This window comes from Aptenodytes forsteri, unplaced genomic scaffold (assembly GCF_000699145.1).
Source record: "Aptenodytes forsteri isolate BGI_AS27 unplaced genomic scaffold, ASM69914v1 Scaffold80, whole genome shotgun sequence".
Classification (NCBI taxonomy): domain Eukaryota; kingdom Metazoa; phylum Chordata; class Aves; order Sphenisciformes; family Spheniscidae; genus Aptenodytes; species Aptenodytes forsteri.
Window position 1 is genome coordinate 415914 of NW_008795026.1, and position 69558 is coordinate 485471.

Consider the following 69558-nt stretch of genomic DNA (forward strand, 5'->3'; position numbering starts at 1 on the left):
AACTCCACCAGTGCATGATCACTGCAGCCCAGGCTGCCTCCAATCTTGATGTCACTGATTAGCTCACTTGTGTTGGCGACCAACAGGTCCAGTATCGCATCCCCTCTAGTAGGGCTGTCTGTTACCTGGCCTAAGAAGTTATCCTCAATGCATTCCAGGAGTCTCCTGGACTGCCTATAGCTCTTTCCAGCAGATGTCTGGGTGGTTGAAGTCCCCCAGCAGGATGAGAGCCTGCGAGCATGATGCCTCCTGTAGCTGGAGTAAGAAGGCTTCGTCAATAGGCTCCCTATTGGGAGGCCTGTAGTAGACACCAACCACAAGGTTCCCTTTGTTGCCTTGGTCTCTGATTCTTACCCGTAAGCTTTCAACCTGTTCACGGCTATTCTTCAGAGACAGCTCTTCACGCTCTATCCTTTTCTTGATGTAGAGGGCAATGCCTCCACCCCTCCTTCCTCGCCTGTCCCTTCTGAACAGACCCAACACAGAATTGTCTCATACACTGGGGAGGAAGATTCCTGAAAGGTAAGTGAGTTCCATTTTTCAGCTCAAGACTTTAGTGCTTAGCAGATGCATTTGATGAAAGATGGGAATTTATACAAAAACACAGTTGCTTCTCACTAAAAAAAGTATATTTAAATCTCATTTCTGCTTGGAAAAGGCTTAGTGTCATTTTGTGACTGGCTGTGGATGATGTATAACTCAAGCATGCTGGAAAACCAGTCTGGTCTGCACCAAGGGTGAAAAATGTACATTACAATTGAGGGTTTTCCGCCCATATCTCCCTTTCTGCAAGACCCAGCTACAGAGCGCTGTGTTATACAATACAGCCATGCAGCACTCAGAGTTTACATGCTATGGTGATACTGTAGAGACACCCTGCACATAGCAAAAAGCTATAATAAACACTACTGCAAGACAATCCCATTCATTTTAGTGAGACTCTTCTCACAGAAAGTTAAAAAAATTCAGAGATGAAGGAAGAAATACCCAGACTAAGACAACATTTGGATCAGGTCCTATTTTAGGTTCTGCTTGAAGGAGCTCTTGAGTACATTTAGCTTCACCTGTAGATGCACGAGCCAACGTGGCACGTGTCTTTCTGAACGTGCAGCCACCTGGGCGGGGATGTATTGAAGAAAGTCTCAGCTGCCCACATAGAGGGTTTCATTGTCAGAGCAACCAAAGCACACAGCAATGAAGGGAACAGTGTGTGCATTTGCTGCACAGGCTGTCTGTGTCCCTGCAAGTGACCTGGCCGATTCACCCCAAGAGATTCCCTTTGATGACATTTGGATGAGGTCTTATTTTACATTCTGTTTGCTGGAGCAGAGATCTTGGCTGCATTGTGTGATGCCCAGATGCCCAGATGAGGGACTTTTTGAAGAGCATGGTAGTCACTATCTGAGTGCCATGAGCTGCTAAGCAGTATCTAGGAGCTACAATAAGTTACCAAGCCTCCTCAGCTCTGTTCTTTCCTTCCTTTCCCAGATCAGGACAAACTTTGTGGAGGACTGAACTGACCTTGTACTTCCATCCCTTATTCTTCCACTCTCACTGTGCCCTTCCCTGCTTAAGGTACCAATCAACAGTGACAGCACATAATTTAAGCTAGGAGAAGGGTAACATTTCCTAAGCATTCGGACTTTCTGAGATTTGATACAGATGACAAATCTCATCAGGATGAAGATCTGGGCTTTCTTGTGCATGACCCTAAAACAGTGCAGGTGGTTTTGAGAGCTACCCCAGAAATGCTCCTTATTTTCTAAGCTCGTCTGAGGGCTGCCACTTTTACACATGCCTCAGCAGATGGACTAACACCCTCTGGAGCCAAAAATAGTTCCTGCTGCAGCCACAGTAAGAGCTATACAACTGGGAGCATAATAAGCTCGCATCCTTGGTAGAGGGGCACAGAGGTGAAATTGTTAGCAAGCACCAAGCAGGAGTTACAGCACCTCGAGTCCTCAAATAGTCTTGATTGGTGTGACAGCCACTGCCTTGGTCAACACCAGGGTCTGCCCAGGGAGCGAGACGCATGAACATCTAAAACAGGGATCAGCTCAGGCACTCAGCAGGATCTCAGCTGTTCTTCGTAGCAGGCGATACTGGAGAATTACATCCTTTTGACAGACATTGAGTTGGACCTGTAATCCAAAAGCTGTCACTGCTACAGAAACTGCTACACAGGAGAAAAGTCACACGGCTGTTACCCTTTAGCACTTCGGCTTTATCTTCACAGTAACTTGCCTTCCTGCTAATATAGATTAGATCAACACTGACAAGGAGCATGATGGAATCTAACAATGTCAGACAGTTGGAGAGCTGCTCTGATGATGTTTAAACCACCCAGTCCAATTTTTTGGGGTTTTGTTTTTGGTTTAATGCAGAGGACAGGGCCAACCCAAAGCAAATGGGAATAAGGAAGACCTGGCAATTTCCAAACATCTTCACCTATATCTGTATCTTTTCCCATGCATTTGTATGCATTTAAAGTCTGCAGCCAAAGTGGGAAATTCCTAGGAATACCTTTTACCATTTAACACCTTGCAAATGCAATCTTTATCTCCATGGTATTTTTGCCTGCCCAAGGTCACATCAGCAACTGGAGTACGTTTAGATATCCCACTGCAGATGCAGCCCTGAGCCCTTGCAATGGCAGAGAGATCGGCCTGTCACAGTAAAGTTACGCAGAGTGGATACCAAAGAGGGAGGGTGGTCTTTCCTTTGGGGCATTAAAAGTGTCCTGGGCTTTTTGATGGGATCTGTCTATCCTGCATTAGGTCAAACCCTTTAATGAAGTCAAGTGGTTGCTGTCTTGAGAAGGGGTGACTGCAGTAACCAGCCTTGAAGACACAGCTGCCCCTTCCCAGCTGGTGGAAGAGGTTATCAGAAATGGTCATCCCTAAAGTGTCCATTCAGCGGGGTTTGTCTGAGCTGGGCTTCTGAAAATGCCTCAGTGTTTTCCTTGGACTTTAGCCACTAAAGAGAAGATCCAGGTTGGCACTGGTGTACTGCATTTAGTATTATTTTGATGTCTGGCTACAGTCTGTTTCTAATAACTGTCCATGAAAGATGTGGCCCTGATCATATGTTGGAGTTATTTTGGTGTTGGCCAGTGGAAGGAGGATTAGGACTGGCCTTGGAAGCGTTGCTTTTTTACCTCTCTTTGCTGTTACTGTGCCAGGTGGCCTTCGCAAACTCACCCAACACTTCTTCTGCCCCATCTCATTCACAAGATGAAGACTGCACTACTCCGTCTTTCCAAGACATGTCCTCTTTCAGTGCTAGGCTTTATTATTGTTGATTTTTTTTTTCCTGAGTTGTCAGGTAAAACCCTAAAAGGCTACGTCTTGGGGAAAGAAGAGACAAAGTGTGAGGACCCTGTTCTGCGTAGGTTTATAACCTCTTGCATACTCAACAATTGATGTAATTTAAATAAAAGAGGGGGTTGGAGGAGAATTCCAGCCTAATTACACATTACAATGGTGCTGTGCTTCTTCTGGGAGACCAGCCAGGCATCTGGAAAGAGGTTCTACTCCCAGCAGGGGGGAGCTGACAGGACAAAGAAGAGGAGGCTGGGGAGTAAGCAGGACAGAAAATACAACCAGAGGAGGGTGGCCCAGCTTCAACCAGGAAATTACAATATTACCAACACCAGACAGCATGGACATGGCAGCCACATGGCCAATCTCAGAGGTAAATCTGGGTCATAGCAGTTTGAATTCAGGTGCCTCGGGCTGCCCCTTAACCTTGCTGAAAGCCTTGCACCAGGAGCACACACAATTCATAGCTGAGCTTCTCACTTGTCATGGGCCACCTTGGAGGCCTTTTCAGAGTCATCACAACACGCTGCCTAAGAGCTCTGCTCCCCACCTTGGAGGCCATCTCAAAGAGTCATCCCAACACACTGCCTAAGAGCTCTGCTTCCTCCCCCATCAATGCAACAGTTCAGTGGGAACAGGCCTTGTCTGCACCTCACTCACTTCCAAGACGCTGTTAAAATTATCTCCCAGCTTCTCCCCGTTGGACAGATCACCACTCCTTCTTGCACAAATTCCCAGGGCAGAGGTGGGACTATAGGACCACCTTCTCCACATTTCCCCTATATCCATGAGGCTTCCCTGGCCAAGAGCAGCAGCTGGGAATGGTTAGTAGACACTGAACTCATATCCCTTGCAGACAAGGGGTGGTCTTCTCTTTCCTGGCATACAAAGCAGCAGAAGAGGGTGCCCTGGCAGCTGCTGTTTGAAAACGCTGCTTAAGTGACTGTGAAGAGAGCCAGATAGACTTCAGCCCTGAAGACTCGAGTGCCCTATTTAGCCACAGAGTGGGGACGCAAGGAGTGACTGCAGATTTTGCATGCAGGCTGTCTCAGTATTCTCCAGCACTGGTTTGGAGGACTCCATCCAGGCTGGATCCCCAGACCCATTCAGACCTGCCAACAAACTGCCGGAACAAACTTGGGGAGCTGAACAGTGAGGAGCCAATCCATTTCACCAGCCTTCAGACGGTAACAATCCTTCCCAGCCCACGAGCCTGAGAGCAGGAGAGGGGAAAGGCTCCAGATTTCATTCTTAATCCTCCAAGTTATTCATACTAGCCCCATTCCCCAGCATTAGGAAGGGCAACCTTCCCTTATATGGTCAAGAAAAAGTGGAGAATATCTGCAATACATTCTCACATCTGTGCTCAGCCGAGCCTGGCCAGCATGTCCCTGTGAATGCAGAAGTCATAACTGCCAAAAGCTGTGGAGCAACTGCCTCCACCCTGCTGTGAAAAGGCAGGCAAGGGGGATAAACAGATACGGGTGGAAACATTGCAAAATGGATCGCATTAAGCAATGCTGCTCACGGGTTTATGGTATCTGATCTGGTTTGTTTTCCCGTGCAAGCCTGGAACCCAGTGGGAAAAGGCAACTTGCAAATGTGAAAAGAACAGTAAGAAAATGCTGCAAGGCCAAGTCCTGGAGAAGTAGCTAAAATGGTGCATATAGACCCCCAAAAGACCCAGAAAAAAACTGGTCCTGCTTACTAAGACAAATAGGTGCAGATTACCCTAATGAAGTTCTCCGACATCTTCTTGCCTGATATGAAGGTCAAGGTTTTAAACTGTGGAGGCTTAGAAGAAAGAAGGAGGGTTCAGACAGGCTCTTCAGGGAAAAAGGGACAAGACCATTGGGAAGATCCTTCCAACAGATAGCATTAGGGCTATAAAGAGGGAGACGTTGCCACATTTCTCTGCTGATGGAGAAATAAATGCCATTTTGGGGTTTTAAATACCAATACCTGTGCCATCTTAGGCACAAGAGCATGACCCATCTGAAAGGTTGCCCGGGCAGTGTTTGTCTAATGATAAAGTTCTTAACCACATTGGTTTCTTCCACCTAGATGTCCTACTTTCTTTCAGAAAGGATCAGATGTTCAAGGGATGGGTTTGGTTTTTACAGGACCCTTGTATGCACATTAAGGAGAACTAAGCATGTTTTTAAGTGTAACCCCCAAGTCTGAGAGGCATCTGGGTTAATAAAAAGTCAGTCTGTAGTCCTGAAGACATGGCATGTATTGCATCCATATAATGAAACCCAGAGCAGTGTGGCTACATCCAAACCAGATTCAAGCATTGCCTGGGGTCAAGCTACCCCAGGCCAAAACTGTGCCAGGGTGCATGCTGACGATGAAAATGTGCTTGGTTGTGACCTGCTGGTCTCGAAAAAGGGTCTTACCAGGACACAAGATGTCCTGCTCTGCCCTCCTACTACTTTGGCCTTGGCTCTGCGGCCAAAATCCCCCAAAGGCGATGGTGCAGAGAGGAGGCCATTAGGCACCAGGGTGGCAAACTGGTCTCAAAGACACCTTGGGTTTCCTTCCTGCCTCCCACTTCCAGCCCTATCAGAGGATGCTCCAGGCCCAAGGACCAGGCTTCGGATCAGAGATTGCCAAGGTTGGGCTGGGGCTGAGGAAGGGGGCTGAGGCATGGAGAGGAGGAGACAGATACAACCTCATCCTGATTGCCCCAAATTTCTTTCTTCTGATGAATATTTGGGTTCGACCTGGGATGCAACCGTGGAGAAGAATGATCTCTTTAAGTCGCTTCTAGCTGGCTGAAAAGGAAGCACACAGTTTCAGAGCCTGGCAGTGCTGCTCACAAGCCCCCTCAGCAACTCCAGCCCCAAGAAGCTATGGATGCTCTGGAAATCAGAGCCTTTCTGTGTCAAGCTCCATATTTGAGGACCTAAACAGAGGCACTCTGATTTTCAAAGGTGCCAAACACCTTTAGTTTCCTTTTCCCCTAATGGCTTTTGTTGCTCCTTTAAAACTAGAACACTTTAAAAAATCCTTTAACACGTAACTAGTGTTTGGGGAGCATCCTGTTCCAGAACACAGCTTTACACACCAGAAAATGGTCTGATTTTCACGAAAGACCTTTCCTCCCATATAGCAGTTTCTGCAAGACAGGCATCTTAAAAGCATCTTGATTCAATTGTCTTTATTTTTAAATAATACCAGGCAGTAACCCATCCAATGTCACCCAGCACTCACTAAAAAACCCACTGTCTCTACATCCTGGAAGCCCTAGGAAAACCTAAAACCCTCGTGTCATGATGAAAAATACCCCAGTGCTTTGATTTTCTCCTGAAGGTTGTATGAAGGGACGTTGCTGGCAGCATGCTCTGTGCCCTTCTCCAGGTCAGCACTGCTCTTGCTATAAACATTTTGCCCCTTTCTGCCAGCTCTGTAGAAAAAGCATCCCTGTCCAAACACATGGAGGAAAAACCACTTTCCCGATGTTGAAACAGAGGTGATGGGACAAAGATACACAGGAAAAGCTGGGCACTGGTTAATTGGGCTCTATTTATGAGTAGGTAATTAGGTGCAGCTGCAGTACTCCCTGCCCTCATAGCTGCAATGAGAGACAAAACATGTTCCCATTGCATGGATGTCCCTTAACTCTGTGCTCCTCTAGGGACAGCCTGTCTGGAAACAGCCTTACAGCATCCCTTGGAGGGGGATGGAGGAAGGAAAGCAGACTCCAACATGGGAGGCTGAGTCCAGGTCCCAAGAGTGAGCCGACCCGGGAAGGGAATATCAAGGCTGCCTGTATACCATCACTGCTGTGCAGCTTGGACATCCAGGACATTGTTCAGACACCAGGTACGGAGCATTTGGATATAGCAGTGAATAAAAAGTACCTTTAACTGCCAGTGTCATGATGTTTCTGTGCACTGCAGGTCAGCCTGGAGGTCAGAGGTCCTGTGGTCTCCATCTCCAGAGCATGGCTAGGATACAGTCAACAGCAGGTAACAACCTTCTCATGAAAAGAACATGAGGGAGGAAATTACCTTTATTAAACAGACATGGACAGGGTAGTTTCCCAACCTCTGGCAGCTTTCTTACCTGTTCTGCCTCCTCCTTGTTGGTGGGGAGACCAGATTTTTGATGTGCTCACTGCACCCCCTCTGCCACTGCACCCACTGTGGCAGTGAGTACAAAATCTGTCCCCTCTCCCTTCACAGGCTCCCACCTCCTGTTTTTAAATGAAATTTCCCCTGGATCCACCATTTCTGCTAATATTCAGAGAGGATCCCAGCAATGCCATTTTGACATGTCTGTGCTTCTGCCAAGCTCCTCTGAGATATCCTCTGAAAATCTATCAGATCCTGAAGTGGAGACACTCCCTATTTTGTATAAATAAATATGATTTAATTACTCCGTGGGAGGCTCTGGAAATCCTGCAAGGATGAAACTCCCTTCAGCTGAGTGCCTTGCAAACACATATGGAGACAAGTCCCCTGCTTTAAAGACCTTCACCCAACCTTCTCCAGCTGACAGGGTGCAGAGGAGAGAAATGCCTGCAAATGAGGAAATGCTCCCCAAAAGTAAGGTGGAAGCGCCCTCTTGTGTCCTCGGAGGAGGCCAAGTGGGTTTTTATCGAAAACAGGTGGGTACACGCTCCTCTTCAGACCTTTTTGCACAAGTCGGGCACATCAACGCTACCTAAAGGGCAGAAGATGGGGGAACGGGGAGTTGTCCCAGTTTGACACCGTGGTCCTGGAAGAAGCTCCCTCTCTTGCTGTAAACGCAGCGGGAAAGACTGTGCAGAGGCAGCATGGAAACTGGTGCTATCACACCACCGGGAAACCCAGCACAGAGCCCACCACGCTTCACCGATGTGTCCTCAGGCAGAGAGTTGTGGGGAGGGAAGCGCCAGATGGAGGACAGCAGTGAGGGGGATTTGGGAAAATAAACTGCACAGAAAGTTAAAATTAACTGGAATTTTTTTTTTTTTAAATTCATATTTTTGCCTTCTAGATCCTTTCCAGAATGGGATGCGGTTGAGAGACTGGCTTAGGGCATCTTCCAAGAGAGCTTTTACTCCCTGAACAAGCCAAGGTGCTTTGGTGCTTCCCAATCCCCAGACATTTTCCCTCTGCTTGGCATGATGCTCCTCCAAGGACGATGACAGCAGGGAAGTATATGGCACCGACGGCATCCATCCATAGAAGAGGGCTCCGACCAAGGTGCCTTGTCCCTGGACACACACAGCTTTGCAAGCAGGACCCTTGAGCCTCAACAGCAGAAATATCTCTCAGTCTCTGTCCCCTGTGCTCACCCAGCTGTGGGTGAGATGCACCAGGGAGAGCAGGTAGTGGATGCAGGTCTCCATGCATGGGCAGTGGGCAGCTCTGGACAGGTGATTCAGGGCAACCCCCACAGAAAAAAGATCTACTTGGAATACAACTATTTGGAAACAATAATTCAATAGCCACCCAAACCTGTCACCCTTGATGGACTGCCTTCTTTGGGTGGACAAAATCCCCCAATGCACTTTGGGAGTACCCTTGGCCATTTCGCAACAGACCTTCTGAAGTCAGGGGAGCAGTGAACCTCAGTCCTTCAGGGTAAAGGGATTACAACAACCCATACGGAGGAAAAATACTGATTATGGAAAACACAGGCAAACTGCTTGACAAACACCGTATCTAGAGTATTTACCTTAGAAGACTTGGAGACAAGACAGAGAACAGGGTTGTAAACAAAGAAATGAAGCTCAGAAATGCAAAGAGGTCACAAGCAAGGAGAGGGGAGAACACAGCAGGGGTTTGAGCCTCTGCAGCTGAGGGTTTATTCACACAGCATCTGTCCACAGGTAATCCTGAGTTTGCCGTACAGACAGCAAAAGTATCTAGCTGAGCAGACAGCAGCACCGCCAAACCTACCTCCCCCACCACCACCACGTGTGATCTGTGCTCGCTGACTCCTCTCCAGCGCAAGCCTGCAGTTCCCACGGGGTTTTGCCTTGTCAGAGACACGTTAAGCTCCTGAGGGCACATGCTGCAGCACGCCTGCCGACACGCTCTTCTATATGTCCCCACATTGCTGTAGACAGACGACCTCTCTCCTGGTGGGGACATCCCTGGGGCTCTGCGGATTTGACAGCTGCTTGGGAGCATATTCAGAGCCACGGACACCCGATGCTGCGGGATGCACACAAGGAGCTTCTGAATCCTTTGGATGGCCGGAGATCACTTTCTGTATTTTGAGTAAGTGGTGGCACCACGGGCTAGAAGCTTTCAGGCTTCACAAATCTTTCTTTACAGGAAAAGAAGGGCTGGAAGAGATCTCTTGTTTTCCAGGGACTACCTTTCCTGCCTTTCAAAGACTAGCAGAAGCACACCACTGTTGATAATAACAATAATAATAATAATAATAAGAATAATACTGGATGCACACAAGGAGCTTCTGAATCCTTTGGATGGCCGGAGATCACTTTCTGTATTTTGAGTAAGTGGTGGCACCACGGGCTAGAAGCTTTCAGGCTTCACAAATCTTTCTTTACAGGAAAAGAAGGGCTGGAAGAGATCTCTTGTTTTCCAGGGACTACCTTTCCTGCCTTTCAAAGACTAGCAGAAGCACACCACTGTTGATAATAACAATAATAATAATAATAATAATAATAATACTGAATAAATCTCACTCGGATGCCACTTTGGTATGCAAATGTTTCCTCCTTATTTGCATCTTTCCAAAGGATCATGCAGATACGAAGCTAAATCTATTTCTTAGCAGTCGCATCAAGTTGGCAATGTGGAGATCTTTAAGATACATAGGGCTCAGGAATACAGCTCCTCAGTGAGGATTTGCAGGCACTAAAATGTAATAAAACCAATACCCAGCCAGTTCGCCTGTAGCCTGCAAGGCCGTGCAGCCCACTGAAGAAACGGTACATATTTGCACTTTTCAACCTACAGTTCATTCTGGTGTCTGATCTTGAAGGTCAAACCAGACCTGGTGGGAAAAAAGCTGATTTTAGGACTAGCAAGAGCAGTTTTGAGTCCTGACACATGCAAGACTGATGCAATTGTGCCCAATTCACGATCCCCTGGCCCAAAACCCTTTCCCTGCTCCTAACCGCACACCAGGAGGGAACTCAGCCCGGGGACTGCGAGGAGGCGATGACAGCTGCCAAGCGCCCCAGCCAGCTGGAAAGAGGCTGAAGATGGAGCAGGGCTGTCTGGGCTGGGCCCTGGGGAGATGCCCCAACACCCCCCGGCACCACTGGGTCCTTATGCAGCCATTACGCTCCAGATACGCTCAGGGCCAGACCCCCAGCTGAAAGCGACGGAGCGACACACATTTTCCTCCACCGAGAATCGGAGACGAGCGGAGCCGGGCTTGCTGCTTGCATACAGCATGGTTTTCAGCAGCGGTGCATTGATGCAGGACTTGCGCTGCTTCTTGGCCCCTCGCCCACTCTGCTGAGCCCGAAGCAGGGAGCATCTCCCTCTCACCTAGATTTGCGCTTGCTCACGTTCCTAAGACAGATCTTAACAGATTTCCCGCACATCTGCTGCAAGGCTCATGGTCGGGGCTGGCAGGCAGCAGCGCCGTTCAGCCAGCTCCCTCTGGGCTGCTCTGCAGTGGTCTCTTTCTTCCGAGTCAACACTTTCAGGTACAAGAGTTTGCAGTGCCAAGAGCCTCTAGTGCAGGCATGGAGAAAAAAGACACCCTAATGGTCACCAAACCTTTGCACATCTTCCAAACAACCTAAAAACACACTGCAAAATGTGCACAAGGGTGCATTTGCCAGGGAGGAGAGGGCAGAGTTGCTGTAGGGCTGCTGTTGCCTGTCCCCTTCCTTTAGCATCAATCATGGCAGTGTGTATTCTCCAGCTCATAAAAAAAAAGGGGGGGAAAGCAGAAGCTTTTGCCCCGTATTATGGCTGCACCCAGCTCTGATGTATGCCCACAGAGTACAAAAGCACAGAATATGCACACTGTGTAGTTTGCAGACACACATACACACTGAGCCCCACAGTGTCTTAGAGGCAGCCAGGAAATATTTCCTTCTCACAAGAAATGTATTTTTGCTGGTTTTAATTTTCAGAGCTTCCCAGGGGGAAAAAAAGATACTTTTCAATGAGAAACTGAAGCCTGAACAATCTGCGGTTTCGCATTTTACTGGGGAGGGTGGAAGAAACATCCACCTCCAAACACTTACATAAAACCATCTCAGGCAATCACCCCCTTTCACAGGGAAAAGCCTGTGAATGAAAAACATCATCAGCCCAAAGGGACACTGCAGTCCCGTACGGTCAGAATAAGATGCTCTATACACTAAGGATTGAAAAGACAAAGTCTTTCCTTGAGAAAAAGCAGTGCATGAGACAAGCAGAGCGCTCAGGGTGGGGAGAGTCACACAACTTCTAGTTGCATGGGCTTATTCATATTCAAAAATTAAAGGTAGCTCTAGTTCTCCCCTCCCTCCCTTCCTTCCTTCCTTCCTTTCTTTTTTCTTTCTTTCTCTTTCTTTCTTTCTTTCTTTCTTTTCTTTCTTTCTTTCTTTTCTTTCTTTCTTTCTTTCTTTCTTTCTTTCTTTCTTTCTTTTCTTTCTTTCTTTCTTTTCTTTCTTTCTTTCTTTTTCTTTCTTTCTTTTTCTTTCTTCCTTTTTCTTTTTCTTCCTTTTTCTTTCTTTCCTTCTTTTTCTTTCTTTCCTTCTTTCCTTCTTTCCTTCTTTCCTTCCTTCCTTCCTCTCTTCCTTTCTTCCTTTCTTTCTCTCTTCCTTTTTTCCTGTCTGCCTTTCTGTCTTTCTGTCTTTCTTTCCAGCTTTCATCCCACTCCAGCATTCATTTTTCACTCCACATAAATGGGCAGTTTCTCTTCTGCGATACATAAGTGAAATGAAGAGTTAGGGGATGTGGCTTGTACCCATAGAAAGGCATGGGAGAAATCAGGGGGATTTTGGGGATGGTCATTTGCCTTCGAGAGCAGCTTGGGAAAGCCTGGGGCATTGCTCCACAGGCATGGCTGCAGCAGTGTATCCTGCTCTGGGGGGGGAAACACATGTCCCCATCCTCAGCGTCAGCATGGGGGCCTCATGGTGCGGCCGGTCACATCACTGGGCCCAGGAGGGGCAAATTCAGCTCATGATTCCCCCAAATGGAGACAGCCATGGGGACAGGCACAGAATCCACCGGGGAACAGAGCACAGCAGGTTTTAAGAAGCAGCATTTTAGAGAGATGAGTCATGTCCTAAAGGGGGGAGCTCACACCCCTGTGGTTAAGATGCACCACAAAAGGCTGTGAGCATTGAGAGGAGCCCATTGAGGTGCAGCATCTGGCCATGGTGGAGATTACTTCAGGATGTTTCATGCAGAGGGGGATGCTGTGGTGTGTCATGGGGAGGCCGTCACCAGGTGTTGCTCGAGGACCACTCTGCTCCTTGGGGAGATGGTGGGTTGTGTCTGAGTGCAACCCCAAACCAGGAAACACAACCCTGCTGCTGTCCCTCAGCTTGGTCCCCTGCGTGTCACAAGACAGTCAACTCTGGGCAGCAGTTCAGGGTGTTTTCTACTCACAAACCCCATCAGGTCCTACAGGCTATGCCAGTGCTATTCTCAAAATCAGACCCTAAAACTCTAAACGAAGGCCATCAGAAGCCTTCTCTCCTTTTGAGTATGTTGGGCACAGTGTTTCATTTTCTTACAGTCCAGGGTGAACTTCACCTTCACACACCCTGCGGTGGTGGGTGAGCTTAGCTATGGCAACACTGATGTCCTGAGGGCCTCATCTTAACTCCACTGAAGTCCAAGATTTGCTGCATTTCATGCCAAGGCCTATGAGAAAACTGAGGCCAAGCAGGAGCTGGAGTTGACCTCTGATGTCCCCGCACCCTGAACCCTACAATCTTGGCCATCTCTGCAGCTCAACCTCCACCTGAACTTGCGACTGTGGAGTCTGAAAAACTTTAATATTTGGATCTTTTTCTTCCCTTAAGGAAGTCAAAGGTCATCCTACTTCTTGAAATCAAAATTGTCAAATATCCTGCCAGGGTATTTCCAGCTGTCACAAAACCCAGCCACTACAGAGGTCTCCCAATAAAAGCCAGTCTCCCAAGCTTTCAACCCCAAATGAAAAAATCAGAAAAAAGACTTGGCAATCTGCAGCAGGGAGAATTCAAAGGGAGTGTGCATCCATGGAGGCTCTTGCAGCAGTTTTCCCACACTTGCCCCCACAGACCACGCGTTTGTGTTTCAGCACGCTGGGGTGAAACCGGAGCCCCACGGTCCTGGGGGGCACAGGCAGCCCAGGGCGAGCGCACACGTGAGCTCCCTCCCCAGCACGTGTCGATGCCGTGGAAGCTCATTAAAATGGACTGAGCGATGCGCCAGCTGTAAATGCAAAGACAGGTCTTTTCAAATAAGTCCCATTAGTTCCACATGTGCGTTTCACAGATAATTTTTTGGTTACTTAATGTGAAACCAATAATTATGGAAATGACTGCGAGGATCCAGATACTCTCCACAAGAAAAAGAGGGAGAGGGGACAGAAAGCAATACCAGAGACTTTGCAGGGATTTTTCCTCCCCTAATGCACCCATCCTTAGCGAACTGCTAGTGCAGAGCACTACCCAGCAGACCAAAGGAAAGAAATCGGCTCTGCCAGTATCAGCTCCCTGGAGCTGCACGGTGCCTTCAGCTACAGGATCAAACACTCGGTATGCAGCCACGTACACAACAAGCCACATGGGCAAACAGCTCCCCTTACCCCCCAAAAATGGGGAGAACATGATGGGGAGAGCGCAAAATCTGGCTCTTCTCCACTGCTTGTAGCCAGTTTGCTGTAAATTCCCTGACAGGAGATCAAATCTGGAGGTGACACACATCACAACCAGCATTTTTCAGAAAATCTTTTATGCATCAATCTGTTTATAACAAATAGCAGATCTCTATTCACACCCAAATTGATTTGTTCCCTCTCGCGCTCGCTCGCACCCTGCACCATCCCACCATCCCCGCACACAGCCATCTGACAAGCAGGACACAAATGCGCATGCAGCAAAGCAACACAGGCTGGGCACATGGGGGGGAAAGAAAGAGGAACACGCACACTTTTAGTGGGAATACAGCTATCAAAACAACATTATACAACTGCAAAAAAAAGAAGAAAAAAATAATAGAGGTGGTTATGTAAACCGCTGTCCCTGTCTGGTCAGCACAAATCTCGTGTGGGCTTAGGTCAGTCCATTTGACACAGCTAGAAATAATTGTCTATGTTAACCATTAGTAGCTCCCAGTTCAAAGTTCCCCGCTAGCTGCCTCTGTGCCCTGCCTGTACTCCCTCTGCCTGTTTCACGTGGCTGCCTGCCTGCTGCCTACTACCCCAGCAAGGTGCAGGCAGCGTTGCCCACCCCTGCCCATGTCTGTGCTGGAGAGCTCAGCGCCTCAGGAGGGGATGAGGCACCAAACCACAGCTTCCAGCCTGGATGCCCTGCTCTGCCCCGGCCGGCCAAACCAAGTGCCCTCAGTGTCCCCATGGGGTGTCTGACCATAGCAAACGAAAACAAAAAGCAGACCTTATTGTTCCTAGTGTGGTGGTCAGGAGGTGTCCTGGGCAGGCAATAAAGCCTCGTAGTGCCTGAAATAAAATTCCAGCCCCTACCCTGGAGAAGGCCTGTGTTGCAATCACAGGACAAGGAAGGGTGGATGGTTATAACAGGTAGAGTTGTGACCCTACAGAGGAACATGACAGTGGCATCACTTTGCTGCCCAGTATCATTGAAGCATCTGGAGGACTTTCTAGCTCCCTTCTCATTTTCTGCAGGCAAATTCCCGTTGCTTGAGGGAAAAGGGTGTGACTTGGCCGTTTATTACAATGAGGAAAGAAAGTGCAGCCTGGCTTCTTAAAACCTCTCGGCTATCTTCTCTCCCAGGGTGAGACCCTATAGATGGTCCTTGGGATGGAGGCACACATAAGTAACATGGTTGTTTCCACCTTTCTGCAGGAAACAGAGGAGGTATTTGTGGCTGACTGCTCTTTCTAGCTTGGGGTACTAGGCCACCACATTTTATTTAGAGTTAAGGATATCTGGAAAGGCCCTTCCAGGAGCACAGTCAGTGCTGAGCTGTTTGCTCCTCTTGGAGAACAGAGCAGAGCAGCCAAAAGAAACTCTGTGTCCCAAACAGGGCAAGGGTTGCTTGGGCTGGTGACTGGAAAGAGCATTTGGGGTCCACAGAGGAACATGAACAGAAGGGTCCTCACAGCACCTCTTTACCCCATCTCCTCCACTTGGGGAAACTGCTGAAGCTCAGAAATCATGTCGCATCAAAGCTCCCAGTTTCTACAAGAGACCTCTTCCAACTTCTCACAATGCAAGAGGCAAACCCCAAGAGTCTTCAAGAGTAATGATTTCCCTTCCTTGGTTGTGGGAGGAAAAGGTGTTTTGGGGACTGGTACATTCAGTCCCTCCATCCTCTAACTAGTCCCCCACTGCCATGATTTGGTACCTGGAGGCAAGTCAACCTGATTCAGGCACTTTTCTGTGCAAACAAGTGGAGCTACTTACAGCAGCATGAAAATAATGCAACGAGAGGAGAAGCAGGGAATAGGACTTGGGGGATTTTGTCCTGGAAAGCAGGGACTAAGGGAGGGAAAAAGGGGCAGCTCAGCAGTGTGCAGGTGTGCATAGCTCTAACTCAGCAGACATTGCTCCCTCTCCGGACTGGGACCCACCTCTTCTTCTCAGCTCACAGAAACTTCTCGGCATGAACAATTCATTCCCATCTTGCCACAGGCGCTTGCCAACAGAGCAAACCCAGTGCACTGCTAATAGCGAAGGCTAAAATCACTGTGACCTGAGCAAGGCCCCCAGCAGAGACTGTAGCTGAAGAATCAGCCTAAGGCACTGTAATCCTGGCAAGAACAGTTTCAAAACACACTTTATCTAGTAAGTGTGCCTTGGAGCTATGCGGAGAATTGTGTCCGTGCAGCCTTTTTATGGAGAGAGGAACAGGATAGCAGTAGTCCCCGAAATAATTCCCAGGTCTTTTAGCAGCCTCTATTACTCACTATTGGATGGATTGCAATGTTCATTGTTTCATTCTGTCAGCCATATCCTTCTCCTCTAAATTAAATAACTAACAAGGAAACATCCCAGCTTCAGAACCTTGTTCTGCCCATGCAACCAAAATCCTTCTAGCTTCCATCAGACTTGTCTTTTGATATCCCAGCAGCTACTAAAGTCACTGGTATTTTCCCATTATGGTGCAGGGCATCCTACAAAATCCTCCAAGAACTGAATCTTGTTCAGTGAGAAACATCCAGCAGGTCAGAGAGACCCTGGGAGCACAGAAGAAGGGTGAAGGGTTCAAGTCTGGCACAAATCTGAGTATGTACAAAGCCAGGGCTATGCTCTAGGCTGGTCCTTAGGCACTGCTGCAATGAGCATGAGAAGAGTCTACCGTATGAAATCAGACTCACTGTACCCAATCCTTAGGCACTGCTGCAATGAGCATGACTGATAGCGTGAGAAGAGTGTACCGTATGAAATCAGACTCACTGTACCCACAGGACAGGGAATTAAAATCATTAATGTTTCTCAGTTGTTTTTAGGTGCTGGAATAAAAGCTTGATAAAGAGTTTTTGTTTCAGTAAGAGTTGAATCAGAACATATGGAGTAGTGCAAGTTATTATTTTATAAAGTAATGACAGGGACAGCCAGTTTGTTTATCCGGATCTCTGCTTTGCCCTAACTCACTCGCTCCTCGTGTCAAAGGTTTCTTGCTTGGCTTAGGCATTTCTAGGTAAATGATTTTCCAGCTTTTGATGTCAAATGCAGCCCTTCTTGTTCATTATAAACCAACACGCTGTTATCTGCTCTTATTCGTGCACTGGCTTTGTTGCTTGGTCAACTTTCCAGCATGCGCAGAATAAATCCCCAAAAAGAACTTCATAGAAACCCAGTTATTGTTAGGTGCAAAAGCAGCTGTTTGTGGCCGTGATGCTTTTTGAGAGGGCTAAGAGATTACCTTTGCCAAACTCTGACTTTAATCAGACTTAGACGTTGCCTAAACTGGATCCCCACCGACAGTCCTGCCCTTTCTCGCCCTTAATAGTGAAGTATTTCAATTTATTTCATCTGCACCCTGCCTCCTTTAAGGCCTGGCCCACCTTTCATTTTTGCCAGGAGGAGCAGTGTATTCCCTAGAGCTGTTAGCACCCCGCGGAGACGCTGTCTCCTGCAGCTCATGCAAAACCTCCCCGGCGAAGCCACAGCCACAGGGGACCACAAGCTGAGCTGAAAAAGCTCGCTGATTTGGAAGATGAATATATGACCTGTGCCAGAAGCACCCATTTAAAAATCCCCATGCAGAGAAGCTCATTTCTGCTCCACTTGGGACAAGGTGGGGAGATGGATTCCAGCAGATTTCCACCTAAATCAGAATCTAGCTTTGGGTCTGGATGGCTATTGGTGCCCCAGCTGGGATCTGAATTTACCCAGTGTTCATATGGGGAAGAATGAGACCTCAATAATTGGCGACAGGCTGAGAGGAGCAGGGAGGAGGCTTCATCTCCTCTGCTCTTCAGTGCCAGCTCTCCAATTCACGCCATCCCCATTCCCACATCAGCTTTTAATATTTAATCGCAGCTTTGCCAGGGGACTTTGCCTCCTGTCTGGTAAAGAAGGGGGAGAGGAAGGAGTCAGAAGCGTGGTACTGAAGAGCCCCGAGGAGACTATCAAATGGCAGATCTTGGGTGGAGGAAAGCGCTCTAGCATGTAAGTGATTTTACACAAAAACCCTCCCAGATCACAGAAGATGGAATGAATTAATATCAGAAAAATCTTGTAAACCCTTAGCAACTGGGGGATTCTGTGCTGATTGTGGGAACTGTTCAGGGTGGGCTGAGAAGAGTATTTCCATCAACTGCCTGTACTGTATTTAAGGAAAAGGGGGGATATAAATGGAAAATCAGGGAACACTTCCCTCCTAACAGGCTCATTCTGCCACAGAGTAAATCCCTCGAGGGCTCTTCACCTGGAATTGCTTAATGTTAGACACCACCGCAAAAATGGGAAACAATCCCTGGACTGTGGGAGGTGGAAGCCTGTAATCTAAAAAATCTGTCTCTTCTCTAACATCATGGGAAATGACCTGGAAAACAAAAAAAAGGACATTTCTAAAGCAACTGGTGAGAAATATATCTCCGTCCCTTTGGTCTTGATTTCAGATGTCTTAGGCATGAAAGGGGAGGCAGAGATTCATAAACTGCTGACTGACAACCCTATCTCCCAGAAAATCTGCCCCCCTTGAGTGCATCTGGAGGCAGACACCCAAACATGGGTGGACAATGGCTCTGGGCACAGCCCAACACTCAGGCCAGTGCAACAGAAATCGCTTATGAAACGTATTTTGCAAGCAGCATGGCTTTTAAAACAAGTACTTTCAAAATCTAAATACAAGCATCTAATAATCCCATAGTTCAAATGTCTGCATCAGTAATTAAAAAGCAATTACATATAACTTGTAGGTCCCTAGAGCTCTGTCTAAATTCAGCAAATGAACCCCAGATGACCTAATGTACTTCCAAGTGTCAGATCAGTCACTGCAAATCCAATGCCTAAGACTTCTGCTGTGCATTTCTGAAGCCTGGAAAACAAAAACATTTTTGGCAGAAGAGGCCAAGAGGTGCTTAGTTCTCCAGTTACTGCCTGAATTCAGAGCTGGTTCAGGTCTATGCAACATTGGAAACATAAAAAAATTTTGACCAATGACGCATATGCAAAATTTCCATCAAATAATTTTTAAATTATTTAAAGCTAATTCTTCTTCAGATTCTTTCCCTCTCCCTGTCACAGAGATGAACTGGGTGATCTAAGAGAATGAGAAAAGTGGTAGGCAGAGGTGGAAAAGACCCATTCCCTGCATTAGGAGTAATTTAATTTAAATTGTGTCTTCTTTAACCCTATTTTATTTTTTCAAAAGTGAATTTACGTGATGAGGTTTGCAGATGTATCAGTGAAGGCAGCACTTGTTCCACAGCCCTTTACTGATGCACCAGTCCCCTGAGTGGAGATGGATGCACTAATTGTTGGCGTCTTTTCCCTGGATCTTCACATCCAGCACCGTAACCTTTGCTCTCTTGCTCCAGTGCCAGCAGACGGAGAACATGGAAAAAGCTGAGAAGCTGGGGCCAGCTCAGCCCTTTCCTTTTCTGTGCCATTCTCCAAGGAGCAGTCCAGAGCGCAGAGCAGTTCCTCTGAGAAAATCTGTGTCCGTCTCTGAACTGGTTGCCTGGTGGGTGGTTAATCTACATTTCACCTTAGATCTGGGGGGGTTCCAGGGTGGACTCTCCCTCTCCCACCTCCATAATAAACAAATCTCACTCAGATAAGGTCTTTCCCAAACACAGCATCCCAGTGTGTCAGGTCTCAAGCTAGAGGCAAGTACTTTTCTGCCATAAGTGCGCTTAGCCATTATATATTACTAATGCATTATTTAGTCTTGGAAGAGAAGTCCTGATTTAAAAGCCAAATCCGCTCAACAAACTTCCCCAAATACAATGACACAGAGGAATCTGCCCTTGACCCCAATGACTGGAGCGTTCCCAGATGGAAAATTAAAGCTTTTAATCTTGATAGTCTCTAAGGTGCCACGAGGGAAACCAGCAAATGCAGGAGAGATGAGCTGCTGGGGATAGAAGAAGGGTATGGGCATCTCATCCCCTCCTGGTTTCTCTCAACTGTTTCTAGCCAAAATGCTCCAGGGAGAGTCACATTTCAACCCAAGCCCTTTAAGGCCTAATTTCTTTTCTGGTTGCAACCCATAACTGAGATCAGACCACAACGCTGCCAACAGTGAGACAAATAAGATTAGCAACAGAACCCAAAGTACATCTCCCTCAACATAAGAGTGACAGAGCAGCTGCCAAGACTGCCTCTTGAACTTCCCCTTGGGACAGTTTAGTTCCGAATATCCCAAACTTGGTCAGTTTTCATTGTAAATAGTCATCTATCTGACAGGGTCTTTGGAGAAAGCTGAAAGTGCACTCCCCACAGCAAGGAAGAGAAGGAAGGTGGTTTCTTCTGCAAAGGTCTCACTCATCACTGGTGTTACATTAGGTCAGGTAGTGACTTGATAAATCCCTTTACATTAGGTTAAAGCTGAATAAATAAACAATATGTTGACCTTCTGGAAAGCCTGACTTCAGCTGCAAGCCACGTATCAGCAAAGCGCAATAATACACCGCTTTCAGCCAATATAACCCCCAGCACATCCTCCACCAGTGGGGAGACGGGGTCCTCCAGGGACATGTCTGCACGGAGCTTGGGAGGAGAGGGCTCACGCTGGATCTAGTTGCACTGCACTGAACTAATCCATTAGACCTAAAAGCAGTCCTCTTTGGGGGATTTTTCATGTCTCTCACTCTTCAAGATTGCTTTTGAAGTCTGTTGGGTTTGATATTTTCCAGCGGGTAGGGGAAGGCAGAAAGAGCCTGTCTACTACATGGAAAAATACATTCAGTCTAAAAAGGGATTGAGGTGCCATCTCCTGTCTTCTCTGCAGGTACCAAAGCATCCTGGACTGTGAAAGCAGCATGTCAAAGCAAGAACATCCCAAGGTGAGAGCCAAAGGCTCAGACTAGGTGGGACAGAGCACATCCTAACAACATAATGCTCCAGTTCTTGGCAATGAAAGGCAAACAAAAACCTAGCATTTTTTGCAATATCTGGTGCTGTTCTGAGGACATCTCAGGGCAGGTCAGATCCAATTCCCTTTTAGTATGTACAGATGGACTGACACATATAAGATGCTCCAGGATGGGACGAAAGCTTCATATATAACATTCAGATTGCTCTGGAGTGACTAGATTGTAGGGGGTAGAGCCTAATGGAAGACCATCAAGAGATGTAGGACCTGGCAGAGGATTTAGCACTGGTTAGGAAGTGAGGGAAGGATCTAGCCTGAGGCAAAGACTCAGGAAGTCATTAAGGCACCCAGACAGCCACACTGGTCTGACAGATATGACACTGAGGCATCTCTGCCCTTCTGCACCAGTAGCTGGAGGCTTTGGGGGTTACCCCATGTATCTCAAATTTCTGTCATTCTACCCTAGGGTGCAGATATCACTTTCTTGGCACTTTTGACTGTAATGGGACTTAGACATCAAGTTCACGAGTAGATTTTGCTCACAGCTACATTTAGATGTCTACATTTCAGCATCTTAAACTGAATTCCACCCTAACTAGAAGCTGTGACTACTATTCTCACATCATGGCAAAGGTGCACCTCCCACCTACCAGTGTCCCTTATATCATATTTTGATTGCAAACTCATTGGCATAAGGTGCAGTTCTCGGCTCTGTATTTGCCTGTTGGGTCCTGCTTAGTGATAAGGGCCTCTTACAACCTGGAATAACAATGATAAAATCACACACTGGAAGCCAGATACTCTGGACTTTATCCAATTTCCCTGCTGAGGACAGGGTTGATTCCCACTGACCAGAGAAAGCTGAATTGCACCTCATTAAAAAAAGGCAGAATCTGAAAATTTTTATTTCCAGTCAAGGTTTTTAACATGAAACTGGAGGTTTCCTATGAAATGATAGAGAGGGGGATTTCCTGACTGTTTGGAAACACAATGTCCTAGAGGAAGAGGATGGAGATGGGGATAAGACAACGATCCAAAAGTGAAGACAACCAGTGGTCATATTTTTTCTACTCCAAGGCTTCCTTGCATGACCAGGTACAAATCAGGAAGTTTCACTGGAAACAAGCAAGACAGAAACTTCTCCCACACTTCAAAAAGGGCTAGAATGTGTTTAGATCGTGTCCCTGACATTTACTCCAGAGACCACAGAGCAGACAGTGATGGGACACTCTTTCATCCCAAAAAGTTAGAAGGTCAACAGATGTGATGCTTGGAGTAAAAGAGTGGGAAATAAAAATTTCAGAAGATTTATTATTGAAGTTATATATGAGTCTATTTTTATGCTTGTTTGGGTTTTTTTAGCTCATGGAGAGAAGATATCTATCACAAACTAATGTCAGTCCAATGGGGAAAAAACATGCCTTATCTCAAAGCCATCCCAGTGACATGTGCTTGAGCAAGTCCATGGAGAATCTTCCCATCCCTAACATCAGTGCCCCAGCAAGGAATCTCAGAGGACTCCTGGCCAGCTTTGACACTCCTAAAACCACTCCACGGTGTAAGAGTTTACATTTTGCTCCACTCAGGACACCGTCTCCCAATGGCATTTTGAGGAAGAGGGAGACTGATGCCAGAATCATGACAACAATCCAACCCCTGAGCATGGAGGCCAAACCCCATAAAGACCCATCCTTCCCTTCCTCTCTTCAGAGCATCCAGAGGAAGGCACAATGGAGTCCTGCCACCATCAAATGGAAGGAGTCTCCTGCAAAGGTCAGTAGGTGCTCTTCTTCAAAAGCTCCTGGAAATTTATTTTCTTTGGGTGTCCAGAATCATCCTTATAAGTGGTTGGGCTTCATGGTGGTGCTTCGTCATCCACTGATGCCAGTCCCTGGGCATGGGGCTTCCCTGTGGAAGCCTAACCTTCCATGGTTAGCGAAGGAGGAGCAGGTTTACAGGGGAGCCATGTTGTGACATCAGAGCTACCATCAGGATAAAGCTTGCTCCGAGATGTGGGGAGGGTGAGCAACAGAGCCTACCACAGAAAACCCCTTGGCACATCACCTCCCTGCGGCATGGAGACCACCTCTCTTTCTGTATTATTAAACGCTGGCAGACACACCACCAGACCCTCAAACACATGCTGTGTCTCCCTCGGGCCAGGTTCTGCAATGCCACAGCGTCCAATGGAAAAGGGGTACCATGTGCTGTGACAAGCAAAAGAAAGACCTCAGTCTGCTATTAAATACTAAAGCACCAAAGGAGCTGGAAATGGAAGTTAGTGCCAGTTCATGCAAGCAGCTAACGATGCCTGGAGCCAGGCAACGTCGACAAGCAAGGACAAATTCATAATATCACCTATGGCTTAAACTTGCTTCCAGCCCTGTTACTCTCTTCTCAATCCAGACACCCATCTTTCTCTCTGTGGTCCCACATAGTTTATCTCTAATCCTATCCAGCTCTGGGCGATTTAATGTTATCAGGGCCACAGGTCATATGTTCAACAAACTATTCCTTGCTATCATCCTTTTCCTGGAGAGAAAGGAGTTGGTAGGAATGGACAGCCTAGGTTGGAGAGAGAGCTACATCAAGGAAACAAGAGAGTCCCATGAAGTCATTATGACCTGGAATATTAATTATGGATGAGATTCTGTCTGAAATGGTCATGTACATCTCACCACTGTACAATATAACCCCATTGATTACTGTTCCACAAGAGGGACTGGTCCCTTCACTGGGTAACGCAAAGGGCAACACCAATCATTACTGGCTTTGAGACATGAAAATCATTGTCGAAGCAGGTAAAGGAAATGGATGGATAAACCCGACCCAGAAATGGTTGCCTCAAAAATGAGGATAGGTAGAGAAAAGACCATTTAGCTCTGGAAATAGATGGGGGCCCAAAAAGCTGTGAAGTACTGTCCATGGAGAGAATAGAGCAAAGCCAAGCCTGGGTCAGGTCTACAGGAGAAAAGTCCAAACCACACACAATACATGGAGGCAATGTCAGGGCCACATTTGCCTCTGGAAAGCCTCTGGTGCAGTCGCCTTCCTCACACTGGGGCTTTGTGCAGTTCCTCTCCTCTATTTATTGGAATTTACCTGTTTCCCTGCTGTCTTTCCCACATAGGAAGGGAAGCTGTCCCGCAACAAGCAGGCGATCATCTCCTCGGTGCCGGATACAGCTGATGACTCAGCCACCAGCAGAAGCTGTGAGTTGGATTTATTTTGTTTACCAGTCATCATTGCTACTCTACTGCCAGGTCTATAGCTGCAACTGGGAAGGGTCTACTTGATCCTTGTGCAAAGTTGTATTTCCCGTGTAATCCCATAGCAGAGACTGACCGGGCGATTCCGGCTGGGGACCGTGTGGGTACTGCCAGGACTGGCCATGCAGGAGTGTGGCCAAGGATAGGGAGTGCAGAGAGCAGATGACCCCACGACTGCAGCCGTACCCCTTCCAGCCTTGATAGGTCCCATTGCATGGAGCTGGCAAATCCCAACACAGCTGGGATCTGGGCCAGTGGTGAGTCTACAGAACCACACTGACTCTCCCTGTGCTGTTATCCCAGCATTTAAAAATAGCTGGTACTAAATACCAAGCCAGAACTACGTCCGTGTTTAGTTTGGGATGAGTAATATCTCCCCGCACCTCAGTCTTGAGGATAGGAAAAGGGAGAGGTTCCTTTGTACCTAACTAAGGAGTCTTGGCTGGGCTCCTTTTTGGATTTGGCAGCAGTGGTGTATCAGACACAGTCATCCTTGGCTTAAGATAGGACATGTAAGTGATCCCTAACGCTATGATATCATCGGGACTGAAGCAGGTCAGGGATATTTCAAGGCAAGAGGCATCTGTGAACAGTAAGAGATACAAGCTGAAGCTTTGCGTGGGAAAGGGTTCAATTTTACCAAAACTCACTGTCAGGAAGGTTCTGTAGATTTGGGGCAGAAAGAAACAACTCTCCAGCAATCCCATCATGAGCGGATTTGAGACCAGGGGGACCATCTACCTGCTTTGGGCCTGGATCAGAAATCTAGGCACCCCATATCCCATCTATCCAGGATTTGTTCTCTTTACTTTCTATTTCTTCCTTTTCTTTTACACAAGAGGAAAAAAATCACATGCTGCCTGGATTTGAGACACTGTATTTAATTAGCCAGCTGCATGGGAAAAGAAGTCTGTTACATGAGCACACAGACAAATGAAGGAGCTGAAGTTTCCACAGCATTGCTGGGATTTTTTTTTAATATCAAAGCACGTGAAGTCACCATACTATCTTGCTAAACATGATCACAGTGTTAGCTGCAGTGTGCCTTTTACAGCACGAGGAACATCTTTTCCTCTGGCTGGTGTTTGATGAATCATGGTCTATCTTAGAGCCTTACAATGCTCTCCAGCCCCTGACTCAAAGGCCTTGCAATAGCAAAGACTTCATGTCGTCTCCAGCACAGCTTCTTTGGTAGAACTAGGGTTCATATGGTGTGGGGTCCTTCTAGGGAGGCAATTGCAGCCAGGGAGCTGGGAATATGAGAGCTACCTCTGATGTAGGTGCTGGATTTGCTCAGAGACAGGAGTTGTAATGCTTCCTAAAAAAGCCCATGAACCAGCTGTCCCATATCTCTTCCGGGACAAGACACATCCGGGACTATATCTGTGCTGTGCTTCGTCATTCCCATGAAGCGAGAGAGGCATCAGTGCTCCATGTACCCCAGCAGTGACCAGGGCAGGTCTTCTACAGGACCCTCCTCACCATCACCCAGGGACTGCCCCATAGACCTTCCCCAGGACTGAGGAGGGGACACCCAGCCAATGCAGTGGCCTGGGATGAGGAAGGCAGAGTGTTGCATGGTTTGAAGCCACACAATGTTGTAAGGTTAAGCACAGAGCACGGTTCTCAGGTCTGGGACACTGTCATATGGAAGACAACAGCTTGGCAGTGTTCAAGATAGCCCTGCTGACTGGCATTTGGCTTATCAGCAAACACATGTCCATGCAACAGTTCAGAGGTGAATAACTACACATGAAGTCAAAGCACCGGTTGCTGTACCTCCTTCCAGACACGGCATAGTCACCTCTGAGACACTGCTGGAGTCCTGAGCATTGCTCGAAGGGGAAGGTTGCTACACCCCTTAGAAAAGCCCATTCCCAGGCAGCTAAACCAGCCGGGCTACATCCCCAGCCACACTGACAATATCAGATGATCCGCAGGAAGCTGCCACCAAAGACGTCACCAAGTAACTAATTAAAGAGGTCCAAGCAGCTACAGTTAGCAGTAATGAGATTAAACTGAGCAGTGGAAGACTTACACAATAGAACAAAATACTTCCTAGGAAGGAAAATGGTAAATCAAGAAACCATTTTCCCCAAAGGGAAATAGTTGAAAGCTTGAGTCCTTTAATATTAAAAAGGAGAAGGCATTAGCTAATTTGCTGCAGGTAGAGTCTCCTAAGTACTCTGGGTTTAAAAATTAACAACTTCTAGATGAATTTTGGCAATGAGAGAGGAAAATCATGGCCAAGAAAGAGAAAAGAGGGGCAGGCATGCCGTTCCCCCAGCTCGCACACTTACATATGCTTGTGCATGTATGTATTAATATAGCTCCATTATTCAGTGCTTTCAGCTGAAGGGCACACGAGGATGTTACCTCAGTGCAGAGCAAAGACGAAATGGGAGCCTGACGTGACTGCAAATTACAGAGCATCCAGACAGCCTCCAAAATGCATTTAAGTCCCTCCTCCCCCTTCCCCTTTCTATTCTGTATTCATTTCAACCTCTATCCATGGGGAATTTTCAAAGCAAGGAGAGGAGGTGAAGGAGAGGGCAGAAAACAGTGGGCTCCCCCATCCTGCGTGCAGGGAGACCGAGGTTTGGTTGCAATGCTTGCTTGGCAGAGGATGTTTTTTCCCCTCCTCACTGTAGCACCCGCACTTTCTCCTGCAAGGGGGTGCGGTGCCATCTAGCGACAATGAAACTGTCCCACTTCGGTCCCAAAATTTGTCTCCGCAAGGATGCTGCTGCACAGCAGCCGCCGGACACCGTGTCCCAGCCCCAGCGGTGGAAGGAGGCTGTCGCGCTCCATCTCTCCATGACCTGGGGATTTGCAGCCAGCATCTCCCCTTCTGCAGCACACCGTTCAGCAGACGGGTTTGGGAGAACATCACTAGTGAACTGGAAAGATCTGAAAGGCCGGGGAAAAATGCTGATTTAAGATAAAAGGCTGTGCTTGTGCTACAGACCACTCTGAGTTCAAGGAAGCGCTGGCACTTGCAATGATAGAGGCTCCTGCAGTCAAAATAACCCTTAAAAGCTCATTTCCCTTTCAGCAGTTGCTTTTCATGAGCATGACAAGTGGGAGTTGAATGTCAGGACTCCTGTAAGTGGCCAATCTGTCCAGCTCTAAGCTCTTTGTGCCTCTGCGACTCAGCCAGGAGGGAAACTTGGAGTGTTTAAGTATGAGATCCATCTGCTCCCCTGACTAGAGCACCCCACATCACAGAATAAGGGGGCAGAAGCAGCTGCCATCCATCCCCTTTCACCTCTCCCAACCCCTGTGACAGCTGGTCGGGGATGCTGGGATCCCAGGCACCTTTTTTGGGGGGTGCCATGGGAGCATGCAGCAGTTCCCAGGTGGTCACAGGGGACAGGGGAGCAGTCAGCCTCCACTTACGCCTGGCTGAGCTCTGCCAGCAGCTGGGCTGGCAGCAGCAATCAAAACAGACAGGGTAGTCCCGTCTAGTTGGCTTTTCCCGCGAGCCCTAGTCTGTGCTCTCACCTGATCTAACCTAAAGAGCTTTTCCCCTGCTGAACCCCTGCTGCCCTCTTCTCTCGCCTCCCAGCAGGAGCCACCCCATCTCAGTCGAGGGCTCAGGGCTGCTCCAGACCCCTGTGACCCCGGGCTGCTGATCTCCCTCTATCACACTCTCAGTGCCTCTCAGAAAGACCCAGTGCCACACTGATCATTTTTCTTTCATTTCCTGCTTTCTAATTAGTTGTTATCTTCCAGACAGGAGGAGAAAACCCTTCCCCAGGAGCTGTGCAGAGAGCTGTCAGGTAGCTCAGATCTTGCAGGCTTGCAGGAGAGTGCTTGCAGGGGCAGTTGGCAGGGGCACTGATGGGGCGACATGCGTGGAAGTTACAATCCATAGCAGACCAGGTTCTCCACCTAGGGATGGACAGAGAGACAGCAGGAGAATGAACAGACAGCCATGCGTGCACACAGACCACCACCCCTGTATACGTATGTTGTATATTGCAGCTAGACAGACAGACGGGCAAATATATGTTGCAGATGAAGAGAGAGCTCCACGTAAACATATGCAGGCACCCTGTGTGTTCCTGCTGGGCACATGCACACCACAAGGACACACACACACACCCGTTGTGAGCTGCTGACTGAGCCGATATGCTCTGCCCTTCACCTCCTGCCTTTATGTCCCTCCACTCATATGGAATAAATAAGACACCTCTGTCCCCAGCCTACCGCTGTGTTTGCTGACACCCCTGCCACCCACTTCATGCTACCTGAGCGGGTGCGTGTTTGCTGACAGCCCCTGCCATCCCCAGCCCTCTGACTCCCAGCCTGGCTGGTGATCAAAGACCTGCCTACCACCCTCCTAACGACATCCCTCTCTTTCCTGCTCCACATCATGGGGTACACTCAGCAGGGGCCACTTGGCTGCTTAGTGCTGCCTCGCTCACAGCAGTCACTCACGATGTACGGTCTCCTCCTCAGCACGCAGCAGTAAAAAGGGTGGCTGTATTTCCCCCCATCCCCAAGATGGCTAAATTTCAGCCTATCCTAATTTAGCTCTTTTCTCTGATCCTCATTTATTGAAGGAAGCAACAAAGAAAGCAGACACCACTTCAGAGGGAGGGGTAATGTTCTTCCTAGGCACCAGGCTTAACACAGACAGCAGGGGACTGGTAATCCGTAGCCTTGCAGGATGTTTAAAGAAACTGGGCTATGGTAGGGAGGAGCCAGGCCCTTCCAGAAGCCTCAGTGAAAACAGATGGTCGTCTGGAGCTGGATGTGATGTGATTGATGTGATGTGATGTAATGTGATGTGATGTGATGTGATGTGATGTGATGTGATGTGATGTGATGTGATGTGATGTGATGTGATGTGATGTGATGTGATGTGATGTGATGTGATGTGATGTGATGTGATGTGATGTGATGTGATGTGATGTGATGTGATGTGATGTGATGTGATGTGATGTGATGTGATGTGATGTGATGTGATGTGATGTGATGTGATGTGATGTGATGTGATGTGATGTGATGTGATGTGATGTGATGTGATGTGATGCGATGTGATGTTGGTGAGGAAACCTCATTGCACGCTGAACTGCAGCCTGGTTGATATGCAGCATCCTCTGCAGAGACTGATACCTGCGGACCTATAGGGGAAAAAGAGGGGCAGTAGCCACTCCAAATACCCCTGTAAAACTCCAGCAAAGGTATTGAGGAGGAGGGAACCAAAAAACTTAAACAACTCAAACCAGAAAATCATCAGTGGTGAGTTGCTTGGCCCTTTGGAGCAAAGAGCACAGAGTCCCTTTAGGGACCAGGGTCACACTTCAACTACGCAGCACAACTCTGTTGAGATCTTTATGTGACCAATGAGCCCGGCAGAAATGGAGATGTCCCTGTGCTACATGCTGTACAAACACACCACAGAGAAAGGCTAAGACAGCTCTGTGCTGGCAGATAAAACAGATATGATTGTTGCCCCAAGACCATCTGGTCCAGCACAGCTCACCTCCATGCATCTCTCTCCCCCATTGCTGCAGTCCCATGTTGTCTGGCATTGGGTGCTGTGGGCCCTGGGCATGGCCTGGGAGGGTACAAGCAGGGTGGGACTGAGCATGGGTCTCTTGTGGCTCTCGCCCTGTGTTTTGTGATCCTAAGCACCTCTGAGTGAGTGTTTTATCTCAGGTGATGGTGACTTCTGGTACTGGCATAGCCAACCTACAACTCCTTTCATCGCCACGTGGTGATTTACTCAAGCCTATGCTCTCTAAAGGTGTCAGAAAAGTAAATCAAAGAGAAAGCAGCTGGACCCAGTTCAAACATTACTGGGTTCCTCAGGCGTATCACTTTCCCAGCCTGGTAAAGATGGACTGTTAAAGTAGGCCCCAGAGCCATTGGTTATGTTTGTATTTGTAAATCATCATGGCCAGACCTAGCTCTGGCACACAGTTGTGCCTACCATTGATATGATAAAAATAGCTCCCATTGCCCAGCTGAGCTTTGAGGACATCAAGAGCCCTCCGGGGCCGAGTGCTCTATTGTTATCCCTCTCCAAACACTGCCCAGAACACCTCCCTGCAGCACCGCATTGCTAATGGAAGGACTGCAAGGATGGGGATGATTCCCAGCTGACCATAAAGCAGATAGCTCGATCCTCCTTCTTGGCATACACACTTCCCCTCACTTTCCTAAAATATTTTTTTTTTCCTTTCTTGGTTCTAAAATATTGGAACTGATGAGGAAATAGGGAACCAGAAAATGTAGTTAATACCTGTCACCTTCCCAGCTTTTCCCTTAAAACTTTGGCTGTGGTTGGAGGCAAAGGGAGCCTGGCCGTGCAGATCACAGCCCGAGGACATGACAGTGAGTCAGGGAAATGCCTCTTCCCCATTGCACCACTGCCTGGAAGCATCCCCTGTCCTGTACCGGATTACACCAGGGGTATTTTGAATGAATAAGTTCTGAAAATAAGCCAGGCCCCAGACTTTCCCAGCCTCCGTGTAGGATTGCTAAAACTCATGATTGACTCAGCCTGGTGGAAGAGCAATTTCACTCTTCCCTAAAAATAGACCAAGTGGTTCATCCTCTCAACATAGCCCAGCACTCGGCGATAAAACCGGCTGCCAGAGACCACTGGGAGGCAGTGAACAGGACCGAGGGTGTGGGGAGTGGAGCAGGGCTCCTCGTAGGATACGCTAAGGGCTGCCCGGCTGTGAGTTTCACATAGATTTTCCACAGGGGTTGTCTACAGCGTGACACAGCTGTTGGGACTACCAAGACCTCCCTGTAAGTAATTTTGGGGTAGATTAGAGCGGGGTGAAGTGTTGCATGAATATGAACCTCAGACTGATGCTAAAATGCAGGGCAAATGAGGATGCTTAGCGCCTCGTGCAATGAAAGAGAAGTTGCAGCTCATGGAAAGCTGTGGACTTTATTTTGTTGGCCCAGAGCTTGGTAAATCCCACCCTCTGCTGCAGAAGGTGCTGTCTCCATGCTCCACGTATGGTGGCTTCGGTCTGGTTCAGCACCGTCATCTAGGGTGCTTGGGCATGTTCAAGGTAGAAACAGAGCGTTGTACATTTGTGCTTTTCCCCTGTCCTGAAATATCGAAGTTCCTAGCTTTGAGGCTTAAATTCGTGGGGCTAGATCTCAGTGTCTACTCTCTCCCCAAAAATGCTGTTAGTTACCGTGACTCTGGTCCCCGTGACCAGCAATAGGGGAAAGAATCTGTACAGGATTCAGGCGAGCTGGATGGATGCTGGGGGTGGAAGGGACATCTTCCAGATCAAAACCGTGTTCAGGACTGATAGGCAATAGGAAGGAAAATGTGGACTGTTCGGAGGGAAATGAGCTTTGCTTCGTCTTACATTCCTAGGGAATAGGAGGCAGAGTAGGATTAGTTAAGGAGGGAATTTCTTTGCCTCCTCTTCTCTCCCAGGCTCCAGGGAGGGCTGAGAAATGTGTTTGTGACCCTGAGCCAAATAACGGGCTTCAGGAGCCTGTTGGGTTAGCAGCATTAATGTGGCCATACCACTCCCTATTTGTGCTTATATATGGAAAGTAACTCCAAAAACCTGCTCAACTCTGTAAGACGGAGCAGAAACCTACCCCTGTGTGTGCGTGTGTGTGTCTCATACCTGACTATCCATCTGCCTTTTAGCTCTAAGGTCTGTGTTGTGGCCAACAGGAGAGAGCCAGGACCCCAGGTCCAGGTCTCGGTGCTGCCCCTCAGTCACTGTGTGAAGGGCCTGACCCCAACAGCCTGAGCTGAAAGCAGTATTTTTCTGCTCATGAACTTGGTGGTGGTTAAGGTTTCCTTCTGGGATACACATCGTGCTGATTGTTGTGAGAATAACAGAAATTCTTTAACTTTCCCCAATTCCCTCCAGGTCTCCAGTTTTCACCCAAATCTTTGCTGGAAAATATGTGAAGTAGCTTCAGGTTTTTATTAGAAAACAGGGATTTGGAGAAAGAGAGGTGGAATTGATGCCTCACTTGATGAGAAGAGGCAAAATACGAAAACTCATGTTCTTGTCCAGGCAAAGTGGTAGATAATCCACTAGTGGCAATTAAGGGATCCAGCATCGATGGAAATTTGTAGGAACATCCTACAAAGGCTGTTTTTAGCCCTTGAATAGATGCAGTATTTTGCAGGATACAAAAGCCTCCTTTTTGGGGGAAACCAGGTGAGGATGCCCTAGCCTTGTTGCTAGGAAGGTGGAAATTCTTCAGCGCCAGCAAAAACCCCAAGTCTGGGTTTGAACATGGTAGCAGGAATCTCTGCACTAAGTACTGTACAACCTGGTATTTTATTCTTTTAAAGCCAACCATTACTCTCTTCCCTCATATTCTCACTGGCAATTTGCCTCATTCAGAAACAAATGGAAATGCCAGGGAAACTCAATAGCCACAAGTGGGTTGGGGTTTTCTCCTTAAAGGATACTGCTAAATTTTTTTTGGCTATGGCTGTTTCTTCCAAAACAGTATTAAGTTTTCTTGGCTGTCAGTGGTAAAGAGCTGACAGCAGCATGGAAACACCATGATAAGAATAGAAAGCAAAGGCAGGGTCTCAACAGCTCCTCAGAGCTGCGTGGTATCCATGCAATGCCCCCGTGTAAACACCATGGCATGGCAAAGAAATGCTTTAAGATATATACGCCACAGCCCTGATCCTGGCTGTGCTCTGCATCGCAGACGGGATGCGCGGCCGGTGATGCTCGCAGGACTCATGCCTGCGCAGACATTCCCAAGGTATCTCTTCGCAGTGGTTAGAAAGGGCTTCCCTTAAAAGGTCTGGTATTCGTGGCATGCCAAGAAGCCCTCTCCCCAGACAGAGGTTATTCCAGTGGGTAGCTCGGCGTTGCTTTCCCTGGGGAAGGGGATTTTAGGGGGAGGGAAACCACTCTCACCAACGGTCATCCTGCACTGTAGCCTGCAAGGGCTGAGATGCTGCTCTACGGGAGCAGGCAGAGCACGCAGAGGACACGGAGCCTGGCAGAGGGGTTAGGGATAAAAATAGTCCTGCTGCCGGCCAGCGTTCAGGGATAGGTGAAATAGAGAGAGAGGGAAATAAAAACAGCTCTTGTTGTATTGGCTGCAGGAATGTTTATCACCATTTCAGTGAAAACCCCCTGTATAAATAACAGATAAATAGTTACTGGAGGGTACGAGAATGGTGCGTGATACTCGATCCTCAGCACATCAGAGGGCAGTGCTGGATACTGAGATCCCAGCGATACACAGCCTGGGGCAGCAATATATTAAACGTCCGCTCGGCTTTTATTAACCCTTTGCAAATAACAGAGGAACATGGAGAACGAGGCAGTGCTGAGCGGATGGTCGGGGCTGCATCCGCCTTGTCTAGGCACTTCGTATCCCAAAAGCAGGGGAGCTGGCCTGGGTGATGTTTAAGTCCCTCTCTAAGGAAAGACAAGCCCACAGCAGTTGGCCCACTCGGGAAGGCCACATCCCCAACCAGCAATGCCATTCGCAGCTGTCTCTCAGCAGAGCTTCTTGGCATTTTTTTGGTACCAGGAATAGAGTCCTCCACATTCCCGGATTTTTGCAAAGCCCAGAAATAGCCCCAAGCTGCCTTGGGGCAGATACGCAGCTCCGCCTGAGGCTAAATTTTCCCGACTCTTCTTGGGAGCTGTTTAAATTACCTGGGGGTTGTGATGTTGCTCCTGCAAAGGAAAGTCCAGCTGACACTGAGGGGGCAAAAACATTTGCAGAAGTGACTAAAGATCATGAATCTTCAGTTTAGAGGTGCTAGAAATTGTAAAGAGATCTGATTTTGAAATTCAAGTGCTGGAAACAAGATGCTTTTCAGTAGCTGTTTTTTCCTTCACCCTCTCCCACACCCTCAGATTTGCAAATGCAACTTGATACACGTGGAAAACGTTAATTGTTTGACTATAATTTAGTAGACAATTCCTAAAGCATGAAATGATGTTTTATTTCCTTTTATAAATGATATCTTATTTCCTCTTCAACACAGCTGCTCTTTAGTTATATTATTTTATTTTATTTTATTTATTTGTTTACCACCTTCCTCTGGTTCTGGCACTTTTCTTTTCAGCCCATTTCCCACCCCAGAATTCATATATTAGCTCTATGCACCAGAGTTGCTCAAGTGATTGCAACATATGGCTTGCAGACAGCGCAAAATCTTTCTTAAACCCTTTCAAAAGAGAATGATTTATATTTTTTGATGTGCATTAGTCATTACAGTTATGATCTATACCAGAGATGCCCCCCACCTCCAAAACAGGGATCTATTGTACTCGATGCTGTACAAACGTATTTGAAAGGAGAAGGTCTACTCATGAAAGTTTTGAATCAGAAAAAAAGTGTTGTGAATTTGACTGATTTTTGCTAGTTACCTAACTATAATCAGTGGTGTTCTTACATCTGAGTTGGTTAGGTGAGCATATGAAAATCTCAGTTCTCACTTTTAAATGTCGATTCCTAGCCCATGTAGTTATAACAAAAAGGTAACCTCTTTTCAGCCCATTTCCCACCCCAGAATTCATATATTAGCTCTATGCACCACAGAGTTGCTAGTGATTGCAACATATGGCTTGCAGACAGCGCAAAATCTTTCTTAAACCCTTTCAAAAGAGAATGATTTATATTTTTTGATGTGCATTAGTCATTACAGTTATGATCTATACCAGAGATGCCCCCCACCTCCAAAACAGGGATCTATTGTACTCGATGCTGTACAAACGTATTTGAAAGGAGAAGGTCTACTCATGAAAGTTTTGAATCAGAAAAAAAGTGTTGTGAATTTGACTGATTTTTGCTAGTTACCTGACTATAATCAGTGGTGTTCTTACATCTGAGTTGGTTAGGTGAGCATATGAAAATCTCAGTTCTCACTTTTAAATGTCGATTCCTAGCCCATGTAGTTATAACAAAAAGGTAACCTAGACCAAAACAGTCAAAAAACAGATGACTTCTTTTAAAATAAAAACATGTTTACAATTGCCACTCTCTCACATAATTGGCCAATCCATGGCAAAAAGAAAAAGCTTGAATTTCAAATCCTCACTGTCCTTTGTAGAACTGAAAATGAGAGAAAACACTGCAGTTTGCAAACAGAGCAATGTGTGATCCAGGATTCAGGAGGGAGTACCCGTGAGGACAAACAGAATGCTTCAGAGCATCACTGGTCCTCAGTCTTTACTGAAGGCTGCCTAAAATCCTGTCGATGCTCCCTGCTGCACCCTTGTCCCATCTTTTTTCCCCCTTCCTTTGGAAAAAGAAGCACATAACATTTTAACATGTGCTAAAGCCTCAAGAGCACGTCATGAGGTCAGTGAGAAATAGCTAGAGATGCTCTCCCCTCCCCAAACCCTCACCCTCCCAGGACCACCCTTCCCTGCACACCCTTTGCTGCAGCATCCCAGGACCACTCACCCTTTCGGCAGCCTCCAAACCGGGGCAGCGAGGCAGCCTGCCCCTCTTCCCATACCACCTTCGGAGTGCGTCTCCTCCGGCAGAGCTTCCCCATGGACCAGGGCCGGCGGCGCAGGGGTTGGAGCCAGAGATTTAAACCTTTCCCCGCTGACCAAGCACCGCCAATGGGCTGCCAGGCTCCCGGATTAAGCAGCAGCACTGGTTTCCCAGCCAGCTTTTATGGGTGCTTACCCACCCGTGCAAATTCCCCCAGACCAGCCATGGAGCGGTGCTGGTATTTAGGAGCTCCTTTTGTCAGGGGACTGATTCTCTGGGGGGGCAAAGCTGGGAGGAGGATGGGGTAGGTGTGATTCAGCACACGCAGCTCCCACATCTAGGGATAGAGGCCCTTAGAAATGAGGGCCCTGTCTGCAGGGACCGGCTTCCAGCTTCAAGAGAGGGACGGTGAGTTGCTGAGGTTTCACTGACATGCAGGGACAAGCAGGTGGGAATGGGGGCACTCATCCAGCCACACAGCCTGAGTCATGGGTCCCAACTGGTAATGATCGTCCGATTGGGAGTAACCCACAGCCCATCCCAGGCAGGGAGGAATAGCAGAAATGGCCCCAAATTCCCAGGAAACAGCCAGCCCAGAGCACCACAAACCCAGGAGCATTTCCATGTTGGTTCACCTCCATCCCCTTGGAAAACAGAGTCCCTTTCACAGTGTGAAGAAATCACTGTTTTCCCTGCCCTGATTTCCCTGGTGCTAAGAAGCTCCAGGACATGGGTCCCTTTGCTCCCACCGGCCTTTGAGTATTGGGTTTCGGGTCCTGCACCGTGGGATGCACTGAATGTCTCACGGCACCCCAGCCATGGCACAGCCAAGGGGTGAGACCGTAACACGTCTGCGCTCCATGGCATAGGACATGCCAGGTCCAGCAGCTGTCATGGCAAACCCAGTGTTGGTCTGCAGAGGAGCAGTGTCGGGCAGATGCTGAGCAGGTGACGGAGGATGCTGGATTCAGCTGGCCGGGATGGGATGTTCTCCAGAGTGCCACTCCCTTCGGCGAGCGATGGAGGGGGACAGGACCCTGGCATGACTTGTACCACTGGGCTATCCCTTTCCCTCCAGCTCGTGCAAGCCCCGTGCGAGCCCCCGGCTGATCTCAGGCCCCATTACACAACCCCCGTTCACGGACCGCCGTGGGGCGCACACGGCGACACAAAGGGCTTTGTTTAGCAGCTGTGTTTGCTCAGGGCGGCTGATTTTGGGAGCAAAGCCGATGACATGTGGTTGGCCAGGCGACCCGGGAGACTGGTGCTGAGCTTGCAGCTTCCTTTTTTAATAGGTGACTCAGGCGCTTGGTAGCTCACTGGGGTTGGTGGTGGGAGCCGGGCTGCGAAGGAGTGCCAGCGGCAGAGGTGGTGGACACCAACAGGTGGGTAGCGTTGTTTCTCTATAGGATAAAGCAGTTTAAATAGAAAGCAGAGCGAGCCGGAGCTGCCGTGTTACTGGCGAGATGGGGTTTTGTCAGGGGAAGGAGAGGGATAGTGTTTTTGTTAGTGATTTGTTTTCCACTTGTTGGGAATTGGCTGTCAGATGTAACACAATTGCGGTTCAAGAGACCTGTAATACTATCTTCAGCAAGAGGCAGAGCAGTTGAGTGATTTATGGGAAATAGCTGAAGAGGAAGTGAGTGAATTTTTAGATGACTATTTAAGAGTCTTTTTCCCCCTGTTGCCTTGCCTTTCCCCTTCTTCCTCCCTGTGTCTAGAAAGATCAGTGATTACAAATGAATATGAGGAATGATTTTCCCCCATTGCAAGATTCCAGGTCCCACAGCCCTCCCTGCTCGCCGGGGCACAGCTGATGGGGCAGCGAGGCTGTAAACTGAGCCCGAGTGGCACATACGTGGGGCAAGGGAAGAGCTAAAGAAACCCCAACAGCTGCTCCTTATGGACAGTCCTAACATTGCAGCCCCTCACATGAAATGTGCAGATTCATCCGGCGCCAGACGCTGGCATGAAGGACATTTTGCCGACAAACCCCAGCGGGGAGGAGCATTCCCCATATCCTTCACGTAGACAGCAGCGCCGTCAGCCGCGGTGCCAGCCGCTGGGTGGGACGGGAGGAGGGGGTCCTCAGGAGCTCTTTTCTTCTATTTTAGCTCACGGGGGATGCTATAATGCTTGAAGTATCAGGTTTAAAATCCCTGGGGCCGCAGTCAGTGCTAGTCAATCAGCGCCATGCGGGATGCATCATTCAGCGCTGGAACGGATGCCGAACATGCCAGCAGAGCCCTTTTGCTTAGCAAGGCAGAAACGTGGAGCCCAGCACAGGTCTCGAACTGGACTTCCATGCCCTCCATCTCATACAAAACAAATAACACCCTAAGCCCAGTCTGCATAACATCCTTTCGCTTTACTTTAGCATCCCCAGCTGGGAAGCTCCCCCCTCCCTCCCAGGGGATGTTGTGCAGCGGCACAGTGCTCACAACTCTTGAGGTGTCCTAAGTGCCGCTTGGACGCCGTTAGCCACACACACATGACAGCTTGGCTTTCTCGTTAGCAGAATGAACTGTTGTTCTTTCACTCTTATCTATAATTAGCAATTTAGAGGGTGGCAGCAGCCTGTTTCATCAGGCAGAGCCGTGTGGAGCGACCAGACTTTCCGCAAGCACAGAGCCAGCTGCCCGCCCGGCGGGTTTGAGCAGCCCCTGTCTAAGACAGGCAGTTTTGTGAGAAGCGATAAGCAAACAGAGGGCTGTGCACAGCCTGTGCACTGCAAAAATGTCAAAAAGGAGAAGAAAAAAGAAAAGAAAACAAAGGCAGTGATAAGGACAAGGCTTCAACGAAAGCCTTGTATCTGACTATATCCATCACTAAAACAGAAGCCCTGTGGCCTTTCATCCATCCAAGCTAACGGTTGAAGGACTAGGCAGCACTGAGGCTGTGCTATTTTCCACTGCATGAACTGGAAATCTTCCTTCATCTGCATTATTCATTCTTGGCTGGAGGGGCACATTCCTCTTCTTTATGCAGCTTCTCGACCCACGGGCCCATGGGCCAATACAAATTGTATCAGCTCAGCGGTAATACCCATAGCCTGGGGTGGGAGGAGACCATTAAACGTTACCAGCCCAGTTCTAGGACACGGGGATGCTTTTGTTAAGCACTTAGCACCGAAATGGTTAAGCACAGCAGTGCTCGCGTCAGCCTAGGCAGAGTCCCTGCCTTGCAGTGAAGTGCTCCCATCTCCTAGAGGTAATTTTTAAGACAGTACTTTCAGCGTGACCATGCCCTTGCCAAGGGCATTCCGTTCAATTTCCCAACCAGAAAGGCTGCAAATCTGTGCTTGGTTTTCTTTCTGCTTTAAAGCTAGCAAGGCTGACTCTCCCCAGCTCTCCCCATTGCTCTTACTGGGAGGCTTAGCCAAACCTCATTACCTTGCCAGGAGGAAAGCTTCTGTTTTCCAGACTGATTGGACCCCTTTTGCCTTTCCAGTAGGTAATTCAGCAATGTAGGAGAAAAGAAAGATTCCCACACAAGATTTTTCAAAGCCCTCTTCAAAGCTTTCTGCAGCTAATTCAGCCCATGCTTCAATGCTCTTCTCACAGGGTATGGCCATAATAAGGAAATACCATGAAATCCAAGGTACTTTTGCTGGCAATTACTTAATTTTCCATTTTTACAGAGTAGATCCCTTCAAATGCGTGCCTCGAGCCTCCAAATGAAGGGAGAAGCCCACTGCAGCAGATAGAGGGGCTTGTGCTAGCAGATATCGGCACTGGCTCCTGTAAAAGCAGTGTCTCAGCGATGCCTTGACCCTCTCCTCCCCATTTCCAGGGTGCTGTTCATCTCAAAAAGCTAGGGATCTAGTCAAAGTTTGGGCTTTCTTGAGCAGAGTGGGGAAAAACTAATGCAATCAGAGGGTGGTTGCAACCTCGCAGCCTATCTTAAGATGCACCAAATCTGCCCCAGCAGTGCCACTGTCTCCACTGACTGTAGATGGATAATTCCTTTTGACTCGGCGTTTAAGCTGTGGACTCAGGGAGAGAGGTCCCATATTTACATGATGACTTAGCAAAAAAAGCATTAAGGAAATACCTTCTTCTGTTTCCTCCCCTGGTGTCCTAGTGACCTCTGGCAGAACTGGGCAGCTAAATCTGTATTGCATCCCACTGCTTCCTCATGTATCTGGCCTCGGTTCTGCATCAAATGCCTGCGCATCTGCAGGAGCAGCTGGAACCAAGGACAAAAGAAACCTTGGGGTTTGGCACCTTCCAGCAGCATGCTAGCTAGTGTCTGACAAGCTCACTGGGGTCCCTCTGCTCTTATCTTCATGGCTTTTTGGTGTATGTTTGTCCCCATAGGAACTGATACTTCATTTGAAGCACCAGCTCCTGGAATCCTGTTAGTATATAACTTTAGCTGTTGTCACTTTAAAATAAAAACAGTAAATCTCCTTCAGTATTTTAGAGAAAGACTTGAAAATCTGAACTCAAAAAGCAGAAAACAAAGAAAAAGTGTCATTCCGCTTGTTATTTACAAAATCTCATGATTTGGGGACTGAGATTTGAGGGCAAAGAACGCTAGAATTGCTGCAACGCTTCTAATGTGCACATATTAAAAAGTACATCAGCCCTTTCCTGGCTGTGCAATAGCTGGATTTGTGGAGAGAGAGCCCATTGTTCAAACAGAAAGCATTGCAAATACCGCACTAAATCCGAATGCAGCAGTGCAAGCCTGCAGATAAAAGGAGAACCTTCTCGTGTTTTTACAGTGGTAACAGAGAAATTACAGCCCTGACTAACCTGGAGGACTAAGATGCATCATATAGGTGTAAAGCTGTATATACATCTGTGATGGGAGGTGGAGATGGCCATCCTGCTCACACCTAGCAGAGTAATGCAAAAAGAAGTTTCTTAGCTAGAATTTGGAGTTGCCTCTTTCTTTGAAAACTGAACCCATCTGCATTAGAGCCATCAATTTCAACACGAACCTCTCTCTGGGGATGGACACAGCTTTCATCCTCAGAGGGAGGGGAAGCCCCCGCTGTTTAGAGGGATGAGGACCAAGGGGGATGGAGTGCAACAGATGGGAATGAGGGAGCATGGTCTGAGCATCATCCAAAAGTCCGTGACTGCTCCAACCATCCAGTCCCTCTGTGTACCCCTCAGGAGGTCTGGCTAATAGATCACCTCCTCCCAGAGTAGCCGTTTCTTCATGAACCAGATAGCAACATCCTCAGCTGTAGTCATCTCCATGGGAGACATCTGAACAAAGGTAGGAGGAACGCTGAATATCTTGAATATCTCAGCAATGCCATGCTGGGCCCCAGTGGGGGCCCCATGGGAGCTGGTGCAGCTCAGCATATCAGATCTCTAAACTAAGAGCAGGGTTCGGTCCTCTGGCTCTGCCAAAGACTGCTTGCAACATCCTTGGGCAAGTCTTGTAGCCTCTTCATCTCTCCGTTCCCTGAAACGGGCTCCCAGGGGAGAGGTAAAGATAAATGGATATAACGGCTTGTGAGGCACGTCAACAGGAGAGCAGGGCGGCCACGGAGCAAAAAAAGTGGGAATTGGTTCAAGTTGAACATGCTCCTTCACATCCTTCGGCTCGCTCATGTTTGGTGATGGCCTTGTCCAGAGATGCAAGAATGGGTGCAGGCTCTGTGGCCCAACAGCAGGATGGTGGCATCAGGTCACTGCCCGATGTGTTACCCTCATCCAGGCTGAAAGTCCATTTCAGCCATGAAAGAGGTGGAAATGTCCACGTTTTCTCCCTTAACCAAAAGGGCATGATGTTAAGTTTTGGGGGACCAGGGTGGGGGCTGCCGGGGGAATCGGTGTGCAGACAGCAGGGGCGCCCGGCAGAGCCCTCGGTAAGCGATGCTCACGCTCCAGGGTGGCTGTGCCCTCACGTCTTTGGCACATAGCTCACCGCACACGTCTGTCCCTGTTTCAGACGAGAGGACGTGGTCATTTTTAGACATATCAGCCAACACCAGCCACATACTTCACCAAGGACGAGGGAGGTCCTCTGCGCCCTCCGTGAAGGAGCTGTCAGCTCTCTATCTCTCCCAGACAGCTGCTGCTGCTGCTCACGCCAGCAGCCCCGCACAGCCGGTAAGCACCGCGCGCCGCCGTCCTCCCCCTCACAAATCACCAGCAGCATCCGAACAATGTCCCATCCCGGCAAGTGGTTGTAAGAGGGTGAGAGAGAACACGTCTGGTTTCGTAATTCTGGAGAAACACAGCATTTGGTTTTCCAAAAATGACCAGCTTTCCCTTGTCATTTGCAAATATTGTATAAATGTTATCATCAGAGGTGCTGATATGTATGTATATGATGTTTAAGCTGCATACACATACACACACACATATATATACACACATTATATTCACACATGCACACACATACCAAACACGCACCCCCCTCTACATCCACTAGCCCATACAAACAGTTTATTCATACATAAGATTTCCGCTTTATTTGTACGTATATATTTACACACTCACATCCATGGAGGAAATATTCAGCACACAGCAACGCATACATCTCCATGCTATACCCACTCCAACACACACACATACCTATGTCCACATATGTCACACTCAGGCATAACTTTACAGTGCAACCTCCCTGTGTTCCTCTGTTTATAGCCCTTGGTCTGGGATCCAGGGATTTGATCACCCACTCCAGGCTGATTATTGGGTCATAGGGTAATTCAAGTTATAAGGGTTATGAGGCACTGAGCTACATTTGTCCCATTTCCCCAGCTCCACTGGTGATCCAGGAGTAACGTGGGATGTGATTTCACATCTGGGCCCTTCCTGCAGGCGTGTTCATGCTCCCTCCCACTCTCAATCTTTCGCGGAGTCCCTGTCCAGAGATGCAGTCTCTCAAACATGTATCAGGGCTCTGTATTGAAGGAGTCCAGACTGAAGCAGTCCCAGCTGAAAATAAATGAGTGGAGATCGCAATTGGAAAATTGCAACTGGTTAGAAGTCTAAGGAAAAAAAAAAAAAAAGAAAAGCAATTTCATAACGATGAATTACACAATCCACAATGCAATTACAAATGTAGATCAATTTTATTTTTAAAATACTGAAGTATAAACAAAAATATAAGCTAAATCAAACTTTGGAGAAATCAGTGCTTGCTTTGTTTTTCCCCCAGCTCTAAACAAATGTGTTTGGGGAGAACTGCCAGTGAACCAAAAAAAAAACTTCACCTGTAATGGTTTTCAGGTCTCTGTAGTTGATACATACATACATATACACACAGATAACGTGTCTTCCTATGCAGTTTGATGTCATTTCTCCTCATGTCTTTTCCAGAGTACTGTGAAGGACAACTCCATTCACTCTCCCCACAGACAGAAAAAAAGCAAGGTAAGAAATGTTAAAGATAAGCAGCGTTATCTAAGCAAATACTTGTGGACTGTGGTGGAGTGTGATTTAAATACCCACACAAGGCAGCGAGGAGCACTTTCATACTGAATATAGCTATCAGCTGCTCGGTCGCCCTTCCCCACGTTCAGAAGTTCTTCACAGATCCCAAAAAAAACCCCTTATTTTAAAAAGTGCATTCAAAGTATGTTGGCTCATATGAAAGATCTGCATTTTACACTTGCTGCAAAATATGCTGATTTTGGTATTCTGGGGTGGGGTTTTTTTACTAACGTTCAACACTTATTTTTAGCCAGAACAATCTGCGTGTAACAGAGTGAAATAACACCGCGCGCCATTGCTTTGAGCAACAACTAATAATATTCCAGGCATAACTCTACAGACGTAACTCCACAGGCATGCCAAGGGTCAGCATATCTGTTTACTGAAAGGAAAGCCACCAGGATTACAGTCTCTTTTAGATAATGATTATAGGCCTCGGCTACCTTCCCCTTGGATAAATGCCAAACTAGGGCAGGTTGCAGGTATTCAGTTCGGCGTCCGGCGCCCAGGCTTCCCAAGCTAAGGAGAAAAAATGCAGAAAGCGAGGCTCAAAGGGAGGCTAAGCAACCACAGTCCACCCCGTCACGACTGCACCCTCTGTTCACTTCTGTACCAACACTGCTGCGAATTGGAGCTGAGCTCAGGCTGACTGAGTCTAAACAGGTCTAACTTTTGCTGGCCCCCAGCTGTGGGTGTTACCCCAACCTCTGGTCCCTCAGCCTTGCTTTTTTCTCCTAACGGAGTACAGAATTTGGCCTGCTAATTCCAGCAGTTTGTAAACTTTAGTTAGCCTCATGCCTGTACGAGTCTGCAAGTCAAAAGAGCTTCATTTAAGTCTCTAACTGTATAGTATAACTGTGCATCTATTCTTCTACAAATGATGTCGTGGGGTACATTCGTGAGTCCAACACAAGAAATCATTGGTCAGACAAATGTCCTTCCCCAAGCCCTCACTCCTGTGTGGTGGGCAGCCCATGGTGCCACCACAAGCCCATCATGCTAGCTCACTACCCAAAAATAGGCTGTCCTCATCAGCTCAGTTTGACATTTTTGTTTGGTTCCCTCTCCCCATTTTCTTCTTGAGACCTCTTCACAAATAGCTCCCTGGCTTTCTCCTGCACCCATATCTTATGCTCCCAGACTTTCTGCAGGTCCTCACACTGTCCTGGACTCTTGGGAGCAGGAGGGAGAAGTTAACTTTTAGCTGGCTACTCTAAAACAGCCTTCTTCATGTTATTCTTGTGGTCACTCTCTCTTGCTGACACAGTCCAAACTGGGCATCTCTGTTACGCTGTAGCTGGACTGAATCCTGGGGACTGTAGACTAACCACCGCACATGCCTGGATTAGAGACCTTGCTTTAGAGCGCGTTGCTGTGGAACCAGAGCTAACACCAAGCCTGGAGCGTGTGCAGTGGTGTGATGCTTTGGAGTGCTGTGTGCTACTGAACCAAAGGTACGGAGCTTAGTAGGTGCATGGATTTCTCTTGTTGGCTGCCTTTTTCCTTTGCCATTCTCACTATTAACGGCCATGGGGTTGGGGGGTAAGACATGATGCTGACGTTTAAAACTGTTTCCCTAAAGATGTCAGAAGCTCAGAAATCATCTAAGGTTGCCATCAAGAAAATGGAAGACGACTTACCTCCCCCTCCCGCCCTTGGCTCAGTCCAGGTCATCGCTCCAGGGAGCCAGGATCTCAACCCACTCCCTGTGCCTCCTCCAAAGCAAGCCTTCTCCAAGTTCTACCAGCAGCGTCAAGTGAATGAGCTAAAGAGGCTCTACAGACACATGCATCCTGAGCTCAGGAAGAACTTGGAAGAAGCTGTGACTGAGGACCTGGCAGAAATGCTTAATACTGAAGATCCCAATGCACAGGCGTCTGTGAACCTGGACAAAGTTCTTCCAGGAGAGGTTCAGTCTATGCGCTGGATTTTTGAGAACTGGGCACTTGACTCCATTGGGGACCATCAAGCCACAAAGAAGCTGGCAGAAGAAGAGATCATTCCCGGTGGGGATGTGAAAAGTACTTCCCTGAGATTTGAAAGCCAGTCAATCAATGGAGACAGTCTGTCAACATCAGCCAAGGTATCAGAAACAGACCTTGCCAGAGGGGATGTGCATACTGCCCGGTGGCTGTTTGAAACCCAACCACTAGACTCATTAAATAAACTGTATTCGGATGAAACGGAAGTGCAGGAGGCGGTTCTCAAGGAGCCTGTCCAGGGAGGTGATGTGAAAGGTGCCAGACAGCTCTTTGAAGCACAGTCCTTGGATGCTATAGGACGCTGCTGCTCAGTGGAGGAGAAGAGCATCCTACAACTCAAGTCAGAAATCCAGGAGCTAAAAGGCGATGTTAAGAAGACTGTCAGGCTCTTCCAAACGGAGCCTCTCTGTGCCATCAGAGACAAAACTGGGAAAATCCATGAAATCAAGTCCGTCTGCCGAGAAGAAATTCAGAGCAATGCAGTCAGAACGGCTCGCTGGCTGTTTGAGACTCAGCCCCTGGATACCATCAACAAAGACACTTCCAAAGTGCAAATAATCCGTGGGATTTCATTGGAAGAAATTGGAAGACCAGATGTCAGTGGAGCAAGGTGGATATTTGAAACTCAGCCTCTGGATGCCATCAGAGAAATCACAGTTGAAGAACAGGATTTCAAGGCTTCAACGGATTTTGTCACAGGGGCAGATGTCAGTAAGCAGCGAATGCTCTTTGAGACCCAGACTCTTGATTCCCTCAAGGGAGAAGCTTCAGAAAGCACTGTAGCCAAAGAAAAAGTCATTGGAGGTGATGTGAAATCTACACTCTGGCTATTTGAAACACAGCCAATGGAAACCCTGAAAGACAATTTTGAGGTGGGACATTTAAAGAAAGTAGAGCTCTCAGCAGAGGAGAAGGGAGATGTGAAGCAAAGAAAACATGTCTTTGAGACCTGTCCCCTTGGCAGCATCTCCAAGGCATTTGAGGAAGAAATTCCAGCCCCCAGCATGGAAGAGGTAGTGAAAGGGGATGTGAAGTCTTTCAAGACCCTGTTTGAGACTCTCCCCTTAGACAGCATTAAGCAGGCTGACGCTGAACCCGTCACCAAAGAAGAGGAGAAGATTCCAGCTGGCAACGTCAAAGCCAACCAAATCCTGTTTGAGACCACACCTCTGTATGCCATCAAGGATAGCTTTGGCAATTTCCATGAAGTCACCTCTGTAAGCAGAGAGCAAATCATCAGTGGTGATGTCAAGAACTACAAATGGATGTTCGAAACCAGGCCCCTGGACCAGTTTGATGAAAGCACCAAGAAAGTGGATATAATACGGGGGATCACAAAACAAGAGGTGGTGGCTGGTGATGTCAGAACAGCCAAGTGGCTCTTTGAAACTCAGCCCATGGACGTCATTCATCACCAAGCCATGCAAGGTCAGGAGCATCCCTCGATGAAGCGGGAGATCTCCCAGCGGGGGGATGTGAAGACCTGCAAGTGGCTTTTTGAGACCCAGCCCATCCACACCCTCTACGAGAAGGCTGAAAAGAAGCAGGAGGAGGATGGCAGTGTGCCCCAAGCTGATGTGAAGTCATACACATGGATGTTTGAGACTCAGCCCTTGGACTCCCTGAAAGGCCAGGAGGAGCAGTATTTACAAGTCAGTAAGGCATACAGTCAGGAGGAATTACAGGGAGTTGATGTCAAAACTGTCCGGCACCTATTTGAGACTGAACCCTTGGGCAGCAGTGCTGTCGGTGAAGCTGACCGAAAGAAAACCATGCGGTACTCCAGTCGTGTGGAGATACAGTCTGGGGAAGTGTCCAGAGTGAAGGAGTTCTTTGAAGCTAAGCCCTTGGATGCAGCCACCAAACCAACATCCCAGAAGGATGATGGAACAATTGAAGCCGGATCCGTGCACAAGTTCACTTGGCTCTTTGAGAACTACCCCATGGACTCCCTGAAGGACAGCTCTGAGGGCATCCAGGAGATCCCTCCAGAGAAGGATATCAAGGGGGAAGATGTTGGAGGCAAAAGGTTCGTATTTGAGACCTATTCCCTTGACCAAATCCATGACAGAGTGGACGAGACAGAGCTCCAGAAGATCCAGAAAGACACCATGAGCAAAGCTAATGTCAAGTCCTGCACAATGCTCTTTGAAAGCCAACCCTTATATGCTATCCAGGACAAAGAGGGGAGATACCATGAGGTCACCTCAGTGCAGAAAGAAGAAATCATGAAAGGTGATGTGAAAGGCGCCCGGTGGTTGTTTGAAACTAAGCCCTTGGATCAGATCAAGAAGGAAGAAGAGGTGTTTGTGATTAGGGCTGTTACCCAAGAGGACATCAAGAAAGGAGATGTCCAGGCTGCCCGGTGGAGGTTTGAGACAGAGCCTCTTGACTCCTTCACAGGGGGAAAGATGTCTGTGCCCAGAACAGTAGATGATGTGCAGAAGGGAGATGTTCAGTCCAACAAGCAGCTCTTTGAGTCCCAGCAAGTGGGCCAGAAGAAGTACGTGAGGATGGTCAGTGTCAGTGATGTTCAGCGGGGTGATGTGAGGACATCCACTTGGCTTTTTGAAAACCAGCCTGTGGACTCCCTGTACGGGGATGCGGAGAGAGGCTCATCTATCAGTACAGTGCAGAGAGAGGACAGCCAGAAAGGGGATGTAAAACGCTGCACCTGGTTGTTTGAAACTCAGCCAATGGACACCCTTAAGGACCCAGAGGTGATGGCCAGTTCTGGAGCCCAAGAAGCGATCCCTTGTGCAGATGTGAAAAGTACAACGTGGCTCTTCGAGAGCACACCCTTGGATAAATTTAGTGCTTCTGAAAGTAGTATAGAAACAGAACTGAAAGAAAGGACCATGAAGGAGACTTTAGAGACGCTCTGCACTTGCCAGGCTATTCAGCATGATGGGATCCTCATTGAAGCCAATGATACAGAGAGTGTGAAGATGGTGAAGTACCAGCTTAGCAGCCCAGGTGCTCCAGAGATCCTGAAAGAGGAGATTGTGGGAGGCCATTTGCAAAGGATCATGCTGCAGCTCCTGCACAGAACCAATGTGGAAGCACAGAGTGTGCTGGTAGAGGAGGACAGAGAGGGCAAGATCAAAGTAAGCCCATTGCAGCTACTGGACCAGAGTGAAGCTGTTAAAGGCAAAGAGGACTTGAGCGGAAATGTAGCTAAGGCTTTACAGGGTCTCCTCAGTCAAGATGCTTCCATCAAAAAGGGGATGGTCTTACAAGAGACAAAGTCAGGATCAGTGAAGATGACTCTCTACTCTCTCCTGTTCCATTCTGTCCAGCAGAAAGTTGTCAAGGGGGATGTGAAGTCAACGATAGGGAACCTGTTGGCTTCTTCTCAGGGGCAGAAAGCAACGGCAACCATTAAGCGTGAGGACAATGAGAAGGGAAATGTCCAGCTTTTTGCGAGCTGCATTGAGAAGGGAGATCTAGACTATCTGAAGAATCTCCAGCAGGAGTCAGAGATACAATCCCTCATCTCTTCCCAAGCAGAGCAGGGGGCAGCTGTGAGTGCCCCACGGGTTGTACAGGGAGCTAAGATACATATCTTACCAAATAAAGAACAAATAGAGAAAGTAATTGCAGAGGGTGAGCCAGGGGCTATGGAGGGAGCAAAAAAGGTATTCGCATTTGAAAGCGTGGGCAAAGAGGGTGCATTAGAGAGGGAGGCTGTGCATGCAGCAGGTGTGACAGGCGCCACTGTGCAATGTCTTGGGAAGTCCCTGCCCACAGTGATGGGAAAGGAAGAAATTCTGTCAGGAGGGCTTAAAGTGACTACAAAGTCAATCCAAAGGGTTGCAGATGTCAGCAAGAAGGCAGAGAAAGAAGAAGCCACCACTGCCAGTTTGAAGGAACCCAAAGCTATGACACAAGGCAAATTTCCAACCCAAGTGACAGCTCAGGGGGGAGAAGTGGCTGGGAAACAGCAGAGCTTGGTGACCGGGGAAGCCAGCCAGATGCAGCCAGAAGAAAAGGCCCTTGGGAGTGATCTTCAGGCTGCAATGCAAAGCCTGAGGCTAGCAACAGCAGAAGCAAAAAACATTCAACACCATGTCCAGCGCAAGCTACAGAAGAACAAGGAGGATGTCCACATGGCCTGCAGGCAGCAGGCAGCCAGCACACAGGGAACAGTGATCCTTCAATCAACCGTACGCCAACAAGACTCTGCATCCACCACGCAGGAGAGCACCAGTACTGCCATCAGGACCACCACCACTAGAGTCCAGGAGGCATCCAAGACCCACACAAGCGTGTCTCAGAAGAGCATAGCATCACACAAAAAGGTCAGTGCTTCAGAGGAAGTACAGGGAGGACAACTATTGAGCCAGGAAAGCCAAGTTGTGCCTAGTAGAGATTTTAGCATTAAGGATGGCCTTTATACTGCCACACCCGTGAAAACCTATATAAACCCTTTTGTTGAGTCTGATTACAAAGAGCAATCAGTGCAAGAAGAAAAAGATGTTATTATCAGAGGGGATGTACAGACAGCTATCAGAGCACTGCAAAGTGCCGCCACAGAACAGCGCCTGGTAGAAAAGGAGGATGTTGTCCGAGGTAATTTAAAAGCCACACTTCAGTCGCTGGAAAAGTCTAACGTTAATGTCTCCAGAGGGGATTTTAAAGCCGCTATGATATACAGAAATGCAGGGCAGTCCTATTCTGTGTGTAAAAAGAAAAATGAGACTCAAGTCGTTAGTAACCAGACTGCTGTAGTGGCTTCAGGGTCGCAGGCTGATAATGACTTTCCTCCTCCTCCCTCAGCTGCTGTGATGAAAGCAGAGCATTGCCCACCCTCAACTACAGCAACAAGAGAAGGTGCCCTTCCACTACCAACCAGCAAAGATGAAGCCCCAGGATGTTCTGCACCTCTCCAGTCCCCTCTTCTTGCCCTCCCTTCTCTGTCCTGCAAACCCAGTGATCAGAGTCCTGTAGAGAAGCCCAGGACTCCTCCGAAACCAGAAATTACTGCCCCACCCAGGAAAAAACCTGTTCCCCCTCCAAAACCTGAGCACCTCTTACACGAGGCACATTCTGCCTTTGCAAATAACAGCACAAGCAGATCAACCAAACCCATCCCTCCACCCCTGCCTCCGAAACCTCCAGGCCTGAGGGAGATCAGCAAGCCAAAGCCTCCCCCCATGGAGCTAGGATTAAGCTGCGTGGAAGTAAGTGAACAACCAGGCCATGGGGAGGTTCAGACAAAATGCTGCACTTTGGAGACATCTGTGAACAAGCCTGTCACAGGTCAGGGTATGAGCCCTGAGAGAAAGCTGCCAAAAAACACTGCCAAAACCCCTCTTCAAATGGCAGAGGAAAGGTACAAGGCCAGCAAAGGAGGACAAGGAAAAGTGGAATCAGACAGTGCTAAGACTTCAAAGCCAATAAAAAATGGAGTGGTCAGTTTTGAAGTCGAGCATGAAATGATGACCGGGAAAGCAGCAGCTCCAAGGAGGTGCCCAGGTGAGGTGGTTCAGAGGCATATAGACCTGTGCCAAGATGAGAATGCGTGCTCTTCAGTATCACATCCAACCTGTCCTGGTAGAGCACAGACACTTAATGTGCCAGGACAGACTGAACCAAGCACCTCCCCTGTGGGCCACACCACTCGTCCAAAGAGAGGAGATGACATTGCGCAAAATACCACATCCAAGGTGGAAAGGGAAAGTGTGTCTAATTCTTATGGATCGCGGGATAGTCAGAGAGTCGTGCAGCAGGTGAATGAGAGGACACAAATGTGTCATTCAGTGTCCTTCCATCAGCAGCCAATGAACCCCTTTGAGGAGCAACAGCAGGGGAATAGTGGGCAATTGAAATGTCCTGATGGGGAGGCAGAGGCACCTGCTCAAGAGAAGCCAGCAGTTGTTATGAGAGAAAAAAACAAGAGAGAAACAGAAGATGAGCGTCGGAAGAGGCTGTCAGTGCACAAAGAGGAGATCATGAAAGGCAATGTCAAGGAGGCTATGGAGATTTTTGAGAACCTCAGGAGACAGGAGGAGCTGCAAGAGATCTTGACTCGGGTGAAGGAGTTCGAGGAGGAGACAAGCAAAGTGGACGTGAAAGCTCTGAAGAGCTTCTTTGAGAAGGTCCCTGACTGGGTTGTTCGTCAGAAGGCCCACCAGGCCAAGCAACAGGACAGGGCTGAGACACTGGCAAAGGAGGACGCTGACAGTGTCTCCTCAGTGGAGCTGGTTTTCGGGGACCTGGAACGAGCAAGTGCTGAGATTATCCACCTGAAGGAGCAGACACTTGCCCGGCTCCTGGACATCGAGGAGGCCATCAAGAAAGCTCTTTATTCTGTCTCTAGTCTCAAGTCTGAGTCAGACATCGCTGGGCTCTCAGGGCTGTTCAAAGAGTCTCTGGGGAACACCCAAAGCTCTGTGAGCAGCAGCAATATCCGCAAAATCAGTATTGTCTCAAGCAAAGCCAAGCAGGAGGGAATCACACTGGAGACAGGGGAAGCAGCATCTGTGGAAGGCACAAAGGTGGCAGAAAAGACTGAGGTAACCAAGGCAGAGCTAGAGGTCCCCCGCCTCATTCAATCTCGCGTCAGCTCTCCCTCCTCACCTTCCTACATCTCCATTGAGTCTGCTGCCAGGAAACCATCAGAATCACCCAGGACAGCACATTCCCCCTGGGATGTCCCTTCACCAGACTGTCTTGACACTCCAGAAAAGAGGGATGCTTTTGCTCAGGACAGCTTTAGCTCCTTTAACCATCTATCAGCAGGGTCTAGTGGGCATGACATGACCCCCTTTGACAAGAGACCAGAGCCTGTCCAAAAAAAAGTTGAGCTGAGCTCAATGAAACAACACACCCTTGGCAATGCCAACCACCCAATCAGTGAGAAAGAGAGGTGCCCTCTGGACACCTCCAAAGGCAGCTGTCACTGTGGGATGAAAGGAGGCTTTTCAGACTACTGCTCCCTGAATGTCCCCAGCCCGCAAAATCCACGGAGGCAGAAAAGCATCTTGGAGCTGCAGACAGGGCCCGATGGGTCCAAGCTCTATGGAGCCACCCGGACTGTCATGGAGCAGTACGAGGAAATGGACCAGTTTGGAAACAAAATCATCACTTCGTCCACCACAGTCACCAAGCAATCTGAGACACAAACTTCTTCTACCTGCGATGTGGTCTCTCATCCCCAATATGAGGTATCTGCCTCACCCGTGTTTCGGAGGTACTTGAAGAGCCCAGGCGAAGACTTCCACACCAACGGCAGTTTTCAGGAGCCAGGAGTGGTCTTTGTCACCTTTGGCAACTCCAAGCCAAAGAAATAGGAGATTCTGGAGAGCAAGAGAGAACTGTATAAGAGAAAAAAGAAAGTCCACCATAAAAAAAAAAAATCTCCTGGTTTATCCACATTACACACAGGGATTCATCTACACCCTAAGGACTTCTCAGGGTCATTGTCTTGGTGTTTGCATACAGACAGGACAAACAGTCTGCCTTGACACTGGAGGAGAACAGCCTTCACCTGGCCAACCCAACAGACTTGGTGCTGCACCACAACCCAGAGCCCTGACACTGTTAGAAGCACAAGGGAAAAATCCATCCATGGGCACCTTAGGGTAGCTTCTTCCCCCTAGAGTGTTTGGGGGTGGGGGTGGGGGGTGTGTGTGTATCCGGCTTCTCTGAACTAATGCAGAAGAAAGGATAGGTAGGATCAATTAAAGAACCAACCAGTCTGGTCATTGGCAAACAATCACCTTTATTCTATCTTCTTTTTCTACTTTCAATACAGACTTTCCAAGAAGGGCATCCTAAACATATATATGCACATGCTCATATTGATGGGTGGGTTGGATAGGTTTTCTCTTAGCCGTTAACAAAAGAAAAGGAAAAAAAAAATCTCAAATTGCTGTCACTATTGGGGTTGGGGGAGGTATCTATAAGGGAAAAAATCCATGGGCACCTTAGGGTAGCTTCTTCCCCCTAGAGTGTTTGGGGGTGGGGGTGGGGGGTGTGTGTGTATCCGGCTTCTCTGAACTAATGCAGAAGAAAGGATAGGTAGGATCAATTAAAGAACCAACCAGTCTGGTCATTGGCAAACAATCACCTTTATTCTATCTTCTTTTTCTACTTTCAATACAGACTTTCCAAGAAGGGCATCCTAAACATATATATGCACATGCTCATATTGATGGGTGGGTTGGATAGGTTTTCTCTTAGCCGTTAACAAAAGAAAAGGAAAAAAAAAATCTCAAATTGCTGTCACTATTGGGGTTGGGGGAGGTATCTATCAGTTTATTTTTCAGTTCCTGGAAAGTACTCGATGCTACTGAAAATTGTCAAGCCAAGACCTACAGCTATTATCAGTGCTGTTCCCCCAAAGAAAGATGCTATGAAAGATTCTCTACTTGAGTCAGAATGGTTACTGCTTTCCTTTCTTTATTTTTAGAATTGTAATTTATTATTCAATATATACAAAAACCTTATTTTAGATTTTCCATGCTTTCATACATGTTTACTGTTTAAATTCATTTTGAGACTTTGTAAAGCAATTTTCTTTTTATTATGACTTTGTTTTGTACATTCTCAACTCAAGATTTTAGATATTTTGTGGCTTTTTTTTTTTTAACTTCTATTGCTGCGTTCTGAAGGTAAACATTACCTCTAAAAATATTTTGGTCTGGTTGAGTTTCTTTTGTTGAGTGCTTGTTTCCTTTCAAAGTACCTAGAAATCATCTCTCAATGAACCAGGTGAATCACATATTGAGAGCACCCTAAATCACTGGAAGGATTTAGTCTACGTCTTCTTCACAATGTGGGTGGATTAACAGCCCTGCAGCAAGCAGCATTCATACTCTTGTCTGAAAACTGAGTGGAGTCCAGGGTGATATACACCACCCAATCCGGGACCCTGTGTAGGTGTGTGGAGACTGGGTAGGATGTATACACCAAGAAAGGTCTGAACACTTGCCCGTACCCATTTCCTCCACGTGAGAAGGCAGCTGAGGTGTTGTGTGTCCATTAGCCTTACAAGGAGGGGCAGTTGATGAACCAGCCGTTGCTCAGTGCTGTGCCTCAGCTCACATCACGGGTTGGCCTCAGTTTGGGAACGAGGTGAGCAAACATGGAGTTTACTCCAGGTGTAGGAGAAGGTGAGGAGCCTACAGAGTGACTGGATGGTTTCTCAGGCAGCTGTGTCCTACCACCTGGCTCAGACTTAGGCTACCAACCCCTGGTCTGATTGTAGACCTCCTGGCTGGTCTATGGCAAGCCACCTCATCTCTCAGTCCATCAGTTTACTTTTCTGCAAAAGGGGACAGTAACCTCATTCTAAAAACCACCATGTTTCAGTAAGATCTTGTGGTTAATATTTTCTTTTTTGCTCTGAGGGAAAAGAGCTCACATTGATGATTGAAGAGCAGGACACTGGGGAGGAAGGGACTGTTTCAGCGTCTACCACTTCATAACCCTGAGTCCATAGCTAGGTTTTTAAATAGCAAATAACATCTCACATCATGCAATACCTTGTTCAAGGTGTTGTTGACCAAGTAGAAGTTCTGTTTCAACCCCCAGAAAAGCAAGCACATACCCAGAGCTCTTTGGTTTACCTCTAGGACCCCATAAAGTTGAAAGTGAGATATGCCAAAAGAATATCATTTTCAGTTCCGCCAAAGAATATACCAAAGGCTGAGGTAGAAGAGCAGATCATCATAAACTGAGTGTATCTGGTTTCAGGGAATCAAAAACAACAACTGCTTAGACCTTCCCAATTGTTTTAGTAAGACCAACTGTAGAAACAGAGGAGAATCAGTAATTTGGAGCTGCTTTTCAAAATTTTTCCAACACTGCTTTCTTATCCTTGATTGTTTCTGGTCTTAACTTGTTTCAGGATGCCCATAACACGTTTGTTTCATTTCATTTTAAGGACAGCTGCAGAGCAGTTTTAGTAAGCTGCAAACGGGTTGCTTGGGCAATGAAAATGATTCCACAGGAACTCAAATAAATCCAGATACGCTGCACTGCCAGTGCTTAAAAATACTGATCTTATTGTTTGTGTTTCTGGTTTTACAGGATTTCTAAATGTCTCAATGAGCCATTTATGAGGCTAAGATCATTTGAGATGTGTTTGTTTCATGGTATTTCCATCAGCCAGGAACTGAAATGTCATGACGGGACAGATGCTGCATTATTTCAGGACCATACATGGCTCCTTGAAGCACTGAAAGAGCTGGAGAAAAAAACAAATGCAAAGGTTTGAAACTCAAATACAAGCTGAAGGATCAGCTCATATTCTCAGACCTTGCAATAATAAACCAGCAGAGCACATACAAACTTTCAAATCCCAAATGAGTTGTCATAGTTCTTCTGAGATCTTTGGATACAAGACATGACATTGTTCACCATTCTTTGTCCTAGTGGGTCACTACATTCTCACACAGTGCTAGGTAGATATTTTCAAGAGCAAAATGGCTGGGAGAATTACCTGGGCCAGTGGACAGAGGACAGATGGCCTTGCCTTAACTGTATGTCCTTGAGTGGTCAAAGGACAAATTCAGCTACAGATCTGGTTCCCTTGCAGCAGTAGACATGAAATGCGCCACATTTGAAGTGCCTACGTCAAGTACTACCCTTCCCAGCTCCATTTCAGCCACTGGTCTCCCTGAGGATGCTCAGTCTTAGGTCAGAAAGCTTTGTGCTCACCATCTTCTCCACCTATCAGTAACACAGGCATTTTCAGGCTGACCCCTCCTGCTATAAAGATTTTAAATCACCTAGGGGAAAAAAGGCAACAGCTGATAAGCCATAAGCCAGCTGCAACTTTCAGCATGGCAGTAATCAGCAGTGTGCTAGAAGAGCCTTCCAGGAACACTCTGTAACTGCTTTTCACAGAAGTATTAAGATAATTTCCTTGCCCACAGTGCCATTCAATTGCTGCTAATCACCTCTCTATCTTCCAAACCATCAGGAAGGCTTATTCCTGGGGCTGATAAAAATACCTCTGAAGAGCAAGAGTATTTGCCATGCATCAAACAGTGAGCACTTAAAATAAATCCCCTGGTGAAAGAGACCTGCATCCCCTATAAAAGATTATCCCACTTTGGAAACACACTCCAGGAGTACATACATTCATTCCCAGCTAAGAGTAGAGAGATCTTGTTTGTTTGCTAAACAGCTCTGCTTCATTCCTTGGTCATGATTAAAGGAAAGCATTTTTTTCTTATACAACAGAGACATGTCAACAGTTACTCTCTTCTCTGCCAGGACACACACCTTCGTGCTGTATGAGAGCTCATCACTGTCAGAGGAAATGCCTGCCAGAGTACCGAGATGTAACTGTGATCTGTACTGCCAAATACAACAAAGTTGATCCATTGGCTGAGATTTATTATCGCCAGGACTGGCACTTTGCTCCATCGTCACAGATGATGCTGCGTTCATGCAGCTGCCCATCACCACTCACTGTTCTTTGCCAAATAGCCTGCTCATTTCCTCCAGTGAAATGAAATCCATGCCAAAGGTGCAGACCTTCAATTTCTCTTGGAGAAACATGGCATCACTTTCCATCTGGTTTCTGCTACCATTTTCCACTTGAAGGATCTATCTTATCTCTGCACGAAAGCATATTTCTGCTTCACCTTCACCAGCACTGCCCTCCCATTGGCATCAGCACAATTCTGAGTCACATTGGTGAAATTCATCTTGCCTAACCGACTGATTTTGTCCAACTACATGGGCCTGTTGTAGGGTAGTTGTATCACCTTCTAGATTCCCTTAACTGGACCTCCACTGAGTATACTGGGAGTTTAGACACCCATTACATACGTAGACACTTACAGAACTATTGTCTCCTCTCTGTAGAGGACTGGAATAGCAGAGGTATGCTGAGATCATTGCAAACTGAAGGAAAGACAGGGGGGTTATTTGTATACTTCCCTCTAGAGAGAGGGAAGAAAACTGAAGACGTTAAACTCTTCTTCTTGAAAGTGTTGTCATAGGAAAACAAAGATGACTTGACCTTACTGATATGTTCAGCCAAAATGAAGGTAATTAAAAAATTGGTCCCCCGGGTGTCTGTTGCAAATAAAAGACAGGGTTCTTGTTCCCTTGTCAACTCATCTCTTGAGATATAGAAACACCTTTCATGTTTCATAGAGTCATAGAATCATAGAATGGTTTGGGTTGGAAGGGACCTTAAAGATCATCTAGTTCCAACCCCCCTGCTATGGGCAGGGACATCTTCCACTAGACCAGGTTGCTCAAAGCCCCGTCTAACCTGGCCTTGAACACTTACCGAGAGGGGACGTCCACAACTTCTCTGGGCAACCTGTTTCCTCGGCAAAGCTAAAATCTGGCCATCAGCCCACTCCACATAAGAGCAGAGAGTAAACTTGCCTTTTCTCTAAGCTGACAACACTGCAAACTAGGGTGAGCACATATTGAACAAAAAGCCAGAGGGATCAGAGAACACCAGCAAAACTCTATCAAATCAAACTGTGGCAAATTACCCCCAACAAAGAGGCAGAGACACCCTCATGTGAGGGAGTATCAGTACTCAGAGCACTGACCTGGTCAGTCAGAGTTAGGTTAGGCTCAGCTGCGGTCCTCCTGGGGCATTAGACAGACTTGACTTGCAGATGGACTCACCAGGTAAGCTGAGCCTCCGCTTCGCACCACAGTGAAAAGGAGGGCACAGAGATACCCACATTGCCACCAGCATCCTCTGGCTTACTTGACCATGCAGACAACCTGGAGCTATTTCTGCAGCTAGGCTGATGCCCAAGCTTCTTTATTCCCTTTCTCTCTCCACTAATAAAATAGCTGGTGTTGGCAATGCTTTCCAGAGAGATTCCCTGGGCTCTCCACATAAAGTGGTGTCTGAAGAATCAGATCATGGTATAAAATACAGTCCACAGAGTAAACATACTGGAGTAAACCACCAGGTTTATGGAGCTGTGGAAGCAGTGATTTCGGGAGTTGCCCAGCCAGAGTTTTTGAGTCAGAGCCTCTGAACAATGATGTTTCTTACCTCACTCAAGGCTTTTAAATGATTCAACTGAGTGAATCATTTGCTCTCAATCAAATTAATAATTTCTCTCATCGGGGATCCAAGGGTGTCTTGTCTTTCTGTCCTGACTGAAAATTAATGCTGACCTATCCAAGATGACAAGTAAATTGAGTCAGACAGGAATCTGAACTCTCACAACAGATCTGCAAAGGAACATCAACAAGAAAACCCAACACAAGCAGAAGATTCAGCAAATTAGCTTGCAGATGCATTTCCAAGTGGTCATGATTCAGAGTTATTTAACTTCAGTTTCTCCTTCTTCTTCAGCCCATGTTGAAAGAAGTGTGTGCCTCATGCCTGCAGCCTGTCTACTCCATGGAGCGTGTGGTCACTGACAAGGTCTGTGTGCACCGCTCATGTTTCTGCTGCCAGGTCTGCGGGAGGAAGCTGAGGTGAGTGGTAGGACCCAAGTGCATTTATTTTTAAGGGATGTCCGAGTAGTTTCCATCACAATAGTCCAAGCGTAATTCCAACAGGGCAGGCTTCAGGAAATGAGAAAGGGCAGAGAGTTTCCCTGATACAATCTGCCTCTCCATCACTAGAGTCTGAAGACTGCTCACCTCAAGCTTGTAGACACCTGTGGATCAGGAATCTGCATGGTGGTGCACAGGTGAGCTGAAAATACAAGAAATATTTACAGTTTGGGAATGCTGATATGGAATTTAATTGGAGGAGTCGTTTGGGTGCCACACATGTTCATGGAGTCAGGTAGGTTGGAAGGTACCTCTGGAAGTCTGCACCCAGTCTCCTGCGGAGGAGGGTAGGTAGCTCAGAAACATGTCCAGGAGAGGTGTGAATGGCTCCAAGGATGGAGATGCCACAACCTCTCGGCTGGGGCCCCTCTTTCAAGATGTGACCACCAGTGACAAGGTTTTTTCTTATATCCCATCACAATTTCCCGTGTTACAACTTGTTCCCATTGCCTCTCATCTTGTCACTGTCCACTTCCAAGAACACTCTAGCCCTGTCTTCTCTATAACCTCCCATAAAATAGACACACACAGCAATGAGTTCCTCCCTCTTAACCTTCTCCTTACAAGACCTAGCTAACCCAGCTCTCAGCCTCTCCTCAGATGACACGTTCCAGGTCCCTGACCACCTTGGTGGCCTTTTGCTGGACTCCTTCCAGCATGTCAGTGGCTTTCTTGCACTGAGGAGCCCAAAATTGGACAAAGTACTCCACAAGTGGTCCTACAAGTGCCAAATGCAGAGGAACGGTCACTTCTCTTGACCAGCTGGCAGGGCTTTTGCTAATGCAGCCTAGGATGTAGTTGGCTTCTCTGTCACAAGGGCACACCGCTGGCTTGTTTTCAGCTTGTCAGTCACTGAGACACCCCAGTCCTTTTCTGCGAGGCTGCTTGCCATCCTCTTGGCCCCCCAGCTGTACAGACAGTTTCTCCCATAATGCAGTTGTTGTATCATGGGAGCCCAGTTTTACCCAGTGCAGTTTTACCCATATGGTCCATGCTGTGCATACACAGGGAGAGATAAAGTGCTGGTATGAAGCCTGGCCCATAAATGAGAAAGGGATTGCACATAACCTGGACTACAGCTCTCAGAGGTATTGTAAGGAAATGTTTAATTTTTCACATGTTTTGGTTTTTGAAAGAAAAATCAAACATAACCCCAGAAAAGCGACACTACTTTTGAAAGGTTTCATTCTTCAAACCCCCTCCCGTCCCCAACAGTTTCCACTGAAAAACCATTTTGCTGAAAAAATTGTCCATCAGTGCTACTGTTAATCCTTCCCTCCCACAGAGCAGCTAACAGCTATGCCAATGTGTGTTTTCCAGCTTGCAAAACTATGCTGCCCTCCATGGGGTGTTTTACTGCCAAGTCCACTACAAGCAGATGGCTGGAGCTAAAAGCAGAAGTGAGACAGAAAGGCTGGAGCACCAGCTAGGAGACCACCAGGTTCAGCGAGTGACAATGGTAGGCAGAGGACCACAGCCCCAGGACTGGTATAACACGGCCAAAAAGAAGACTGAAACAAGAGAGAAACCCACATCCTTCAATGCACAGTGCAGCTTGCAGCTGGCTGAGCACAGGCAAGAGCTGAACAGCAGGTCTGTCCTCTTAGGGAACAAGCTCAGAAGGGGCTGGCCACCTTCAGAAATGGCTGTAGATGGAAAAACTGGAAAGGGAGCCTGTTCCTGGAAAAAGCCTGCACTGAGCCTGCAAACCTACCAGGCTGCGGGCAGCAGGGCAGGCAGGATGGTGCTCAGAGGTCAGGAGGGAAAATCAGCGGTGGAGGCAGCAGTAGAGAAGGGAAGCTTCTTACCTGGTGTCACCTATACCAAGGAAAGAGAGCAAGCGTGTTCCTGGCCCAAGACCAGAGAACAGAGAGATGGTGAAAAGATTGGGGATGGGGACGTGCCCGAAGGGAAGCAAGGGGTCAAGGTGTCACAGCGAGTGGCTGCAATCCAGCAGGGCAAAGCCCAGTTGAAGAGAGGACCTGCCTCTGCCTCCTCCCTTCTAGCCCTGGAGCCTGTGAAAACCCTGCCTCGTGGCTCACTTGTTGTCCACCATGCCACACGTCAAAGCACTAAACCCACCAACTGGATGTACCTGGGGGGCACAGGCAGCTGTATCCTCTCTGCTGCAGAGCTCCCAGTGAAGGAAAACAAGGTCTGTGGCTCTCTAAGCACACCCAACGAAGGAGGCACAATGCCTGCAGTGACAGACGGCAAGCCTGAACTGACCGTAGCCACCCCAGCTACTTCAAGAGACAAGCATCATCTTGGAGAGAGAATGAACAGCTCCCAGCCCATCTGTGTGCCAGGAGAGCCCGAAATCAGAAACACCACAAGTATAGAGCTAAAATGTGGAGCCGAGGGTGTTTATCCCCCTGAAAATGAAGCTGAAGAAGCCCATTGCCTCTCTGGTGTGTCAAGGACCCCTTATGTATCTTCTGGCTCCTTGGAGCCAGGAGGGCTGAGTGTGTCACCTGAGATCGCTGAGCTGGTGAATGAGAAATCAAAGGCAAACACTGATGAGTTCCTGGGGAAACAGATACCAGTAACTTTGGGGGAAAATATGCAGCCATCCAGCATAAGTCATTTGCCTGGAATTGAGAGCAAAGGGGCAGAATTTGAGAAGACAAAAGAAGTGAAACCAATAAGTACATCGGGGTTTCTGGAAGAGCCCGGTCCTGAGAATACATCTCAGGAAAACAAAGCAGAAAAGAGCAGAGTCTTTTCACCTGGTTTGCCAGATAAGATAGATGACCACAGTGTGTCCTGTCTACAAGAAACAGAACCTCAGGGCACATGTGGCCCACTGATAACTAACCCTCATGAGGATACTTTGAGACTTGATATAAAATCATCTGGCAAGGGTTTTCCAGTATCAGCAGACACACCTCTGAAAGGAACTTGTGCCACTTGGCCCTCACATGATGAAGTCAACAACTCCAAGTCAAAGGATCCCAGAGAAGTTCTTAGTGGAAACATCTTTCACATTTCTGAACAACCAGCCAAGACATTAGACTCTTCCAAACCGAATATATCTTTGGACAAATCCGGAGGTCATCCAGTGGGTGAAGAAAAAATGGTTCTGAAACTCCCAGGGGAAAGCACTGTGCATACATCAAGGCCTGGTGCCCTGAGCAAAGAGACCAGAAGCAATCAAGCCTGCAGAGAGATGTTAGGTAAAGGTTCCAGGCTTGGGAAAAACCCCTTCACTACACTTTTTGGTTCTGAAGACAAAGGCAGCACTCCCAAGAAGGAAACAACAACCCAAAGGAAACCTACTAAGCCCCAGTCAGCCCTTGTCACTTTGTTTGGTTACTCCTCAGAGAAGAAGCAGAGTCAACAAGAAAAACCTGCAAGATCCTCAGATGACGGGCCAGAAAAGCCCCAGGGCCTCCTCAGCTCCTCCAGCCAAGCAAAACAAAAAGCCCCCAAGAATGATCAGCTGCCACAGCCAGGAAAGATGGAGGTCTTCCCTAAACATATCCAGGAGAGCTCTGAAGGCTTCTCAGGTTCTACTGAGGGCAAGGAGACTGATGTCCTGTTCTTAGCTCCTGGCACAACTATTTCATGCGATGATAAACGTGAGAGAACTGAACTTGACATTCATGACCAACTGGCTTTAAATAGTCGGGTTCGGCAGCAATGGGGCAGCTGTTGGCCCTCTCTCATGCCAGCACAGGAAAATCAGAAAGAAGCTGCAGTAACCCCGGAAGGTGAAACAAACCCTCTACATCCTCCTCCAGAGCTTATGCCTGCAGCTGATAACAGCAAAAATCTCATCAGGGAAGGAAATCATCATGATGCTCATCTACTAGAAATTCAGAACCTATTGAGTTTGGATGTCCAGGACACAGTGATAGAGGATGGGATATTTTTTTCACCAGGCAATTCAGAAAAGTTACCCAAGGAAGCTGAGCTCCAGTTAGACAACGTGGATTTTCTGGAGGACAAGAACTTGTTCTTTTCTGGAGGACAAGATTTTCCCAGCATAGCAGGTAAAACCCCAAATTCAGACTTGCAAAATTCAGAGACAGAAACTCCACCTTGCTTTGATCCAAATTCTTCAGAATTATGCCAGGAAATCCCAGCAGAAACAAATGCCCCACTAGTGCTGTGGGACACCTCCAGTCTCTCGCTTCTTGCTGGACAGGATGAGATTAATATTAGAGACCCAGAAGGGACTGAGAGCTGTGCGCTGCTGCAGCAGTTGGCTCCACAGTGCCAGGCTCCAAAGGCTGTGGAAGATACATTTGGATTGGGTCTCAGTGCTGAAGGCTTAACAAACAATTGTCTCTCTATGCAGGAAGACAATTTTCCCCCAGTGTACATGTTCACCAGCCATGCTTCTGAAACCTTTAATCAGGGTGTCTTTGATCCTTTCAATGTTGATTCAACCAAAATGGGCCAGGAGGCTCCTGAAAAAATGAACAGGAGCAGAAAAACATCAGGAGTTGAAGAAGATTATGAAAGTCTCTCTTCTGCAGACCTGAATGTGTTAAATGATGGCCTTTTAGACCAGGAGTTCTTTATATAGTTGAAAAAAAGAAGATTACAAAAAGCACCTACCCCTGCAGCACAAGTTAGCTGATATGGGACAAAAATTGATTCATTAAATCAGTTTAGAAATCCCCCACTCCTCTAGCACGAGAAAAATTCAGTTGTGCATAGGCTGATTTATTAATGGCTTAAGGAGCTAAATTTAAGGTCTCTATCCTGGTCATAGTGGGTCAGTTCTCAGTTCCCAAAAAAGAACATTGCAAGAACTGACTTCACTGTGAGGAACCTCCAAGGAAAGACCAACCAACACCCTGTTCTCTGCAGCCAGAGGTCTTCTGCAGAGGGGATCTTCTGCACAATCTACTGCCGAGGTCCCTCAGAGGATGTCTGCATGGCCACTGTCTGCATGGCAGAGGGGAGATGGACCTCCAAAGAGGTCCAACTAGCAAGCAGCCATGAGCAACAAGCTAATCAGGAACTAGAAACTCAAATGAGAAGAGAATGCCATCATCAGGAAGGAACCGAATCCTTGGCCACAAGTGCACAAGTAAAATGCAACGGGCAAAGGCAAAGCTGAGGCGGGCAGGGTGAAGATTTGTCTCAAATTAGGTTTAGGTGTCTGCAATATTAGCGTTTCAATGTAAACCAGATGCTTAAGCCCACATCAATGGAGAATTAGTAAGTACAGCCTGGGGAGTGATTCAGCCCACCCTAAAAGAGACAACTGCATTCAAAAAGCTAACAGCTCTCTGGACTCTATTAGCTGTGTCGCTCCATCTCCACTAACTAGAGTGCAACCTTAGGTATCTATTTCACATATAGACAACTACATTTAGACATCTAGAGATTAATCCAACCCAAAACATCACACACCTTTTCACCATACGGCTTGCCTACATGTAATAACAATGATATCTCACTCCCCTCATTATATTTTTCCTTCAGTAGACTGCAAAATTGCTTCACATAGGAGGTCGCCATCATTAGCCTCATTGTACAATGATGAGCAAAGATAAGTGAAATGACCTTGCCAAGGTCACCTGGTCAGAATGGCAGAGTTGGAAAGGGAACCCAGGTCTCTTGAAGTCTTGGGGCGTGGGGACATTGTTACATCCGCTCTCCCTGTGCGGTTACACTCTGACCCTCCCTGACTGCCCTTTGCTGTGATAACATAAATGTTATAGGAGTTAACAATTAGACTAATGATAAACAACCTCACCAGAAACCTCAGAGGGTCAAAGCAAGAACACGTGTATTATGAAAAGGATTGTGGAGCGTATCACTTCACCTGTTTTAATCAGCTGTCTGTAAAAAAAAAAAAAGGATGAAGGTGTTAAAATAATTAATTTTTAAAATAATAAAAACCAATCTCCCTGATTCACCAGTGCCGAAATAACCCTGGCTCTGTCAGAACTGCTGGAGGAATAAAGCTGCTTGATGACTGCATCTGCTGCAAAGCCGGTGCACTGTGCAGGGAGAGTGTTCAATCTTCAATCATCAGGGAAAAGAGAGATGTCCTCCAAAGTTACATGACTCATTAGATGTTGAAGTCGGTCTCACCTTGGGATGGGGCAAGAGACTTGGGACAGAGGTGCTGCCATCTCACAGCTAATTAATTTTTAAAATAATAAAAACCAATCTCCCTGATTCACCAGTGCCGAAATAACCCTGGCTCTGTCAGAACTGCTGGAGGAATAAAGCTGCTTGATGACTGCATCTGCTGCAAAGCAGTGTGTCAGTGCACTGTGCAGGGAGAGTGTTCAATCAACATGAATCAGGGAAAAGAGAGATGTCCTCCAAAGTTACATGACTCATTAGATGTTGAAGTCGGTCTCACCTTGGGATGGGGCAAGAGACTTGGGACAGAGGTGCTGCCATCTCACAGCCCTGCCTGAAACCTGGTCAAGCTGTGTTTAGAGATGGAGAAATGAGACCTAAAGGCTTGCAGTGATCGAGCACTGAAGCGGTGGGAAGGGGGTGGCCTGTTATCCGTGCCAAAGATGCTCTGAGTGACACCCCAGACCAAGTTGTCACTAGCACATGACATCCATAAACCTGACCTCTCCCTGCCAGCACTAAGAGGAAGAGGGAAAATGCAGGAGCACCACAGCTGGTGGGTATGAATCCGTCCTGGCCACAATTCACACCAACATATAGGTGTCCAAATGGGTCTCCAATCACAGTCACTCCTGATGTTCAGAGCTGTGTAAGAGAAAAGCCAAGTCCATGAATTAGTGCATCAATGCCCTACTGCCCGCACCAGCCTTCCTCCAGAGGCAATGGTTTTTCTTTCTGAACTACTCTCTTGGATGCTCCCTCTCCCTTCCCCTAGTCCTTCACATTTGTGCAAGGATGCACAGGCTTTCCAGTCGTCCATCCCAGGTCTTCCCAGAGACCTGCTGACTTCTCATGCCCTCTGATAGAGGCTTTTCCATTTTCAAGAGGCTTTGCAAGCATTAGTAATCCACCTGGGCAAAACTGTCAGATAGAGAGAAATAAGCACAAAAACTCCAGCAGTAGGGCTCCAGGAAACAGAGGTCTGCAGGGCTGGCCCAGCCTTTGTCCCTGGGAGATCTCCACTATGCAGGATTGACCCACTCAGCCCCAGATGATGAAGACAGTCATAAGAACAATGTCTTTCTATGAGAAATGTCATCTTAGGGTGATGAGTTTACAAGGGACTGAAGCTTTCCCAGTGCTTCAGAAGAGCCTGTCTGGTGACATTAGGAAAAGCAGCCTCAAAAAGTCACATCTGCATTAGTGCATGAGACTGCAGTCATGTCTGGGTCACCCCCAAGGAATTTTTACAGTCAAAATCTGACCTCTTTGCCACAGGAGATGCTGGTGGCTGAGGAGTGGGAGGGAAGACCATGAGCCACACACAATAGGGTAAGCTTGAAGACTTCAGCTTGTTGCACACTGATGGAAAAGTCACCTACTCCCTGTTCAGCAGGACAGAGTCAAAATGCCTCTGCCACAGCGGATCTCCTTGGCCAAGTCATCCCACAACATGGCCAGAGATGGATTTAGGGTAAAAGGAGCCTCTGGAGGTTGCTTAGCTGAACCTTCTGTTCAAGGCATGTCTCCGAATAACAGCAAGTCCTCTCATCCGAGGATGTGGATCCAGAGCCCAGTGATATGTTTGGCTGTGTGGTGCGTGCACGATACATGCACATCACTGGTGCGAATTTACAAAACTCTAAGTAACGTTTACTTCCTCTCTTCCTTTACTCCCAATAGCATTAACCAGTATGACCTCTCTCTCCCACCCCAGCTTAGGGGGTGATGTTTTATGATCCTGTCTTCTAACCCTCTTCCCACTTCCATAAGCATGCCAGTGCCACACCCACTCATGAAACACCAACCCCGACTTGTGTGATCCTTCAGTAAGTTTGCTGGAGGCTCAGATGTACTATCTGGGTTGAGAGTGAAGGACAAAGAATTTGAGAGGAGACATGAAGTGAGCAGGTCAGTGTCTAGTGACCTGTCCTTATCGCTCTGGTGAAAGCAGCCAGGAGACCTTTGCCAAATTACACACCGAATTTCATACGCTAAGGGCAATCCAGCTTTCCAGTTTCCAGGAATAAAGATACAAACCACTCAGGGAGTCTGTCCAGGAAGCAGCTCAGGCGTGCAGCAGAAATCAGGTCAATCTGCTTTTCAAGTGACATCAGAACCTCGGGCAAAGCCAAGCTGGTGTCGTTTCTTATCCCAAATCCTGTGTGCTCTGTATGCCTGTGTGCATAACATGCTATGTTTCTTTTAAGGGTAATCTCTAAGCCAAATCTATTTTAGGATTCTCCCCAAGACACTGTAGTTTAGACCTAGTTTTATGACTAACCAGGGTTCCTACATGGGGCAAATGAAAACCCACAGCTTGGGACACAGCTGTCAAGACCAAGTCTACTTGACTACCAGCCATATTTCCTGGTCCAGAGGAGAAGTGCTTTTCTGCTTCTCTTTCCTATAGTCTCCAGGATGGGCTATATATCCATTAAGCCATTAATGAGAGCCACAGATTTACTCTGTTTGCTTCACCACACTTAGGAAAATTAGACCTCATTTGCAGAGTCACAACTTCATGTCTCGGACAAAAACCTTGTGCTGCAGCACAGTTGCCTTCAGGAGGCCTGGGGAGAAACTCCGGGCTGGGACAAGACAAGCTGTCCCCGTGCTGTCCCCAAGAGTGGCAATGCTCTGGCACCTTTGTTCTGGGCCCAAGAACAGGGAGGGAATGGCTGGTGACAAAGTACACCCTGGAGGACTGCAGTATATCACCGTAATGGACGAACGTGCTGATACAAGTGCTCATTTTACCACACCTGATTAGGGGTTTAGTGCTCACATAGTTTAAACATTAATATTTACCTATTTAAGCAATGTGCCCTAGTGCAGCCTGGCCATAGCGATAGTCACCATGACTGAGTTTGGAGATTTTATAAGTGCTCTGGGGGAGTTTGGGCTATATCAGAAATTGCTGGTACTGTTCCTCTCCCTCCCACTACTTCTTAGTCCTTTCCAAATGATTGGCCAAGTGTTCATGGTTGTGGATGTGCCTCATCACTGCGACACCAGCTGGATCCGTGCCGTCGGCCCCAACCTGACGGAGGAAGAGCAGCTGAACCTCACCCTGCCCCGGGACATGGACGGGGCGTACGAGCAGTGCTCCATGTACTCGCCGGTGGACTGGGACCTCGGCTCCATCGTGGCGTACGGCCTGAACACAACAGAGAAATGCAGCAGTGGTTGGGTGTACCCCTCAACACAACCACCATCCCTGCTGACCGAGGTCTGTAATCGCCTTTTAACATGCTGGGGACATGGAAGGGAAGGGATGGGCGTACCCTGTCCTGTAGTTTGGTAACTAGCTGTGGTGCAGTCAGGCTGAGATTTACACCAGGTACTGGGGGACCTTGGCTCCATCACACAGATCGCAGCCGTAATCCCTGGGAAGTTGTTGCAGGAAGACCATGATGTAGACGCCCGGGGGGGCACAGGCAGAGACGGTGGAGGTGTGAGTCCAGCACATGCCCTGCCCACCATCCCTCCCCTTTCCAGTATCCAGGCCCTTGAACCCATGATGTGTCTTGCCTGGAGGGATCTTTTGGGACTCCCTGCCACAGTTTCCCTTATTCTTCAGCCTGGTTCTCCTCACATTACCTTCTTTGTGAAAGACATTTACCTTCCAAGGGCTTGTCATTGATATTTCTGGGGCCTCCAGAGACCTTCAGGGCTGCAACAAGACATCCCATGGGCCATGCAGCTGAGCAAAGGCACTGTCTGTCAGCATCCCCAACTTCTCCCTCTCTGGACCTCTGTTCCTCTCTCACCTTCCCTCATTCCTCCTTTCTTCCCTGCTCCCTCCCTCCTTTCTTCACTCCCAGCTCCAGCACTTTCTTGCAAGTACCTTCCTCTGAGCTGAAACCAGAGGAGAGAGTCCAGCCTCTGGCATTTGCAAAGGCTCCTTGGGGTCCCTGGAGCACTGTGTCCATTTCACAGCCAGCTTCTCTAGAGGCTCCTCAGCAGCTGCTGCATCCCTTCCCACTCCTACGCCAGTCCTCCTTTACCAAAGAAAACACTGCTCTCCTGCCCTCCTCCTCCTTCCACCCTCTCCTGCCTTTGTAGCCAGAGAAGCAAGCTGCTAGGGCTCTTATCCCAAGGTCCCACTTTAAGGAAAACTTGCCAACCAGGAGGCTCCCTTGGGGATGCTTGGGCTAGAGGGGAGTCCTGCAGGTCCCAGCACTCAGGAGATGTGCACCATGATGAAGAGGCAGGCTGAGCACCTCGTATGCCTGTCCCACCTCTGACTTGTGTTCTATGTGCACACCATGGAGACTTGCATCCTTGGGGGTGGGTTCTCTGCTCCCAGGGGCTGGACCGAGAGCTCGGGCACCCAACTGCTGGGTCCACCATGGACCAGAAAGGCTGCCCACCTTCAGAAAGCAGCTGGGGTCTGTTGAGAGCAAAAGCATCTGTGTTTCCTTCCTCCAGTTTGACCTGGTGTGTGACAGGAAGGACCTGAACGACATCTCCCAGTCCATCTACATGCTGGGGCTTCTCCTAGGAGCCATGATCTTTGGGCCACTAAGTGACAGGTGAGGAAACACAGCCACCTTCCCAGAGTTATCAACCGGCACCCAGAGACAGCCCAGCTGAGAGTTCAGGATGTCCATGCACTGAGCATGAAATACTCCCTCCGCAGGACTCGATCACCTGGCCTGAGCAAGGGCATTTGGGGCCACCTGACATGTCTGTAGATGTCTGAGGGTTGAAAAGAGAAGGAGGCAGATACAGCCTTATGGGGGGTTGTCACGGATGGAGTGAGACTGCATTTCACTCGTAAGAGAGAAGCAACAATACTTTATTGATTGATAGAAAACAGTGAGTTAAAGTGTGAATTAACAAAGTTCAATGGTAAATGTGACAGTGAACAAGATTCCATGGCAAAGTACACTTGATTATCTACTGCATGGAGGACAGGGTCAGACAAAACTGTCAGGGAGACCCTCCCGTTGAGTCATGAGGTTCAGAAAGGA

The 69558-nt window shown here is 47.8% G+C and overlaps 2 protein-coding genes across 4 annotated transcripts in view; both read left to right on the top strand.

Moving 5' to 3' along the window:
* Positions 1–30807: 30807 nt before the first annotated feature.
* XIRP1 (xin actin binding repeat containing 1) lies at positions 30808–53536 on the top strand. Of its 3 annotated transcripts, none has more exons than XM_009275923.2 (5): positions 30808–30963; positions 41548–41708; positions 42924–42977; positions 44620–52919; positions 53270–53536. In XM_009275923.2, exon 4 carries the CDS (start codon positions 44620–44622, stop codon positions 52312–52314), a length of 7695 nt encoding a protein of 2564 aa, XP_009274198.1. In that variant the 5' UTR covers positions 30808–30963; positions 41548–41708; positions 42924–42977; the 3' UTR covers positions 52315–52919; positions 53270–53536. The 3 variants fall into 3 exon arrangements, with proteins under 3 accessions (XP_009274198.1, XP_009274199.1, XP_009274200.1); XM_009275925.2 differs by lacking the exon at positions 30808–30963 and adding an exon at positions 40633–40637; XM_009275924.2 differs by lacking the exon at positions 41548–41708 and having other exon boundaries at positions 30819–30963.
* Positions 53537–67439: 13903 nt separating this feature from the next.
* Positions 67440–69558, top strand: part of LOC103896183 (solute carrier family 22 member 13) — a 6487-nt gene continuing 4368 nt past the window's right edge. The window contains exons 1-2 of the mRNA XM_019471185.1: positions 67440–67811; positions 69014–69117. Of these exons, the coding sequence (XP_019326730.1) occupies positions 67440–67811; positions 69014–69117 (476 nt within the window). The remainder of the gene's footprint in view (positions 67812–69013; positions 69118–69558) is intronic.

Bases quoted from the DNA above. Each gene is read 5' to 3' on its own strand.
- XIRP1 (XM_009275923.2), top strand. From the start codon at position 44,620: ATGTCAGAAGCTCAGAAATCATCTAAGGTTGCCATCAAGAAAATGGAA.